The sequence below is a fragment of the Larimichthys crocea genome, chromosome XV, assembly GCF_000972845.2.
Source record: "Larimichthys crocea isolate SSNF chromosome XV, L_crocea_2.0, whole genome shotgun sequence".
NCBI lineage: Eukaryota > Metazoa > Chordata > Actinopteri > Sciaenidae > Larimichthys > Larimichthys crocea.
Genome location: NC_040025.1, coordinates 180,970 through 251,263, shown reverse-complemented (window position 1 = coordinate 251,263; position 70,294 = coordinate 180,970). Strand labels below are relative to the sequence as shown.

Genomic DNA, 70,294 nt, shown 5'->3' with positions numbered 1-70,294 from the left:
CATCGCTCTGGGGATGGCAATGCCTGTCAGTTGGTCCACCACTTTGGTCCAGACTGAAATATCTCAACAACTATTTGATGGATTGCCATGAAGTTTGGTACAGACATTTATGGTCCCCAATGGATGAAGCCTAATGACTTTGGTGATACCCTGACTTCTCCTCTTGCACCACTGGCAAGTCAGAGTTTTCACTTATCCTGTGAAATATCCCAACACCTACTTGATGGATTGCTGCAAACTTTTGTATGGGCATTCATTGTTCCCAGACAAGAAGTCCTCCAAATTAAACGGCAAAAAAAAACATTTGTTCATGCCCTCTGGAACAACACAGCGTTTTCTGATCTGACCTAACTCTCAGGAGGACAACACTGTTTCTCTGTGCTTTCCTAAACCTTTACAAATCACTGGCATTACCCCAGGAGATCGACACACTGCAACTTAAGAAAACAAATGCAAATAAACAAAATTGAAACAAATATACTCACAGAAAAAAAACAGAACAAGGTGATGAACATGCCCAGAAAAGGCTGTCAACATTACAATTTAGCTCATTTTTTAACACAGGCTCAGGTCACAAACCATGACACATGTCCCAGCCATGTTCATCATTTTTTTTATGTTTTGTGTATTTGATTGTGTTTTCTCACTTTCTTTTTTCTAAATGTCGTTGTACTGTCAGCAGACATATTTGTTGTATTATGTGACAAAAGGTAGAGTTTGATTACATTTGGGCACAAAAAACACTTGATTAGCCTCGGTTTTTGGAAAAATCATGGTATGGGTTGAATTAAGTAATTAGGTCAGGCAGCCTTTATTCTCCTGCTTACAATAATAAACTTGTGGTTAAAGTTATGTAACAAGACATACACATGCCTAAAAAACAAAGTTGACTATTGGTTGGAAATGGAAAAGAAACAGTAATATGGCTGCTCAAGGGCTTTGACTTTGGAATATAAACAGACATTTTGGGGCATTTGTTGAAACAACTAATTGTGTCGGTCAACTTGGCAGGACAGTCTCTTCCCAGATAATTTATGGTGATCCATTAAGATTTCATTTAGAGCCAACGCTCAACATTTTCATTTGTCCAATATTTACAATAGTTTATGACCAAATACCCTAAAAAGTGTTCCCATCCCATCAGTCTCAGCTTTACTTTGTGTTTAATGCTATAAGCAAATATTAACATGCTAGTATGCTAAATTTGAAAGGTAAATAACACTGACATCAGCATATTAGCATTGTCAATGTGAGCATCCTAGTGTGCTGATTTTAGCATTTAGCTTAAAACAAGTAGAGGCTCACTTAACCGCTAACATGGTTGTACACTCCAAGTTAGTAGTTGTGATATTTTATGCACTTTACTCTCCAAAGTCCACCTGTCAACTAATAAATAAATGTTTGCTATCGCTGCTATCTTTCCAATTCTTCTGTTTATTCCCAAAAAAAGCTGCTGCTGTTGTTGTTGTTGTTTCCTTAGACATAAAACTCATGGGGGCCCACTTGTAAAGCGAGTTCAAACTTTACGGCACGTCTTTGCCTCTATCTCCTCCCACTTTCCTGTCACTCTTCTGCTCCTATCTAATATAAATCTAAAGCAAAATAAATAAATAAATAAATACAATAAAATACAAATAAACAAAAAAACAACAAAACATTATCCAGAAACACTTACCTGACATCAGGCCTTCAAATGTAAAAGCTTGAATCAGTAATACTGAGATCAGCATCAGCTGTTAATACAAAGAGCAATACAGCCTCTGTTATCACTACAAAGGCCTGTTTGATAGCACAAATAATCAGGTTGGACTGTTACAGTGACTGATATCGTATCTCTGTTGTGTTCATCCTATTTGCACTTGATCTGTGAAGGGCAAGCTAGCTATTTGTTCTGATGAACCCAAGCAAAGGGCTCTCAGACATGTCTATTACTGCTCCAAAGTGATGTTTAAGATGTGAAAGAAATGGCATCTGTCTGCTGTCTTTCAGTGCTATAAAAAAAAAATACTTTTGTTGCTTTATGCATGCTTGAAACAGCAACTGAGAAACTGCAGAGCATCATTTTTTTAATCAAATCTGTTGCACTTTGTTCACTAATGCAGCCCTGAACATGTCAGAAGTCATTTTATATTTAATTTGGGAATAGCCTTTGAGGTTTGAATGTTTAACACAGCATGAATACTGCAGTTGAATGTTTAACACAGCATGAATACTGCCCTTGTATAGGTTAAAGTTACAGTTAGGGACCTAGTGTCCTAAAGAGTTTAAGGTATAAACTAAGAGCTGGAACATTATTTGACATTTGGACATGAGGAAACTCTCATCTGTTTTAACATCATGTTGAAGTCTGACTTTCAAAGACTTGCCAGCTCTGAAAATAAATCTGAAACCTGAATCCTTGTCATAGTCTGTGGAATAAACATGATAAACATTAGAGACACTGAAAAATATTGGAATCCGTTTTGTCCTTAAATAATGATTTCCCTTTCACACAATCCCCTTTCATCTGCCTCACTTTATTCACCACCCTTGGATCAATAAACACCATTTGCAATAATCCTATTTGCTGTAACACTCCTTGATACCAGATAGATGTTTTGCTTTGTTACCCCCATCAAAAGTACAGAACATCCATGAATGCTGAGTCCAGTCCATCCATTGTGGCCATTATGTAGCCCAGAATTAGTAATTCAGGTGGATGGATGTAAACAGTATCTTGGAGATGGACAGTCTGACACAACTGCATGTTTACTTTGAGAAAACATCCTGTTTCTGTTTGTACATGCTTGAGAAGCAAGAGTTATTACTTAGGAGTCCAGCTCAATGACTCAATCAGGGTTGATTTAAGGTTACGAAGGAAGAAGTGTAAGAAAAGTAGCAATTCTTTGTGTCAACCTATTGACCTGCATTAAAACAGCAACACCCACATGTGGAGAGGTTTCTAAGAGCTCCTAAGGCGACTGTAATCAATATTTTTACATTACCAAATGTCCACATGACTTTTGTATGTGAAAGTGGTTGTTCTTAGTTCTTAGCTCTGTATCTTCTAGATGTTTTACTATTTAATAAAACGTTCGCTAAATCAAGTGATAAAATGTAAGTGCTGGGTTCACATCTTGTTTCTGCTGCCCTCAAGTGGCCACAAAAATCATTTAGTTATTGCGGGTTTAATAAATTACATATAAGGTATTATATTGTTGGCTGTCAGACAGCTGATCTAAATTTATGGTATTATGGAATCATCTAAACTTAGATAATTACATAACACCTTGAATTCATTAAGAGTTAACTGTTTGAAAAGTTATTAACACATCTTTCTGTGTCTCTATAATTCTGTGCCAGGTAGATGTCAGAAACATATTCTGACCTGCCTTGGATCATTTAAACATTCTGACGTGTTTTATTGGCCGACATCCCAACGCCATCACTTTGTGACTGCGACTTGAGCCATGTGTGCTGTGTCACCTCTCAGTCTTCTTTATAGTCCTATCCATCTTTCTCTTTCACTCTATTTAACTCGTTTATTGAACTTTATTAAAGCAGGCAGTTCAGAACAAACCCGTCTGACTATAATGGCCTCGAGAGGAGGAAATGATGCTTAACAGTGATTTTACTTTTAATTTCATTACAATCGGGATTGAGGATGGGGGGAGGGTTGGCTGTGTTATGACTTCTACACTCCTTTGATACTTCATTTTCCATCTTTCTTTTGCATCTCCTCCTCCCACACATAATCGCTCCTCCTTTCTCTCAGTAGTCCTCCCTTTCACCAGCTCCTGTCCTCTTTGGCCTTTTCTCTCTCTCATTCTCTCCTTCCCTTCCATCATTCTTCCTCTTCCCCTCTTGTGTCCTCTGTCACGTTCTTCACCTCCTCTCACCTCTCCCTCTGCATTTCCTCACCCTTCTTACGCTCTCCTCTATCCTTCTGTTCATCTTATCTCTCTCATGTTTTCCTCTTTGGACTCCTTCCTGCTGTCTTCCTCTCCCCTTCCTTCCTTCCTTCCTTCCTTCACTCTCTCCCTCGTCTCCCTCTTACCTCATTACTCACTCCTACTCCCACCTCCCTCCTCCTTCTTACCCATTTTACCATCAATCCTGCCCCCCCCCCCTCCCTCCCACCTTCACCTCCTCCTCCCTCCTCCTCCTGCTCTGCCCGGCATGACGTGGGACCAGATCAAGGAACTGTGTTGCCGGGAGTAACAGGGATTGAGAGCGACACGTTGGAATGCAACTCCAGCCGAGCCCCTGAGAACAGGAGGAGGAGGAGGAGGAGGAAGAAGAAGAGGAGGAGGTGGAGGAAGGGGAGATCGAGAGCAAGTATTTCCACTTCATCCCTGTGAAGTGTTTCTCCTCTTTCTTCTCTCTCTCTTATCTTTCTATTTCTTGTCCCGGTCTCCCCTTTTTTGTTTTACCCCCTTCATCTCTTATCTTTATGTCTGTCCTGTTGTGCTCTTTACCAAAGGCTGTTATTCTCCATGTCTGTCCTTTTTTTTTGCAGCTCTGTCCCTCCTCATCTCCTTTCTCTCCTTCATTCACCTGTCTCCCTCCTCATCTTTTACCTCATATCACACACTAATAACTCAGTTTGGCTTTTCTTTTCTTTATTTTCTCCACTTTCTTACTTGACTTTGGGGCTTCATGTTTATTGGCTGTCGGTCAGGCAGCACACCCGGCCGTCTTGTTTGTCTGGCTGCTCGCAGTGTAAATGCCAGTGAAAGTGATGGAGAGAGAGAGAGAGAGAGAGAGAGGGAGAGAGAGAGAGAGAGAGAGGGCAAACACACAGAGATGCAGATGGACACACACACAGACACAGTCACACAGCTCCAATTTACCACCACACACACACACACACACACACACACACACACACACACACACTCTCTCTCTCTCTCTCTCTCTCTCTCTACTTTATCAGCAGAATGAAAGTGCTTTCTGGCGGTATTTGAATGAGACAGAAAAGAACCCTATTCAGCCCCTCTGCCCAGCTTTTATTAACACTGCGTGTCACTGAGGCGACATAAGCCTCCCCTCCCTTACACCCTGTCTGTCTCCACACACACACACACACACACACACACACACACACACACACACACACACACACACACACACACACACACACACAAGCAGAGGGAGGTCTCCTGTTCAGGTATGATGATGCCCCCTCCTTGCTTTTTTTTTTTTTCCTGTCCCTTTTCTCTCATCCCTCTTTTTCGTTAGCTCCTCCTCACTCAGGGGCTTTTGTTACCTCAACCCCCTTCTCTCTCCTCTCCTTTTCCACCACACCCCCCCTCCCTCCTCCCTCTCTCTCTCTCTCTCCCTTTCACTCTCTCTCTCTCTCCCTGCCTGTTTGCCTCTGCCGCTGAATGGAAATACGCACAGATGCGTAAAGGGGCGATCAAACTCCACATATCCACCGGTGGCAGCGGCAGCATCACCGACCCTCTTCTCTTAGGACAAGAGGACTGAGCTGGGGGAACAAACTACTATTTTGGACAGTTATTCAGGCCTCAAGCAGAAGCGATCAGAAGCACAAGACTGGAAGCCCACCTGTTTGACGCCGGACTCTTTTTGCGCGGATCACCCGGCGGGGCTGAGGAGCTCCAACACCCCAGCCGGTGGACGCAGCGGAGAAGCGGGTACGGAGACGGAGGAGGGACCCGAGGTGTCCCAGCTCGGATGCATGGATGCTCTCTTCTTCATCTTCATCTTTTTTCATCTTCATCGTTTTTGTTTTTTCTTACAAGCTGCTGTTGCTCGTCTGTGGCCATCCAGAAATAGCAGCAGCCCGTCTAGAGGTTGTGTGAGGGAGCGTCTGATGAGGGTTATTTGCGGCAGTTGTTGTGTTTTCAGCGACGCATTTGCCCGTTTTGTGTGATTTTTTTCTTTGTGTGTCTCTCTCGTCGCCTCTATTTTGAGTTTCCAGCTTTGATGCCACTTAGTCTGCCGGAGTCGTACTAATTAGCAGCTTGATTGACAGCTCGGTAATTGGATTTATTTCATATCCGCTCCTTGAAGTTGTGAAGCCTCTTAAGGCGCGACAGGGATGGTTTCTCAGGCTTTATTTCTGTACAAAACAATAATAACATACCTACTCTAGACTTGTGAGGATTTTGGTAGTGGTTGTGATGTGTGTATGTGTGTGCGTGGAGGGGGGTTATTCTAATTTGAATGCAGTCACCTTCCAAAATCTCTTTTCCAAGTCAATCCTGGAGCTTATGCAGCCCAACAATACAGGACTGAACAGATGTGTATTCCAGTCAGAGGAGAGGGGTTATTTTATATTCTACAAATAAATACATAAACCATCGGAAATGCTCCTCTTCAGACATAATATACTTGCTTACTTTCCAGTGTTGATTCAGGAATTGTCCATATGTGGCAGAATGAGGAGATTATCTCCTCATTAAAGGACTAGGTTGTTTTGTCACTTCTCCCTCTGGCAGTTAGAAACAAAAAAACAAAAAAACAACTTGATTTGATAAAAATGTGTCTTTTTTTGAGTTTGCAGCATCTGGTCCAAGAGACAACAGGTGCCACAAAGCTCATTGGTGGAAGACTTGACCCCTCCTCTTAAAGAGCAAATTATTTGCTTGTATATTTCTTTATTAAATAACGAAAACGAAAAGAAAAGTTGCTGTTTTTAGACTTTCAAACACTTCATCCTTATAAGAAAACCATATTTGCATTGAACTTTTTGTTTGATTTGTAGATTAGATTTGATATAGATTTGAACTGTATTTTTATTTTTCATTTTTTTGCATTTTTAACTTAAACTTTTCTTGAACATTTCTGTCTGGAGCTGTTTACCTGTTAGCATAGGTACCTGAATGATTGTTTCTTTTTCTTTCCTTCTCTTTTTTCAAGGTATATATATATATATATGGGGCAAGTTTTTCCTCACTCGAACCGAGGGTATAAAGACAGAGGGTGTCACTCCCTGTACAGATTGTAAAGCCCTCTGAGGCAAATGTACTTTGTGACTTTGGGCTATACAAATAAAATTGATTTGATTTGATATATATATATATATATATGTAAGGATGGGAAAGGACAGACCTTTCCAATCCAAAATGGGACAAAAAAGAACTGCATCATCTCAAACATAGCAGTGTGTAAAGGTTACAAATATTCGTCAAATGTGAAGGAAAAATTCTCATACATTATATACCAGGGTAGTTCTGTCTGTTCTTCAAGAGCCAAGAGCTACAGTACACAGTTGGAAATTCAGCTGCCTTGGAGGCAACACTGCAGGGATAAAAAGACCAATTCTGTGCTTTCTGGGTGGATGTCACCCTGTTGCCACACCTCAACACTGGTTGGAAACTCTCATCCTTGATGAAGCTTGTACTTTGCATCACAGATTCTCTTTTGGTCTGTTCGTTGATCAGTCCTTGGTCCAGTATGATGCTGTATTCCCAGTATACTCAGTATACAGGGCATAGTATCACCGTCTATCGGCTCTGTCTACCTCTTTGTGTGTGATGTCCTTTGCCTCCTGTTTTCCAGTTTTACTCGCCCCAGGGGTTTTTATTTTAATGTCTTTCCATCTATCATCTGACTGTGTGTGTGTGTGTGTGTGTGCCCTTGCTCCAGTCTTCCCTTTGCCCAGTGCGCTGTATGGCTTTTTATTCCTATCTGACTGTACTGATGGTTCATATAGGGATGGAAGCCATGCACCGCGCTGGGAGCACAGCACACTGGACCATGAACTCAAGCCCTGTCACCTCACACACACACAAACACACACACACAACTATATGTATAAGCACACTCTCAAGAGCCTACATGCTCACAGAAGGCAATAAATGCATGCGCACATCCAGGAGACCGTGAAGTGACAACCTGTCACACAGTCACACAGAAATATGGATGCACATGCACTCCGCACATAAACATGTCTTCATTTATGCGTATGCATGCAATACGTATGCATATGTATAGTGCATGCTTTACACATGCACACACTCAAGACAGAAATGGTCCCACAAGTCCCATCAAGGCCCCTACTGCAGCGAGTCAGTCTGAAGCTGTCTGACTGTATCAGCTGACAGACAGCTCTCTGAAGTGAAACACACACATCTGCCGCAGAATCCCAACATGATCGATACGGATCACAACGGAGCAGAATGAAAATTAAATTGAACTGAAATAAACCAAATTGATTCAGACTTAAGAGGCAGAACTAGTTGCAGGGGAATCACACAGACCCGTCATAAAATGACAAGATAAAGAATTCAGTCAGTCATGGTCTTTTACCCACTAATCCCTAACTCTTATTCATGGTCCCGGTGGGATGAAGAGAGCATCCCAGCATGCACGGGGTGGGAGGCAGAGAAACCCCCGGGACATGGCTGACACACACACACTTCTGCCATGACTTCTGCTACATTCTGATGGCTGTAGTCCGAGGTTTTTTCTAATATGGTTTTTCGGATGTGAATCAAATTGATGATCTTTTTGTTAGATAAGATAAGATGTACTTTATTAATCCCTGAAAGGAAATTGATGTGAGACTGAGACATTGCGATGCTCCAGTTAAAAAACAAAACAATATATTCATAATACTTTCATAGCAGAGCGGAACCACTTCAGAACCAGGCCTGTATTAGCGAACCCATATTCCATAAAAAAAACCCCAAAAGAAAACAAAATTCACTTCATCCTTAAAAAGTAAAACATCACACTTCTATCATGAAATGACCTGATATACATTAATTACTTATACGTAAATCTGTTTTGTGCTTTAGATGATCTGAAAACATATTGGTGGAAACCTATATTAACATTTCAGAACAGGCTACTAAGGCTGGTGATCAGGCCAGAGTTGGCTAAAGGTTTCGTGTTCCTGTGGTCCCATTAACCATCAGCCAAATGTGCAGGATTGTGCACGATTCTATAAATTATACAGTTTCCTCATTTGTCTGATAATTATTTTCTTTCAGCATATTCTCCAGAACACAATGACGGTATTAAAAAAAATGCATGCGTACTCCAAGAAGTGATTGAAGTGAGTGCATTGTTATTGAATTCCTCATTATATTCTGTTACGTTTGTCATGGGACTGTTTCTCTGACTTTGAGCTCTGTAAAGGATTTTACTGGTGGTTTTGTGTTGCTTTAGTTTGCATCACATTGTATCATTTTTCGAACATACCATACCTTGGTATTGTACATCAACCTTCCCACCCATTCTGAAACATAAAATTCAAGGACTTTTCAAGGACTATTCGTCCATTTAACTCAAATTCAAGGACCCTGCATGACCAGACACAGTCAGACATGGATCATGGTTAATTACTTTCCCAACAGAGACAACAATTAAAAAGAGAAAATGCTTGAATGTGTGAACACGTCTCAGTTGTGCTGTGTTACAGTGATGACAGACCAATAAAAAAAAGAAAAGAAAAATGCAATATCTATTCTCACACAAAATATATAAATTCAAGCACTTTCACTGACCCATGTCTATAGTCTATTTTCTTCAAGGGATTCAAGGATTTAGCTTTCCATTCTTCCCACATTCAAGGCTTCCATTCAAGACAGCATGGTATGAATATTAACCTGAAATTTGCTTGAGGTAATCCATCACACTGAACTCCAGGTCCTGTTTTATTTATATCAAAGTTACATTATCATAATGTGGGGACACACATGAAAATGCAAATTTATTTTAAAAAAGTGGCGACAGGGGCCTGCTCAGGTGCTGGAAGGGGAGAAAAAAAAAAGTCTTTTGCATACATTTGAAATGATTTGCAGGAATGGAAACCATATATGATTAGATCAAACATATATCTGGTATGGCCTTTTAATGCCAGCTGTCTTTAATATAGTGGATCTCGAGTCTGGGGTTTTCCTGCTGTTCAACTCACTATTTATGCCACAATTCTTCAAATCTAAAAATAAACAGACCCTACTGCTGCCAGACGGTCATCAGCTCCTGTGTCTGTTTTATGAAACTCCATGAATGTAGCTGCAAAAACTGTCAAAGCTCAGGGTGACATTTTTAATATGAGGACCATGAGGAGCCTGAACAGACAATGGCTTCCTCAGCGGGTTACATGTAGCACAACAGCGCCCCCTGCGTCCTAAACGTGGTATTACATCGTTAAAAACACGGTTTGTATTTAAAGTTGCATTTCAGTTAAGATGGCAGCAGATATATGAAGTGTCAGCTTTGAACGTTTAAAAAAAGAGATTTTAAAAAAGTTTTAAAGAAGTTAAATTGTGCTGCTGCAATTATTATTAGCAGCGTGAGAAGGAGCGGAAGTGACGCCAGAGTCCTGCCCACCAAAACAAGCGGAGTGCAGGCTGCTGTGTTTATGAAAGCAGCTGAAGGAAATGTCGAATAACTCCAGCTTCTCTGCCTTTACACAGCAACATGCGGACACCAGAGACACTTCCGTCAGTCTAGTTTTTCCTCACGACGTTTGAAGAGAGTGGGTTTGATTTTGGAGAAGTTTAAAAATAGGGACAGAGAGTCAGCATGGCTAAACGAAGAGAGTGTGCAGAGACAGAGGCCGATACAAAGAAAGCGAAGCAGGTGCTGAAGGCGAAGAGCAGCGGAGCAAGAGCAACAACAGCGAGGAAGAAGAAAGATGCCGGTATGAAAAGTCACGATATTTACTAATGCATGTTTTAATAAATACAATAAACGATCATCTCTCTGTCTGCTGCAAAGGAAGTGTGTTTGTATCCAAAGAATGAATGAGATAACCTTGCTAAGTAGTGTTTATCTGTAAAGTGTGTGTGTGATTTTATTTGTGAGTTTATGAACAAAATAAAGTTGCTTTTTCGTTTGAGGAAGAATATACATGTATCCCACTAATTGCATCTTGTTAGACTGTTGGTACATGTTTGTAGGGTTATGAATTATAGCTGACTGACTGAGCCTACATAACTTATGCTGCTGAACTAGGTTCAGGGATCCAGATCAATGAGAGATGACAAATGTTACACAAAACCCCTTCAGACGTACAAAACAAGACATCCAACAATCTGGAATCATGAATCTGGACGACATTTTGTGAAATAACATAAATATATCATCGCAGTATAATATATTATATTATAATATAATATATAATATAATAGCCCCTAAGAACTGATCGACAATAGTGAATTACTGCCCGGCCCTATAGAGAGTTATTCAGTATATTAGGAGAGAATGCATTCATCGTACAATAATATCAATATGTGGTGTTCATCTTTGTAAGTGAAAGGGTCTTGATTGGTTAACATGCAAACATTTTGCTTCCTTGTGTGTTCATACATTTTGGCTGTTAATGTTTATGAGCAGTCAGAGTGCAGGTGCATGTACGGGTGATGTGGTTGGTTACTGAAGTGGATCTGCTGGCCCAGATACACAACTGTGCTCCAGTTCATCAGAACATGAAGCATTAAGTGTGTTTCTGAGAAAAAAATGGTTGTTTCTATAAGTGTGTGTGTGATCATGCGGCCATACATCTGCATACTGATTACAGTCATATGCTTTGAGCCATGCATTATTATCAGCCATGCGTGTTACATTTGTGTATCTTAAACCAGCTGGTCCGTCTTCCTCTTTTATTTGCTGTTTTGTTTTAATTTGAGTGTTTTTGTCTCTCCCTGCTCATGTCTCAAACATGCACACTTAGGCAATACTGTGTATTAATCAGTAAAGACACAGTAAGTACAGCAGCGGCATTATGCAAATGTGCTCTTTGTAGTGTGTTTCAACAGCATTATTATTTACACCAGGCTGGACTCACCATAAACAAAAGCGACTTATGGTCAACATGATTGGTAGCCTGTGTTTCATGCCTTTCATGATTGTGATTTATAAACTGGGACCGTAATTCACACAGACTGTTTTGCTTCCTGTTGTGAGGAGGACTTCAAGCACCACCGCCATTATTCTGTGTGATTTCTTTTGATTAATGTGCTTGTAATTGTGCTCATCTGTTTGGCTTTAATCTCATAGAAAATGATCTGTTTCTGAAAACAGCACCACTTTATTTTTTATAAAACAAGTTAACTTCTAAATGCCGCTCCGAGGTTCATGATATAAGATGCATTGCAGCGGCTGATGGGAGCAAGATGCTCTGTGATGGTGATCTCGTTTGTTTAGGGTGATTATACCTCTGTTTTCCATTAATGCGACTGAGATTTGTTGATTCTTAATTTAGCAGCTCCAATTTCACGACTGAAAACCAAACCAAATCCTTTTAAACTACTCAGCCTTAATAATTACTCTAACATAGCAGCTTAAAATCATTTCCTTCTGTCTCTCCTTCCAGGTAATGACATTACAGAGGAAGAGGAGAACCTTGAGAGGAAGGTCAAACCCAAACCGCGTTCCACCACAAAACGAGCAGCATCCACAACCTCCACTGCTGTTAAAACCAGTAAATACTTCCAGTCACCGGTGAAAGAGGAGGAGACTGACAGTGAGGATGACTTTGACATGGTGACCTCACCACCACGTGAACGTAAAGGCAAGGCGGCTAAGAAAACTGAGAAAGAAGAAAAAAAAGAGGAGGAGGAGGAGGACAGTGAGGAAGACTTTGACATGTTGACCTCACCTCCACGTACATGGAAGGCTAAGAAAACAGAGCAAGAAGAAGAGGAGGAGGAGGAGGAGGAGGAAGACAGTGATGAAGAGGAGGATGATTGGGAAGAAGTGGAAGGTAAAGTGAGGGAGGAGAAAAAAAACATGTTAGCTTGTGTAATATACATCAGCAATTCTTCTTAATTTTACATACCAAGGTGAGAAAGAGGTAGAGGTACTTCATAGAAGAAGTATTTCATAGTGGGTAACAGAAGTAATAAAATAATCAAGTATGTCTGTTGATCAGAGCTGACTGGGCCACTGGGTCCAGTTGAACCACCAGACCTCGTCCTGCCATCTCAGCCCGTTGAGATAGAGATTGAGACTCCAGAAGTCAGGAAAAAGTAAGTATATGTTTGTGCATGTGAAAGATTATTTTGAAATATCGTGAATTATTATTTCTATTTACAAAATAATTGCAATCAGTGTAATAAAAAATAAAATGGATAAAATAAAATGTCCTCTTCCTGAGAAGTTAGATACAGTATATAATCCATGAGGCATGTAATGAAAGATATGTAACTTGGTGATATTCAGTTGAGGCAAATGTTCTATCCATACTTTACAAATTACAGCCGTCCCTTTTTGTGTTTGTTTGTTAGTTTTTCTTTTTAATTAGTTTTCACTAGATTCATGCGCAGATATTCTAGTTGAGCAATATCCATCCCGGTGTAGCATTCACAAACATGCTCAGTCTTCTTCTCAGTCAGGCTTTCTAAGGTAGAACTTTTTTTTTTTCCCAGACTGGTTTTTGCATTTGGTTTTTCCAAAGCACTTCATCGTTCTTTGGACTGATTGACCACATAGAAACTTATTTTCTAATTCATCTTATTTCTGATTTGAGTTATTTTAAACCTGCAAACACATTACATCTTCATAGAACTTTGCTAATTCTCAAATCTAACTGCAAAAATACACTCAAACAGTCAGTGGGTCCAAGTTTGTATATATGTATTTGTGTGTAAGTTTACACTCTGGAGAAATGCTTGTTTTGCTCTAATTATAATTTCTCATTGGCCAGGAAAAAGAAGCAGGCAGAGTTTGAGATGTATCTGAGGCGGATGATGAACCGATACAAGAAGGATCTGCTGGAAGACACACACAAGGTGATGGCACACATATTGTAACCGCCTCTTCTCCTTTTCACTGTTTCTGAATCCTGTGTTTCATTTGAGGTCACCTCGGTGGAATTTTGGTCATTACAAACCTCTGATCGGTCTCTCAGGTCCACCTCATGTGTCTGATAGCCAGCGGGATGTTCCGCAACCGTCTGTGCAATGAACCAGACCTGCTGGCCATCACTCTGTCACTGCTGCCCACCCACTTTGGCTCGGTCGCTAAGGAACGCATCGACCAGAACTACCTCTCTGGACTGCTCAAATGGTGTGTGCTTGTGAAATATGAAATGTGGCATGTGTAGTGGTGGCTGAGTAATCAACATCCCCTTTGCAGTTATTATTAGCTTTGTGTAATCTCCACTGTATCTTTTATGTCCATTTTTCATCTCTCCCTCTCATCTCTGCCCTTCCAGGTTTAGAGCAACGTTCACCCTCAATCCTGATCTTTCCTATGAGGAGCGTCCAGATCTCCGGGCTCTGCTGGAGAGGCGGCTGGCCAGCCTATCAGCCAGAAACCACCAAGAGATGACTCATGTTGGTATTTTGGCAGAGGACTAGTCTACCTAATAGAATGAAAAAGAGCCTTTGAGTAAACATACAAAGGTAGAATAGATAAATTAATATGTTGTGTTTGTTTGCAGCTGTTCCTGCTGGTCCTGAGGTCCCTGCAGCTCTTCTGCCGATTGGTTCTTTCTTTGCAGCCGATTCCTCTCAAACTCCCATCAGCCAAGGTGCTGACAATCTGTTATTGAGTGCTTTAGAGGACACTGTTGTAATTACAGCAGCCATGCTTCAAGTCAAGTCAAGGACTGCAGTGAAAGTCGTATGAAATCACTATAATTAACATGCATGGCTTACTCTCATATTGAAAGTGTTGCTCTGGTATAGACAAATCTTGTAATTTTGAAATATGTACACATCTGACTCAAAGAGCATTGTGGTTAAATGTCAACAAAACAAGATTATTATTTGTGTGTTTAATAATGTTTCAGATGTAACAGAGGTAACTTACAGCTCAGAAGCAATCAACCTACAAAATGTACACGTGTTCCGACCATTACAGAATTCTTCTTGTTTTTAGTCTTTTAATCTAAATATTCTTTTTGTGCTTTCTCTAGGGCAAAACATCTGCTGGTGGCCCAGAAAAGAGCAGCACAAGCCAGGGAACCTCCAAGAACAGCCCCACTGAGCCGAAAGTTTCTCCTGGTACCAAGAGAACAGCAGGAAGGGAAAAGACCAGAGGAGACAGAGGAGGGAAGAAAGCAAAGAGGAAAGAAATCAATGAGGAGGAAGAGGAGAAGGCTGTAACGTCCGTGGGGCAGAGGCCAAAGAACTCGAAGCGCCGCAGCATTGCCTCAAAAGTCAGCTACAAGGAGGAGAGCAACAGCGAGGGGGAAAAAGAGGAGGAGGAGGGACTAAGTGATGAAGAGGAATATCAGGCGACCAGTGAGGAGGAGGACAGTGCAGAGTCAGACAGTGGGGCTAAATCTACAAAGATGAAACAGAAGAACAAAACCAAAGTATCCAACAGCAAGAGTACCGCAGCTCCAAAGAGAAGGAGTGGTGGAGGGAAAAAACAGGTAAAAGAGGAGGAAGAGGAGGGGGAGGAAGAGGAGGAAGAAAATAAAGGAGAAGGAAGACTGAGCAATGGAACAAAACGAAGAAGTGGGAAAAAGAAAGAGGGCCCTGGAGCGGACGTGTGGTTGGAGGTGTATGTGGAAAAAACTTCCTCCTGGATTTGCGTTGATGTGGAGCACGGTGTCGGGATGCCTCAGCTCTGCTCCCAGAATGCAACAGCGCCTGTGACGTATGTGATATCGGTGGACGGGAACGGGTTTCTCAAAGACCTGGGAAGGAAGTACGACCCAACCTGGATGACATCATCCAGGAAGAGGCGGGTGGATGAAGACTGGTGGGAGGATACGCTTGAACCGTTCCTGGGACCTGATGACGACAGGGACAAACAGGAGGACAAGGAGGTGAGACAGACTTATTAGCATAGAGCATTGGACAGATGATCTCAATCAAACACATGGATGTTTTTACTCTTTTCATTCGTCATATAATTCATAAGGGGAGTAATAAACTAGACCTGGTATTCCAATCTAATTACTGTATAAATAGTAAAAATGATGGAGAGAAGGTCACATGTTTGGTATTCAAGTCAGTGACAGTGGTGAAAAAAGAAGTATAAAAGTTATAGTCTCATCCAAAGCATGGAAATGTGATTTTCTTGCCCACTGAAAGTGAAATTTTGAATTCAGTAATTTTCAGTAAAATACATTATTGGTGAGCAAAGAGTTTTTATTTTCCTCACAACTGATTTAACACTTGTCCACACTGTGTTCGCCACCCAGCTCGAGAACAAGCTGCTGAACAAACCGCTGCCAGTCTCAGTGGGGGAGTATAAGAACCACCCGCTGTACGCCTTAAAGAGACACCTGCTGAAATATGAAGCTATCTACCCTCCAACAGCCACTGTACTGGGATACTGCAGAGGAGAGCCGGTCTACTCCAGGTCAGTAATAAATGACTTCTTAAGATGCACCGATGACACACTTTGTAGACACGCTAGTTTATTGTGTGAATGCTGATTTGTAGCACACTCTGGAAGGGAAACTAGCAGAGCTCTTATTTGTCGTGAAGTCACCGGCTGTGCTCCAGTTCAGCGGATGGATTCTCCTTAGTCCACATCACAAAAACAAACACAAACAGGTCGATAAGGCCTGTCCCCAATTCAAAAGCAACACCAAATGTGTGAGAAATGCAGTCTTGTTTGGTCTGAATTTGGAAAACACAGCAACCCTCAGGATCCCACAGGGCATTTGTATATGACAGGGTGTTTTAAGCAAGTTTCTATGGTTTCACATGAATTTTTAATCACTGACATGATGTCCGTGATTAATTTAAAGAAGCAGACCAACAAAAAATAATGTCATTGCAAATTGTACTGCCACTCATACTGTTAACTTGGACATCATGAAGGTTGTCCCACTTTACTGCTGGTGTTTACACCTTCTCACTCACTCAATTGTGACGCCCTGGTCATAAACTTGAAAATATTTAACTTGAATGCAGTATGAGTTTTGTTCTCTGGGAAGTTAGACCAGCTCCTAGTGTGAGAAGGAGCAGGTTAAGTTTGATCTTCTGGTCCTCTCGAAGACACATTTAGACCCATTTATTGGGTCAAAAATCCTACTCTGATATTCTTACCATAACCAATCTCACTCTTCATGTTTAAACCTAAACAACTCAACCAACAAAGGCGACGAGTAATAGTTGGTCAGAGGCACGGGGGTTATGCTTTTGCAATACTAGGATTCAGAAATTACTGGATGGTTGAGTTGGAAGAACTGAATTGAGACGCAACGTTGACCTGCTGTGTCCCTCAGCGTCCCCCTGGTGGTGCTATTTGATTACTTAAACTGTTTTGTACTTGAAGCTGTGGCGTTCACCTGCAGATAGTGATCTACCAGCTGTGGGTTACATCAATTTGTTATGCACTGTTCACACACAGAGTGAACATGCATGTTCATTTGTTTTTGTTTATTAGTTTGTTTTTTAATTACTGAGTCTGCTATGGGGTTAAGCCATGAGTGAGAACATAAATTCTTGACCGAGTAAGAATTTTTGTATAATTAATAAAATGTGTCTTGTTATTCTTATCATGTGTAAATGTTCTTTCTCCACAGGGATTGTGTGCACACCCTCCACTCCAAAGACACATGGCTGAAAGAAGCACGAACTGTCAGACTAGGAGAGGAGCCATACAAGGTGAGAGAGAGATTACTGTTTGTTTTTCTACTTTTTTCTCTGTTTATTCCATCATTTCTCTTCTTTTAGTTTGCATCTGTGTTTATTTGTGTTTTTTGTTCCCCTCTAACATAATCCCACATGAGTCTCTGCTTAAATTAGATCAAGAGGTTTTTTTTTTTTTTTGCATGATGCATGACAAAAAAAGAGGAACAAAGTCACGAACAGTTAACGTCAAAATGGAAACGTTGTTATAATCTGTTCATTTAAATGTAAATCAACACTGATGTTCACATAACCACCAAACACAGTGTGAACAGAGTTAACCACCACTTTTCTATCGTAGATTCCTTCATAAGTTTAAAGTGGATAATGTCTGCTTGATTTGAGCTGTGAAAATGACAGTGTGTGATTTGTAGGCAAATCATTGAGCGTTCAAAAGAGCAAAGTTTACCTCGCCACAGATTCAAGAAGAAACATACTTGTTTTTCTCCAGTGGAGCTACAAACTTTTTCATGGGAATTTTCAGAAATGTAGTTCATGATGACTACTGTTATCTCTTACAGAACACAACACTCACTGTAGATGTCACTGGGGTAAACTGTACAGCAGAGCACAGATAGTTTTGCCTCTGGTTCTAAAACTTGACTGCATGACTTTATGATAAAAAGCTAGCCGTACATATCTGATCTGAACTGAGTAAATGTGTATAAACATGCCGTTGTGTCACTCTCTCTCAGATGGTGAAGGGCTTCTCTAATCGTTCCCGTAAGGCCAGGATGGTGTCTGAGCAGAAAGACCAGAATGACCTACCTCTGTTTGGAGAATGGCAGACTGAAGAGTACCAGCCGCCTTTAGCTGTGGATGGAAAGGTAACTGTCTTTGTGGACTAGGATGACAGGAACTATGGTCAATGTAGCAGCAAATATTAGGATAAAACAGAGAAAATGTAAAGAAGAAATCAAATGATAAATTCACATCAATAGTTACCAAAGCTCCGAGTTTTAAAACAGTATTTTTCCCCCTTCAGATTCCCCGTAACGACTACGGTAATGTCTACCTGTTTAAGCCCTGTATGTTACCGGTGGGCTGTGTTCACCTCAGGCTACCCAACCTGCACCGTGTAGCCAGAAAGCTGGACATCGATGCTGCTCCTGCAGTCACCGGCTTCGACTTCCACGGAGGATACTCGCATGCTGTGTAAGACAACACTGATAGCTGCTGGGATAGGATCGGTTTAGCACAATTGCAGTCACAGTTGCACTGCATTCATTGTCTCTCACTTCTTGTTTTTTATTGATTGTGATTGTAACAGTTGCTTTTAGCTGATGTATGACATTTTCTATCCCCGGTGAGGACACAGAATCACATTTACATCATTATTTCATACTAAATATCCTGAAAAAAGATGTTAAGTGTTTGTGTGCAAAGAAATAGTGACCTACATACCCGTATCTGCTTTAATATTCTGTCTAGCTCTAAAGTTCATTGTTGCCTATGGGTTGTGTTGCTCTTTTTTATGTCAAAGGTAGGTCAGATGCTCTCTAGATTTAGCAGTATTGTTGTCAGTGAACAAATTTGCCATGCCATTATTTTGTTTTGAGTTACACATTGTAAAAACTGCTGTGCAGATTTGGGGTTTTCTTGTTGTTGTTTTTTTTGCTGCTGCCTACGTTTCCACTTCTTCATTCTTTCTCGTTCTTCTCCAGAGTAGAAATTCTTCACTGTAGACATTTGCATAGTATGTTGTGAATATTTAAAATCAGCCAAACACCCCAAAACCTGCATATTGTGAAATCTACTCTCAGGGCATTTATAGTTTCCTCTACTCCTGAAGAGAGTCAAAATGCAGATGCTATGAAAACATGTTAAATGTAGGGTAAAAGTAAATAATTTCTGTGTGTGTTTCAGGACTGACGGTTACATTGTGTGTGAGGAGCACGAGGAGATTCTTCGAGCCGCCTGGGTGGAAGAACAAGAGCTTCAGAAGCAGAAGGAGAAAGAGGTGATTGTGTGTGTGTGTGTGTGTGTGTGTGTGTGTGTGTGTGTGTGAAAAAGTCTGCTCATTGAGTCGAAGTTCAGTTTGAGTGACTTTGCAAGACTGATTTTGCAGTGATGGTGAGAACTTTCAAGTTAAGACAAAACCTGTTACTTAAAACATATTTGATACCAAAACACCACATCATCATTTTTTTCTGTTCCACTTTCCAGAAAAGAGAAAAGAGGGTGACTTCCAACTGGGCTCTGCTGGTGAAGGGGCTCCTAATCAGAGAAAAACTTAAACAGCGCTATGGCAAAAAGAGCCAGGGCCTCGCTCAAGAAGAGGAGACTGGTGGGCTTTCGTCTGATGAGGAGGCGGTTGAGGGTGGAAGTCCTGGTGCTAAAACTGCGTCTGAAACTCTAGCCATGTCCTGGCCCCAGAACAGACAAGCAGAGGAGGATGGTGGGAGCGTCAGTGGGCTGAAGAAGAAGACGACGACAAAACGGGAAAAGAAAGGACAAGAGAAACATCTGTTCCCCTTTGAGAAAGTGTGATGACGGAGATCCAAAAACTACACTAGTTTAGTTAAATCAAGGTTGATTACACTCAGCTCTAAAAAGAAAAAAAAAAGCACTTGGCTGACTGCTCCTGAATATTACTCTGGAAGATGTTCTCATACCTTCTTAGTAAGATAAAGTGTTTCCCTTGGGTGGAACAAATTTGCAAGTTTGGTAAACACTGGAACATTTGGCTGTAACTCTATAAGCAGGAGATGGAAGACAGAGCGAAGACAGGAGGAAGAGAGAAGAGAGCAGTCTCTCTACTGATTGATCTGTTGCTTCCAGTGGTGATAATGCATGCATTTAACCTGCCCTGTCTCCACCATCAGTGTGTACATTCCCATTAGCTCATATGCTGTATTTGTTTTTTGTATGAGAGCTTAAGGTAACACACATGGTAAATATCAGATCCATTGTGGAGAGCTTGGGTTGTCTTGGAGAGAACAAATTATGAATGTGAGAACAGGGAAGTGTCCTTACAGTTTCACGTGTGTTTAACGTGACATGAAGACACACTGCTCAGCATTATACCTGACTCCTGTGACACTGAAAACTGTGAAGTTTTCAGTCTGTGTGCTCCAAAACTTGACCAGTGCAGTGCTGGATCGAGCCAGGAGGGCGTTGTTTCCATTGAACAGCACACAAAACAGCAGATGTAGAACTGAACTGTTGAACTGATGGCCTGTATGGCAGGTAAACAGCGCTACAAACCAACAACACTACAAATAACACGAGCTAATTAATATTTCTTTTGGCTTGTATTGACTGAATTGGGAAAAACTGCCAACGCTTCAAAAATGTGAAACGATCTCCGCTGCCAGTTCCTGTTTCATTTTATCACACTCGACATAAGACGGTTTCCACAACCCGCCATTGTTATTGACTTCACTATGCAACCTGACACTATGAAAACAGAAACTTGTACTGATGTTGTAAAGTGAAAACGTTGTATCTCCCAGTTGTCACATTTTCAGTTATATTTTTAGCTCTGCTACTGTGCTGTGTGCAGTCATGTTGACCATGTAAACTCTCGAGGTTTAAACCTGAAAATCTCCTGAACTGATGTTGTTAAATTATTTCTTACCTCACACACTCCCATTTAGATTTTTTTTCACAGATACTACACCTCCACCTTTTTTTTATTTCCCTGTTAGGCTGCAACACCCCTGAAGGTTCACTTGTTTCTGCTGTATTCTGTCACATTCAGCTTCATTATCTCTTTCACACTTATGTCACTGTTTCACATCTTGTGTTCATACACAGCACATGACTGCTGGATGTAAAATAGTAAACTGATTTTGTATGTAAAGTATTTTCATAAGAAATGTTTAAATACAAGTTAAAAGCAATGACCAAAATGAATGTTGTAGTCTTTTGTGCGTGTGTCTACATTTATTGGGCTCTGTTTTCACATTTCCTTCCTCATTTGACCATGATAGGATGTGGGATTTTTGACTTGTGCTGACCGATTACCCAGTAGTATTCTTAGCCAGATTCAAAGACACACACATAAAACATCATTTGCACCTGCTACTTTAATGCAGGCAGTAAAATATGTGTGCAAGATGAGATAAGATTTTTCTGACTAGGTTTAAATATTTGTCAGGAAAATTTCACTGCAAAATCATGGTGTATTTATCAAAAGTAATGTGTGTGATTGTGCATCTGTAACAACTGTCTGAACTGTTGTGAATGACATTTTGCATTAGATGCTGATGCATCTTCCTCCTCAGCAATTCAAGACCAATTAGCAATGCATTAACCCCAGGGGCTGGGCCCACTGCTTCTCTCAGGGCCTGCTGAGAACCATAGCACAGCACAGCACAGCACAGCAGAGGGTAATGCATTGTTTATAAAGCTATTGGTCACATACCTTCAGAGCTAAAGCACTTTGAGTTTCCAACCAGCTGCAGAGCTGCAGCACCTGCAGTTATAGCTCAACCTGTGTCACTTTTATGCAAGGAAAGTTTAGACCTGCAGATTTTGCTGATATAATGACGTCCAAACTCCAAAAGGTTCAGACACATGTTTAAGTTGCTACAGGAACTTTACACTAACCCAAGTGTGAGGCGAGTCAGTACACCGTGCTGATGACGTGTCAGTGTATGCCAATGAAAGTCTAAACACACATCAACTGTGCCATAGTTCAAGGATGATTGTTGATAATGTGAAACTAATTCTCTAATGCCAACAAAGAATGACTGTCACATGGAGCTTAAAAACCCAAAAGCGCAGACTACATGCACGGACTAAAACCTTTGCATTGTGTGTGTTGATGTGACTTTGGGCGTGTCATTTTATGAAAAACCGTTGCAACATTGATCAAATGATGAAAGATAGGATGTGTGTAGTGTGTGTGTGTGTGGGGGGGAACTGCATTGGGGAAGGAGAGAGTTTGCAAACATTTTTCCTTCTGTTTTTTTTGTCATCTAGATGCACAGCGGATGAGGAATAAGTAATGTGATATAAAGTCAACAAACCTGGCAGGCCTGCAACTGACTAAAGATAAATCCTGGATGTTGTAAGGTGAGATGAAACCCATGAACACTTAAGATGTTTCTGCCTCTTGTGATGCTGCTTGAGGTACTAATGGACAGCATTAATGCATGTAGTCCAGATGCTGCATCTCTGCTACAAGAGACAGAGACAGAGACAAGAGGAGGCTGGCATGAGAAACGCGGACGTGACGTCATAGATAAGTACCTCTGTAGCTGTCTGTCTTCCGCCTACCAGCCAGGCGAGCACAGTGTGAGTCGCTCTTTGGGTTAACACCACACAAAAACCTCTTCTGGCTGTCAACGCGGGCAGAGCCGACGCTGCCCTGAGAGGTAAATAACGCCGGCTTCAACCAGCGGACATGAATGTTGTGCTTGTTTAAATGTGCATGTTTACTCCGGAGCTCCAGAGGGCCTTGTTTACATCTCAATCCCCGGACTAGAGTGAATGAGAGGCGTAGGCACAGCATCAAGGAGGAGGGGAGGGGTGGTGGCTAACCTGGTTAGCTCATGCTGCAAATTCGTATTACACAGGCGAACCATTCACTTTTTTTTTGCTTGAAAACTTTAAACGAGTCTGTTCTGGAAAAGAAGCAACCAACAATTTAAGTCGTAAAACTCGCGGGTCTTGACATGCCGTCACTTCGCTGCTGAAGCATCTGCGCTAGCCCGGGAGCTAATCCGGCTAACGGTGAGTTAGCCAGCCGATGTATGGATCAGACCCGACCGCTGTTTTTAAAGTGTACTTTCCTTCAAGCTGAGATGAAACGTCCAGCAGCGACCAAGCCGTGCTTTTACGATGGTTTAAATCGCTTCGCAGACCTCTTACTCCCCATCCCCCCCTCTCTTCCCCAAGACGTGTTATCAAACCTGTGCTGAGTCGCTGTGTTACATTAGCCTAGCGAGATGTGTGTCACCCAGTTTCTGACTATTTTTAGCCCGGACCGGGCGGTATGCGTGCGGCCGTCTGTCACCGGGCAGGCACCGGGCAGGCACCGGGCAGGCTTCCCTGGCTAACTTGTTATATATTCACGTGGATGTTTGCGATGTCACATTTGACCCCGGTGCATCTAGATCAGGCAGTGGATTAAAAAACACACACACAGGTCAGGCTGAGCCTAACGTGACTTAGGGAGGGCCCCTGTGATGTCAAAGTTTGCATCATGTTCAGAGTATTGTACAAAGTTGTTGGTTTGTTTAACTCATGTGACGTTTGGCATGGAGAAAACACAACTTACCTCTCTATACATGTATAAAAACACACCATGAGCAGTGATCAGACTGTATTTTGACATGGACAGACACTTTGTCATGACTCTGGTGCTGCACAGCACAGCGGTGCTGTGGGAGCTGACTTTCCACAGTGCAGTTTTTACATGCAAAGGAATTTGATCGCTCTGCCAAAGGGCTGGGTAATGTTAGGGCGAAACAAGGCAATAGATAGCACACAAGCTGTTTTAGGTATGTAAACACATCATGTTGCAAATTGCAAAGTATTTTTTGAAGTCGTCACGGGAGAAATCTGCTTCACGGTGTAAAGAAATCCACAAAATGATCCCATTTGTAGATAAAAGACATGTAAAGATGTGTTTGCCAACCCTATACTGTCATTTTCTGTTGCGTGCTTGCTTGTTATCGTGTTTTAATTCCAGCCGCGGCAGGACTTCTCTTCCTGTTTTGTGTCCAGCGTTGCCACCAAGTTAACTGCGGTTATGGTTTGTCCGTTTGCCTCATCCTCGAAGCTAACGCATCTAATCCTCTAAACTGTGACATTAAGCCATAACCCGTGCCCTGTGTCCCGCACGTGTTTTAACAGATGCACACCGTAGTGGGATCTAAAAATACAGGATATGTGAGCGAGTGCTGATTTTAAAATTCCGCCTTTGTCACATTCAGTCCAGAGCCAGAGGCCAGCGTCAGGAGCAGAAGTAGGGCTGCAGAAACGGATGCAACCAGAGAAAAAAAAGTGGAAATAAGGAGGGGATTTCTAATTAATCATAGCACAGACAAAAACAAGTCAAATGTTGAGGAGGTTAGATGTAGCTGTGATCTGCAGGCTGGGACCTTGGACCTAATTCAGTCACAGTTCGTGGGCTAACTTGACGTCTAGCCTGCAAAGAAAATCAAGAGTTTGTCAAAAGACCACACTGTCCTGTAAATAAAACAAATTCAGAAACTAAACATCCTTTGTTAACACTCCAGCGTGGTTTAGGGAATTCAATATAATCTGAGGCAGAAATGGGCGCAGACACTCCAGACTTCACTGCTTACCTGCTGTGTCAGAAATCATAGCTTTTTAAATAAGTCAAAAATGATCGCTACCTGTTATTTGATAGCCCCCTTTGCTTTCGTTCTGTGGCCTAACTCAATTTAAGGGAGTAAATTGAACTTTATCAATAGTGGGTACGTTTGGCCGTAAGTGAGAGTAATGGAAAGCTACACCGTGTGAAATATAGTCTGCTCTGTGAAATCAAATTCAAAGAGTGAGATTAAAATGTATTTTAAGATTTAAGATTTGAGATCTTGTCACCAAAGACTCTCCCGAGTCTGTAAACCACCACCTGTTTTGAGTGGCTTTAGTCAGCAAGCTAGCATTTTCATCCACATGCCACAGGGACACATGAATATTAAACTCAGCAGCCACTGCAGCCTTCCGGCCAAAGTGTTTTTAATAACTCTTCTCACAAACAGTGCTCCCTAATGTGATCAGTGGAGTCGGACACCGGCGCTGTATTCTAAGACAGTTACTGCTGTTAATTACTTAAATGTTCGTTTAATAGACTTATACCGTAAGCTATTAAGAAAACACAGTGTGATGCTGGATTGTGGCCATGAACCAAAGAAGACAGGGAGTAGGTCTTCTCAGTTTATTGCATGTCTTGCACATTTATTTTCCGTCATGGCTTTTGAGTAGAGATAAATAGATCTCTAAATATTTTATTTTATCTGTCTTTTAACATAAAAGCAGAGGGCTTTGGGAATGTGTTTTTTTTAGTAGACATGAGGATAATCAGCAGAGAACAGTGTGAATTCACTATGTTGTCTGAGTGGGTGAAGATGTACAGAACAGTTGTACACCATTTCAGTGATATCAAGACACTGTAGATGTCTGACAGCCATCAGCGATCTATGTTGCCCTTTTCTCGCACCTATAAACTCTAGCGTTTATATTTTTTTCATTGTGCGTGCGGCTGCTGTCTTGGTGAGATCAATCAAATGGAATTAAGACGAAGTCACAAATTAAATACATACTTCTTCATAAGAAACATTTCTTTGGTTAGATATCGCTTCCACAACATTTATTAACAATGTCACCTTTTGTGCCAGTGAATGCGTGGCTGTGAGCTGAAACAACAAATCGATTAATCGTTCAGCAAAATCAATTCTTTTTTTTTTTTCCCCCAGCAAAAATGCCAAAGCATTCATTGTTTGCTGCTTTTCATTGTCTTATCAAACACCACCTCAGGCTTTAGGAAATTGCGGTCATTTGTCACTATTTTCACATTTTATAGATTTTTATATATTTATATTAATATTTAAAGTTTGTTGCCGTCCTTGCTGGGTCATGTTTTCTTGGAATATAAAGTGCAAGGTATAAATATACAGTCTCATCTCACTGCGTTACATGACATACAGAGATTAATACATTTTATTGAAGTACTGCTGCTTCTTATTTACTAATGTCTTTTTGCTTTTCTGCATCTTTGCTTCTTCTCTGTCTTTTTCTTTCCTTTCCTCCTCTTCAGTCTTTTTTCCTCTCCTCAGATCGGCCTGTGACCAGCTTTCCAAATGGGTGACGGGGAGTGTGACTTCTTCTGCTTCTTCCGCTGCTGCTGAGCGTGGTCTCTACGCAGCTCTGACAGACGGGAAGGCAAGCTGCCTCTGAACCGCGACACGAGCAAGTGCAAAGGTGCGTGGGAGACACGGGGAGTTGGAGCTTCAAACGAGCCATTTAAACTAATCGGACCACTAGGAATCCGACAGGTAGGCCAGTTGTCTACCTGTCCGGGTGATTGATTCAATCGACTGGATGTCTGTGGACATGAACAGCCAGGCGTCGGACAGTAATGAGGAAGACTTCGGGGTGAACTCTGAAGAAGAAGAGGATGAGGACGATGGAGGAGAGGAGGAGGATCAGGGCGACATTGCAGGCTACTATGAAGGCGTGGCCAGCGACGTGGAGCAACAGGGAGCTGACTCCTTCGACCCTGAGGAGTACCAGTTCACCTGTCTGACCTACAAAGAAAGCCAGTGGGTGCTGACAGAGGAGGTTAACACTGTGGCTGCTGCACTGAAGGTGAGTTGTGACTCTGAGAATGAAATAAAATATTCCCATCGCAGTATTTGCTGATCTGAAATTATCACTGGGCAAGAACAAGGCGCTGATAAAATGCAGGTCAAAGAAAAGTAAGATCACATAAGAACCAAACCAATTTTACTCAGGAAGATGGTGCAAAGAGTAAAACAGATCTGTTTCATGATTACCAACGTTGTGTTAAGCTGAACACACGTTTGAATTGTTCTTACTTTTTTTTTTACTTCTCTCATAAGAGGATTGAATAAGTTATAAAATAGTGATTTCATAACCGCTCAGTAATGCTAATAAAATGATAATTCCTGCACGGAGACTGTTAATTAAGTCCCTCTCTTGTGATCACAGAAAAAAAAATGAAAGCGACAGAAAGTTTGCTACTGCTTCATTGTACCCAGCTGTGTTTGTGAAAGGTATACACGATTGTTGTGAGAGAGCTGACACTTTCACAGTACAGTGGCAATCCATTTTTAGTGTGTTTCAGAAAATCAAATGCCGCCTAAGTGTTGATGGAAGGTCAAAACAAGAGGGGAAAATGTTTGAGTGGTGATACCTGAATTGGTGATACAAATTTGAAAAAAATGAATCATAATGGCAAGAAGAAAAGTCTATGAATGAAATTATCACGTTGCTCTCTAAACACACAGAAGGTAAAGAGAAATTTTCTGGGCTTTATGCAACCATTTTGCTAGTTTCCTGTGTACACTCTAAGTTCAGATGTATATCATAACTTTTTCGCCTGCATGGCTGCAGTTTGTTGGTTGAAGTCATGGTTGTTATAAAATGATCTGCCTGAAGTGAGTGTACTCTCCCTGCAGACTAATTGTAATCTCTGACCGTTCGCGTTGCTCAGAGTACACACATTATATTATTGCATTCTTTCAGTGACACTGAAGGAGGCAGTGATCACCAACATCATCTTGAATACGGCCTCTGATACCGCATAATGATCAGTTCACTCTCGTTTGTTTGGAGCAACTTTGCTGAGTGTGCATGCTGTTTTGCAGTAGCACCTTATTTCACACTCACAGTTACACATAATCACTCCTGGGAGCTGCACGGCACAAATGACTTGTCTCCTGTTAGTAGCTCCCAGAGGAGCAGTTATGTGTTGATGGCAGAAGATGAAAGAAGGAGCGCATTTCAGTCATTTTACTTCCAGGCTTTTCTAACCTCATAGGCACCTGGCCTATAGTGCAAGCAGAACAACGCACACTAATGTCTTCCTTTTTATAGTCAAGGTCCTGCGTCACCTAATATTCACTGTACTTTAACAGCTGAGAAAATACAAGAGGTGTTAATAGTATTCTATACATTGTTCCAAAACAAAAGACTGACTACATTATTTGTCTCTGTAATAATATCACAGTCCAAAGTGACGTCTTTGAATGCCTTATTGTCTTGCCAGTGATCAATAAACCAAAGGGTACTCGATTTACAACAGGGTAACAGAGAAGAGCGAGTAAATGTTTGCATTTGAGAAGCTGTGTTTAGCAAACGTTTTCCTTTGGTGAAATAATTAATCAGATGGTTGTTTCAGTTTCTTCTGGGTTTTAGGTGTCCTCCATATTTGGTTATGTTTTGTTGGTTACTTAGTTGTAGCCAAAATATGAGCACATAGGAAGCCTTGCGTTATCAGTGTTCAGCAGGGTTGTGATCATGAAGCATTTCCTTCTCATGAGCAGTATTCTTATCCATCACTGTAAAAACAGACATGACCTCTGTGTATCCTTACAGATTAGCTGACTTCCAACACAGCCAAGGCAGTCATGTGTCCCTGAAGCAACATTTCTTTGCTTTTAATTGAATCTCTCTCTCTCTCTGTCTCTCTCTCAGGTTTTACCAGCGGTAGCAAAATTGATCCTGGTGCATTTTCACTGGCAGGTTACACAAATACTGGACAGGTATGATTTTAATTCTTATGATTCTCTAGTCTCTTTTACTTTTCTATTAGAATTCCTCCTCCTCACTCTCTTTATCATATTATCCTTCTTGTCTCTGATTTCCTTGAACTATTTTCTCTAACTCTATAAATCCATTCTTTTATTCTCAGGGTTTTTTTTGTCTCTCTCTCATTGCTCTGTCCATGTCTCCCACAGATATAAGTCCAACTCATCTCTGCTGTTGTCGGACGCTCTGGTCCAGCCCAGCAGCACCTGCAGATCAGTCACTGTGAGTAACAGATCACATGCAAGAAGCCAGACCTTACCTGAACACCTGAACACAAATACCATTTTCATGCTTTGGCCATACCTTTTTATTCAAATTTTAATATTCATATCTTGCGGCCAAGCTAAGAACTACTACACAACTGTGTATTGGTTACACACTTAGTTACACAGACATCGGTCCTGCATGTGTGTCCTCAGGGAGAGCCTTGTGTAAAAGCCACAATAAAGCAATAAAATCCTTGAAGACCTAGTTTGAACCTGGAATCAATGTTCCGTTTTTCTTTGTAACCTCTGATTCACCGCTATACATTCACAGCAAAGTAACTCTAAGGACAAGTCGTCATCATTATTACTGTAATGCAGCAGATAATCTACGAGTAGTGGAAAAAAAGTTGATTAGTTGCAGCACTCATCTATATTTTAACTTTGACAACAATGGTTGTTTGATTATCCCCCCCACACACACACACACACACACACACACACACACACACGTGTTATTTTAAAAAACAACATTTAACAAGCGAGAGTTCTGTACTGAGCTCATCTTCATCTTCCAGCTCTACTGTGCAGTCTGAGTTTGATGGTGTGTTCGTGATTGATGTGTTTGTGTGTTTCAGGCCCCTCAGTCCCTCCAGTGTGGTGTGTGTCTACAGGTCGTCCGGAGAGACTCTCTGCTGGCACTGCCCTGCCAGCACTCCTTTTGCAAAGCATGCTGGGAGCAGCACTGCACTGTACTGGTCAAAGATGGCATGGGAGTGGGTGAGTAGAGCGTTTATGTATGTATAGTCATCAAAGCTGGCATTGGAGTGGGTGACTCACACTTTGTAAGCTCACAAGTGTCTGTATGTCTGTCCTTGTGTGTGTGTGTGTGTTCAGGGTTTGATCCTCTGATCCTTTTGAAGTTTATTTTAGTCTGTGTTTTCTTGCCAAACCAGCAGGGTCTGCAGACTAATATTGAATTTAATGAGCTGATGTACATCAGTCGCTCCATGATACTGTTAATGACAGAAAACTGCACAGATATCCAACAACATTTGTTTACGTATTTGTGTGTGTTGAATCCAGTCGTGACTTTGAAGATAAGGGAGGTGTAATGGGAGGTTTTGATGACTCCTCTCTGGTGTAAGATGTACCAAGCAGGCATGCTCCTACCTCCTGATTATTAGTGTGCGTGTGAATCTGAGAGAGAAAGAGTGCTTGTGTCAGCAGGAGCACAGATGGTGTGTGGGTGTGTACACGGATATGTATAAGTTTTTGTGCAGTATGCTGTATTTGTGTGGTAAAGTGCATACAGCTTACCAGACTCCCTGTCCTCTTTGTGTATGTGTGTGTGTGTGTGTGTGTGTGTGGGAGAACAATTACTTTTGTGTGCAAACATATCTGTATGCTGTTGTGTCCCTGTGCTACTTTCCAACTGAGCTTGATAAGTGTCTCTATCAGCTGTACGAAGGACACTTTTATGAAGACAGATGATCCCAGTCCAGTTTCTGGGTCACTGTAACTAGAAACCAGACCGAACAACTGCACAGAAACTGTCTCAGTCATGGATGAAGTTAAAATGTTGGATGTACTTTATTGGTGCATAAACATAAACTGAATTTGAGGACTGTGTGTTTATTTGTTTATTTAAAAAAAATCCCCATTAGCCAAGACGACAGCTATTCATCCTGGGGTCCAGACAATAATATTTAATAAAGCACAGCAGGCATTACAATCTCATGTAAATATAAAAATGAAAGAAAAACATTATACAGTCATGTGTCACATAACCCAACCACACTCAAAAAAGATAATGATATAATTAAGGTGTTCATATCAAGTACACTGTTCAAGTATGTGTTGCTTCTCTCAGTATATCTGTCACTGATTCAGGACTCCGTGTGATAAATTTGTGTGTGTGTGTTCAGGTATCTCGTGTATGGCTCAGGACTGTTCCCTGCAGATGCCAGAAGACCATGTCCTGCCACTGCTGCCAGCAGAGGAGCTGAAAGACAAATACAGACGCTACCTCTTCAGAGATTACGTCGAGGTCTGTGTGTGCTGAATCTGTTTGCTCAAATGCCGCGTCAAGGTCTGCATGTATAGCAGATGAGACGTCCGAGGCATTTGGAAAGGCAGTGAGGGAAAAACTCAGTGAGCCCTTGTGTGTTTGTTTCATCGAGTGGACATTTGTGTCTCAGCACTAAATCCGAATCCTCTCTTTATCACTCTCTTCACTGTCTGTCACACCAGCTGGGGTTCAAACTAAATATATTCATAAAAAACAATTATCTCAAATTAGACAGTCATGTTTTCATGTCATGTTTTCTGAAAGTATCGTTCATCCAAATGACAAAGAAACACTTTCAGTTTTGAGATGACTGTCTGCGATTTCTTCATACAATTGAGCGGAACAGAAATTTGTGATGCTTACAATAGAGGAAAAATTACTTCTTAAAATCTAAGAGTAACATGTCTTTCTGGGAACAATATTCTTAGTCACCCAACTATTTAACTATTACTTTTTTTTTGTTCATTTTGACCTTCTTTTATGTATTACTTGATCCCTGTCTCTCTGTCTCCACAGAGTCACTTCCAGTTGCAGTTGTGTCCGGGTGCAGACTGTCCTATTGTCATCAAGGTGCAGGAGCCACGGGCGCGCAGGGTGCAGTGTAGCCGCTGCAGTGAAGTGTTCTGGTAGGGGACACACACACACACACACACACACACACACACACACACACACACACACACACACAGAACATTTTTATTCAGTCCAAGAACAAGTGACATTCTGGACAAAGTGGGAGTAAGAGGAAAACATGTTTTTTATTCCAAGAGAAGATAAAAATAAATAAAGTTGAATGAGAAAAGCCCATTTGATTCACAGATGGCCACACAGCTGATAGTGTGGTTAAGTGAATTAAATTCTTTTCACACACAAAGTTCCCTTAGTAATTTAAGCTCTTTAAGTCACCACAGCTGTTAAACCGTTACTAACTATTATATGATGTCAGAGTCACTTTCTAGCATACTGTACTGACGGATGAATCTGGTTTGGCCTTTCTGTTGTTTTCCTCAGTTTCAAATGCCGTCAGATGTACCACGCACCCACAGACTGTGCAACGATCCGGAAATGGCTGACCAAATGTGCAGATGACTCGGAGACGGCAAACTACATCAGCGCGCACACTAAAGATGTATGGCTGATCTATATATGTACACATGAAGTCACACACATACAAAAACACTGGTATTTCAATGTATTGTTGATTTTGTACGCTCATATGGCATTCTCACACAGTTTGCAAACACATATTACTTATTATCTGTAATACAGTGCTGTAACCTGTCACTTACCCTAATTCTCCTCTAGTGTCCTAAGTGCAATATCTGCATTGAGAAGAACGGAGGGTGCAATCACATGGTGAGTCAGAGCTGAAAATCACTCTTTCCCAGAACAAAGGAAATGCTAAAAATATATTCTGATTCTGAGAGCAGAAGCGCAACATTTGGATGCTTGATTAAATCACACATGTAGACGTCTTTAGTCATATTTTTAACACTTTCTAAACTGCATGTGAGACACAGCAGGCATGTTAAATCAAGTGTTAAGCTGCTGATTTCCTCAGATTTGTTTCAAGTCAAAAGTGTGTGAGACTCATAGTTGTTTTGTCAAGTCTCTAGTTCCCTAATTTTTCCCCCCTCTGTCTTTCTTTGTTTCAGCAATGCTCCAAGTGCAAACATGGTGAGTAGTTTATCTCACATCTCCAGCATGATCTAATGATGGATGAACTTACTAGTGGCACAATACATGACACTAAAAGTAAAGTCATCAATCATAATTATGAGACGGGAATTGAAAGTTGAGGTGTCGTTAGAATTAAAATTGTGTTTATCTGTTTGTGTTGTGCCCTTTTTTTTTTCTTCCTATAAGGAGAAAGTGGGAGGTAAAAAACGCAGCTCATGACTTCATTAATCTGTATTTAGTGATTTTTAAAAAGGAGCGCAATCCCCCTGCTGGAGCCCCAAGGCATTACTAGCAGATCACCGTTACAGTACATACTCCCCCTCAAAACAAATGTTGTTGCCAACATTCTAACCGTTAGTGTTAATAAGAGGTTAAACTGTACACCATTAATAAACACACAGTGCAACATTTCAGATTTACTCTCATTTGACCTTATATAGTGCAGTGACATTGACTGGAACTATTTTCTTTATAGATAGGCAAACACTCAGTGTCCTTTAGTGTCCTTAATAACTGCCGTGGTCCATTTTTAACCTGCACCGTCCACTTAGTTAGGTATGGTTTCAACACAGTGCGTCAACAGCCCATAGCTGCCCTCTTACCAGCTCTGTCTGTGTTGCACTTCCACATTAACTTCACTTTCTCTGTGTAATAACGGTCTCTCTCACATAAAACAGTCCATTTGCATGTCAACTCTGTGTTAAACAGTCCTTTTTATTTTATCCTTTGAGTGTAATATCTGTGCATCTACTCAGTTCAGTGAGTTCAGTGTTTCCACTGTCCATTTCACTAGTGCCCAAAGTACTAGAAGTGGTACGGCTGTACAGTATATGCCCAAGATACCTTACGGTTCGTTTGCTGCTGTAGTGTTCCTGTGTGGTAACATGCTGGTGTGCCAAGTCTATCATATGTGAAGAGCTTGGGTCGTCTGTGCAGTCGTCTAGGCCCATGATGTTTATCACAGTCTGGGGCACTTTGCAAAGGTGATGGGACAGCATTCTCCACAGGCAGATCCTCAACATAACTGTCCTCTCTTTCTCCGATGAGTCATTTATTTGGATTGTTGATCCTTGTTCTGTCTCTCACTGGCTCAGGTGGCATGTTTTCCTCTGACTGTATGCGTTCAAGCTATGGAGTTGTACTAGCATGTGGGCATGGTTCAGATTTCTGCTGAAGTGCTACTGGATAATACTCATCACCATCGTCCATTTCCTCCGACTAGTCTGCTTCCTCAACTCCTCCCACCCTTCTTTTCCTTACTCATGGCAGTACTCTCTCCACAGGCAAGTGGTCACATGGGAGACTAAGGACATAAGGAGATTACGATGTAGGAACCTTGATCTCCCTTTCCCTTTTTCAAGTCTGAGTTCATCAACGGGCATTTCTTTATTCACTTGGCGCACAGCTGTGTGGACTGTGTCCTCCCAGTTTGCCTGGACCACCACGTGGTGTCATGTTCCTTATTAAAACATGATCACCAGGGTGATGATTACAAGGATATATTCGTAACCACCCTTACATTTCAACAAGTCAACTGAAACAAGCTCGAGAGGTTGGGTGGTGACGATGTTTGTCAGTGGTGCTCTTGTCTCGTGGCTTGACTTCTTATGTTTGAGGCACACACATCTCCTTGTGACATAAGCCTCTATCTCTCCTTGCATATAGGGCCAGTAAAACCTGATCCTGTAACAGTGATTCTATCCTATCCACACCTTGAGTGCCCATGATGCCCCTGCATCATGAAGTTCCTTCAGTACTTTACTTTTATGTTTTTCTGGGAGCACCGACTGTTTTCTGTTGGCAGTTTTCCTGTACAACACCCCATTCTCATTTATCTCCAACTTGTCCCACTCTCTCAGGAGACATGTGATCTGTGAACTGAGTTATTTTAGTTCTCGACCTGACAGCTTTTTTTCTGACATTTCTGACTCACCCCAGGGTGTCACAACGGCTGTTAGATGTCTTCTGTCCTTGGCCATGAACCCTTGATGATATGCCTTTCCCTGGTCCAGTAGTGAGAAGAGAGTGTTCCCTCCCAGAGTGTCCATAATGTCCTGTACTCTGGGGATGGGTGGCGGTCTGGATGAGTTTTCTTATTGAGCTTCCTATAGTTGATACACAAATGCAGTGTACAAAGTTTTCAACACAACTTGCACTATCAAGTCCCATAAATAATCTCTCTTAAATATGTTGGAAGGATAAACTGACTTGACTGTACAGTCCTCCATGCAGGCATAATGTCTTGATTTTTGTTCACCAACAATGATTTTTGCGACTGTGCCTGCCCTCACTGACACAAGTTTTATAAGGTGTGGACAGTGGGAGGGAAAACACTGGATAAGAGATTCAAGCTGCTTGGTGGAACTAACTGTGGGGGTGCAGGTGTGGGCCTTTACATGGTTTCTTTACTTTAGCTCTGAAGTCTTTCAACAGCACCATGTCAGCGTGCATTTCTTTGATTTCTGACAGCAGATCAGGGGGCAGAGTCGCTGTGTTTTGCGGCATGGCTCCTTTCTTTTCCACTGGAACTTCACTTGACTGGACAATGTTCAGTTTCTCCAGCCACAGCTTACCTTATCAGAACATTTTGAGGGGTCTCTTTAATGCTCTGGACCTCAGAGGTGAGTTGCTCTGTGGCACCTCTGTCCTGGTAGTCAGACCTGAGAATCCAGCGGAGGGCAGGCAGTGTAAGCTTGTCTTTTCCTTCAATCTAACTACGTAACTGCAGGCCTGGTGTGATGGTGCGAGTCACAGCATCAACAATCTCTGACTCTGGATAGCCCTTGCTAAGCCCACTTTCACCAGACTTTTTGTCTGGCCAGGCTAGAAAAGATTAGCCTATCTTTTTGCCCTGGCTCGCCTATCTGTATCTATCTATATTTTAAAATCTTTGCACCACTTGGAGCCAGTGGGGGGTGCCAGTCTCTGCTGACCTTTACCTCCTTCTGGAGGTTCTCCTGTTCATCAAATCTGATTTAGGGTTTCACATTCACTTAAGTACCTCCAAATGTTGTGCCCTTTTTAAGGGGAACAGCGGGAGAAAAATAAAAATGCAGCTCATGCCTTCATTCATCTGTATTTCGTGATGAAGAGGAGCGCCTTGCTGGAGTCTGGAGGCATTACTAGCAGATCACCATTACATTTGCATCTTGTGGTTATATCGTTGAGTAGAATACCCAAAATAAGCCTCATAAACCAACAAAAGAACAAAAATTATGATTCAGAATAACTTGTAAAGCTCCAGTTTTAGAATTGTTTTTCACTTCACAGTGTCCACTGGTACGCCAATGTCTCCCACAAGTCACCAGCTTCTTCTTCATCAGTTAGTTTAGAAACGTGAATAAACCATGACTGTCATCTGAAGAGATATAACGACCAACCACAGCCAGTATCTGTCATCAGACATAAGTGAGCTGAGCTGAGCCTTTAGATGATACAAAGCGTGTGTCACTTACTGTCCGTTCAGACTCCATAAATGCGTTTTGTGTCTCCTGAAAGACTTCTGCTGGATGTGTCTTGGTGACTGGAAGACTCACGGCAGTGAATACTATGAGTGCAGCCGCTACAAAGAAAACCCTGATATAGTCAACCAGAGCCAGCAGGCTCAGGCCAGAGAGGCCCTCAAGAAATACCTCTTCTACTTCGAGAGGGTGAGTTCTTTGGATCTCCGTTTTACATTATTGCACAGATAACACAAATTAAATGTATAAAGAGCAAAAAAAGTTGAGATGTGTTTATTTGCGCTGTCGTTTCTTAATTTCTATTTGTCTTTTTATCAATCTTTATCTCACCAGTGGGAGAATCACAACAAATCTCTGCAGTTGGAGGCTCAGACGTACCAGAGGATCCAGGAGAAGATCCAGGAGAGAGTGATGAACAACCTGGGAACCTGGATCGACTGGCAGTACCTGCATAACGCTGCAAAGCTACTGGCTAAGGTACACAGACAGAGCATGTGGTGTTGGAGCACATCAGCGAAGACGCACGCCTTACACTGATAACAAAGTGTGATAAGATGTTAATCATTCACCAGCACTCATGAAAACCTTTTTGTTTAGTAACCTTGTCACTCCTCTTTCGTGCTGTAAAATGTTCTGTGAAAAAGTAAAATCCAGTAGTTTGTGTGTCATGAAGCAAAATATGCTAAATCTGTTTTTAAGGAGTAATATTCATATAATCATCTACAATACATTATAGCGGTGCCTTTCTGAATTTTTAGTCTGGCTTATAGTAAACCTTTTCAAAAAGTTCCTGTGTTAGTACATCGTCATCAATGTATCCTGTCTTTTTTTGTTTCCAGTGTCGTTACACACTGCAGTATACGTATCCTTACGCCTATTACATGGAGTCCGGCCCACGCAAGAAACTGGTGAGAAACAAACATTTATAGTATTTCAAATTTCCTACAGTTTTTTTTTGAGTCTTAACTCTGTAATGTTAATTGTGTTGTCATCTTTGGTTTTCTCGGCAGAGGGGAGGGTGATTGCCTGATATTTCTACTTTTTATTCGTCCTTTTCTCCAGTTTGAGTACCAGCAGGCCCAACTTGAAGCAGAGATAGAAAACCTGTCATGGAAGGTGGAGCGGGCTGACACTTATGAGAGAGGAGTTGTGGGAGGCGAGGGGGAGCTCAGCGCCAGTGACAGAGGGGTAAGGACTGATTGAGACATTCATGTACCCACTCAGGATGAGTTTGCAGCACTTTAATCCGGTCAGACATGTAATTTATCCAATTATTTGTTTTCTGACTAAATATCTGCTAAACTAATGACATTCCCACGAGCTTCAGCCATAGTGATTCGTACTAATTAGTAACTGTTAGCATGCTAGAAGAAGGTGAACATGGTAAACATACCTGCTAAACATGAGCATGGTAACATTCCTAATAAAAACCAATAAAAACTTGTAATTGTGAAGCTAAATATTTAATCTACATAAAATTTTCACTGTTATCAGTTGACAGTTTGCCTAATGTAAGTCCCGACAGTAAGTTCTCAACGTAGCTTAATCCACTGTTAATATGATCTTTATTTTTTTTAATTCTTCTCAGTCTCTCTTGTTTTATTAGTCTTGGTCACTTGTTTTTGTCCTTTTACAGGATCTGGAGAATCAGATGCACATTGCTGAGCAGAGGCGACGCACGCTGCTGAAGGATTTCCATGACACCTGAAGCTCCATCGCGACTGCAAAGCACCAGCATCTCCCTCCTTACTTCCTACCTTTCTTCCTTGCCTCTTACCTTTGCTTCCTTCCACGTCCATCCCTCAGTGCAGTCATACTGACCCCTTCTTTTTGCTTCTCTACAGTCACTCATTTGCTTCTTTCTTTCTGTCTTTCCCTCCTCTCACTCCCATAATGCTGCAGGGTCACAGAATGGCACGATTGTATCTTCCCTTCCTCCACTTATCCTCACTTACACATTTTGGCTTTCAAACCATCACATTCACCGTGGTTACACCTGTTGCTTCTTCTCAGATCGGTGAAATTTTAAGGGTCTTGTCATGCGTGAAAACACTGGGTATATATATATTTTTTTTGCATTAGTCATTCAGACACTGAAATTAGCAGCTAAAAGCAACATGGTGCCTCTTGAAAAGAGAAGATCTGATTAAACAGAAATGTAAAGGTGCTATGGATGAAGAAGCTTTTGATACTAAGCAGACAAGGAAGATGCGGGAGATTAAATAAATTTTCTTTAAGGAGACTGTTGATTGTGGATCTGTATTTGGTGGTTTCACATAGACTGTAATGACTTATCAGGCTGTTCACTGGCAGTTGTATCTGTAACACTTTACTGCTTTAGCCTGGACACATGCAAAGTGGATATTCTGAATTTATTTCACATTTAAATTTCAGTTACATCTCCTAAACTGCAAAAGATTGATTTTAAAGGAAACTAAGGAAAATGATTACAGCAAAAAGATGGAGTGATTCTGGAAGAAGCTGCTTGTTTACATCAGCAGAACACAGAAACTGTGCCAGCTAGTGAAGTGTGATACCTGTGGATGAAACATGTCAGATTATGAAGACCTTTCATTGTAAAAGTGCTTTAAAAAAAATCTGCCATAAACATGTACGTGGTGTGTTTACTGTGGAAAAATGGTGACCTCACAGCTCCACATACTCCTTAATATACTTGAAAAAGAAAAAACAACAATATTTTGCTACGTATGATGCATGTTCATGTACACAAAATACTAATAAAATGAATGTGTGTTTAGATGATAACTTTTTTAGATTTGGATGCCAGAATTCCACAATAAACACACCTCTTGTGGCACCATACCTCACCTGTTACAACCACTACTGCCAGCACATAGTTGCTAGTCATTGTGGTCAAAGTAAAACTTACTGAATTACTTAGTCCTCTTCTTGTCTCTTTAAGTTCTCATATTATAGATCCAGACCAGTGTGAGCATTAAAAACCTAACATCTGTACCTCCACCGATCACATGAAGAAGTTGAAGCAGCAAGTGTAATCTCAGCCATTCACGTACACTACAGCACCATCTATTGACATAGCATTTGCACGCACACATGGACACACTCATGCTCAAACACTCCGCTGCAGAAAATAAACGTTAACCGTTAATTTGTCTCCTTCAACCATCTCGTGCTCTCTCCTCTTTCGTTCTTTACAGTCACCCCCCTCTCACTTTATTTTGCTCTTTCTTTTCTCTCTTCTTCCTGCTCACATTGTTCACTTTTCTTCTGGAAAATGGCTGTTGATAGATAGATCATTTAAAAAAAAAAAAAGAAAAAAAACCCCCAACAAAAATACAAAAAAATTGTTGTAATTTTCAACGGTTGTACATTAATACAGAAATAGAGTTACTGAGAGTTTTTAAAACCGGACCCTGTCTCTTGTGTGTTCATTACACACACACACAAACAAACACACACAGACAAACAGAGGATCAAACTCTTTAAACAGTTTCATTCAAGTAAAAATAATATAGTTCCAGAAATGTAATCATGGTGGTTTAAGTTAATATGACAAGCTAGTGATGATGATGACTGTATATAAATGCCTGAACATGACGCTCATACGACGCTTTAAGATATAGAGGAATAACATCACAACAAAACCACCTGACCACTCTTGAACAAATTCAGCTTTTAGAGGTAAAAATGCAAGTCCATATTGTGATTATATATTATTAAGGGGAAGATTCTCTATGATTATTAATATACTAGCACAAGCACTCAATGTGCCAGTCATTAGTCTTATTGGCACTTAAGATCTGTGTGCGTCTCCCTTATCTGTGGTGCAAATGTGAATGACGCGTGCATACACTGAATGTATTAAATATTACTCCAAATATCTAGAATGATTTTTAATGTAGTCCCTGCGGGGACTTTTAGAACCCCAGTAACCTCTGACATTATCGGTCTGGCACCTTGTTTGGCCCGGGGCCCTGGTAGTCTGCCACAGCCTAACATAGTTGAGAGTAAGAACGTGCCAGGATAGTAATAACTGCTGTGCTGCTCCGGCCTGACCCTTCTGTGCTGACCCACTTTCGCCTTCACACAGTATCATGCAGTGTGGGGAGGACTGCACCCTCAAGTGTTTCCATTCCATAGTGGGACAGACAAGCAGGATGTTTAGAGACCAGGATGAGTTCAGATAAAGTGGGACACATTTTGTATATTTGACCTCTGTGAGATCCATCAACTTATTTTCAAATAACAGGTTTGGAGATGTAGTATTTTATATTTTATATTATGTAGTATTTTAAGATGCAAACAATTACAATTATGTTAATATCGCAGGTACAGGATCCATGAAGCGCCTGTCTTAAATTAATTAATGATGATGATGAAGAGCTGATGACGCAAAGCATGATGGGACCCTGAGTTCTGTTCCACTAAACTGCATTTTTCAGATATTGCTGTAAAATAGTCATAAAAAATCAGTAACTTAACTAATAATAAAACCGATTAATAATTATGAATAAATAATAAGAAGAATAAACAAACCGAGGGGGGCGGGTCACCGGATGTGACGTCGCTGTCGGAAACGCTGTCAGACTGGAGTCCTGCACGTGTCGAGCGGAGCAGTTGGAAGAACATGAGCGCTCGGCTCGTGCCTGAAAAACAACACATGAGCTTTATCACCGACATCCACCGGACACTTTCTACCCGTTAACGGACAGAGTCAGACAACGGGACACCTCCCGGCTGCTCCGCGCGAAGCACGACGACGGCCGGACGGTTAACCGACCGAGAGAGAGAAGGCGGCGGAACGAGGAAAGTTCTCGGTGTCTGCGCGCGGGCCTGAGTGTGTTACCTGTGTGTGTGTGTTTCGTTCGTTGCCTTAGCAGCGAGTTAAATTGACTTTTCACCGGCTCGTTCACACGTCATGGCGGACTACCTGATCAGCGGGCAGACCGGCTACGTCCCCGAAGACGGGCTGACCGGACAGCAGCTGTTCAACGGAGGAGACGGGCTCACGTACAAGTAAAGACACCGTGAACACTGCCCGCGAGCTAACGCACTCAGACAAAGTGTAGTTTGTCTTTTAGCATCGTGTGCTAACGTTAGCCCGCCGTGTCAGGCTCATTTACACTGTTGTAACATATTTCTGTAGGCTCATTATCAGTGAAAGCTACATTAATGAATCACTGTGTTGCAATCAAGGCAAGCAAACTGGTCTATGCTGTGAGATATTTTAATCAATACTTAATTGATCCTTTACCTGTTGAAAGGAGCCTTTGATATAATACTTTTAAATGGATAACCCGCAGAGAGAGAGTCAGGGCTTCCTACATTTCCCATGAGTGTTTTTAATTTGAGTATTTTTGTGACAGATCCACATATGAGCTCATTAAACTGCTTCACGTGTTGAATAATAATACCTCTCCTGGCTCCTGTTTTAAATCAGTAATCACACATTTACATCAGAAACCAAAGTGTCCAAAAGTGGTGCCAGCTGTTTGACTTTCTCAAACAATATTATGAATAAACCCAAAGTATGCAATTCATAACATGAAGCTGTTTAAAAAAAAATCACTTTTCTGCTCTGATGTGGCAGCTTAATAATGTATGAAAACATACAAAGTGTGGTTAATGCCCATGTGGTCCACTCACTGTCTACTGTGGTTTTTAGGGCAAAGTTCATACGAGTGCCTCTGTTTATCTGAAATCACAGTTGGCAGCAGAACACACACACACACACACACACACACACACACACATGCGTTTGTATTTTTATCAGCGACGCTTTATGACTGCTTTGAATTTCACCTGCAGACTCGTTGCTGGTTAAGTAACTTGTCTTTAAGGTGAAAACTTGGATGAAGACGTACAGCCTCTTGAAAATAAAAGGGTGGACACATTCCTTCTGTCCACACACACGTTCTAAATTTAGCTCTAGTCCTGTGTTGTTATGGTGGACTATGTGAACCCTGGTTATATTTAGAGCATCTGCTTGGTAGTCTCCATACTACACGCTAATGAAAATAATAATTATTTGCAACCCTGTTCTAGTCATATCTATTGATATATCTGGCTACAAATTTGTATCATGAAACTAACCAACATCCATTTAAAACAATTAAATCAACATGAAATGGAGAAAAAATGTTAGTAATTGCAACGATGTGCAAAGCAATTATCAGATCATCAGAACATTTGATTGTTCTGTTTCAGCACAGTAGTACCAAAGTAAATGTTTTAAAATGTCATTTATTTAATTAATTATTGATTTAAATGCTATAAATAGAATATGCGAACAGTCATACATGTGACACTGCTTTGCTGTCCGTCTCTTCTTGCTGTCCTGTGGGCCTCACTGCCACTCACACGCCACGTAGATCCACATGCTTTACATTTAAGAACGTTTCACACAACATGACACCTTCCTGAGAAAGAAATATTAGTTGTTATGTTATACTCAGAATAGATAAAAGTCACAATTTTTCTTGAATAACTTCTTGTTTTTCATTTGACCTGGAACATATTTACAAGCTTACTGAGCTGCAGAGCTGTATGTTTTATAAGGACATGCCTTGGCTTGAACTTCTTTCTTGTCTCTCTCTTTTAGCGACTTCCTGATTCTGCCAGGCTATATCGACTTCACAGCAGACCAAGTGGTGAGTCCCGATGAAGGACAAATGTTTACAGATCAGATTCAGAATCGGATTAACACCGCTGTGGTGTTATTAAACTAATCTGAGTCTGGGATTATACCCAGGGTGAGAGTGAGGATTATCAGGCGTGTGTGTGCCAGACATCACAGATATTCCCTGAATGGGTTCCCAGAATTTGGAGTTGAACCTGGTATTTTCTTTTTAAATCTTTTGTCAAAGCTGCTTAGAAATGTCCCCGATATCTTTTATCCAGGACCTGACCTCGGCGCTCACCAAACAGATCACCATGAAGACTCCTCTCGTCTCCTCTCCCATGGACACTGTCACAGAAGCCAATATGGCCATCGCCATGGCGGTATGTACGATACATAAACATACCAGTTTACTTGGATTATAAAGTTATCAGATTAGCACACTATGACGGTCACTCACTCTGATGTATTGTCTCCTCCCAGCTAACAGGTGGCATCGGCTTCATCCACCATAACTGCACTCCAGAGTTTCAGGCCAATGAAGTTCGCAAAGTCAAGGTAGTGATGATGACGAATATCTTTACACTCCTTCATCCCTTCTTCCATTCTGTTCAGCTCCTCGTCTTTTTTCTCTTTAAGGTTTCTTCCTTTTCCTAATTTTTTCCTGTATATCATCTGTGTTTTTTAACATCCTCAGTCTTTCATGATTATTTCTTTCCTTTTTTTCCTCAGTATATTTCGTTCATCTCACATCAGCTCATTTTTGTCTTTGTTTTTCTCTTTCTATTTGCTGCTCTCACCTTGAAAGTAGAAGCATGTTTTTGCCCTGTATCCCTTGCCCCTCTGCTGTACACTGTAGGCAGTGAAACTCTCATATTGGTTATCTAATCCTCCCATAATGTACTCAGTTACACCCTTATCCCCGCTTCTCCCGTTTCCCATTTCTATTTGTTCTGCCCCTTCTCCTGCTCCTCTTTATTTTTCCTCACTTCCGTCCTTCCCTCCCTCCTCCAGCGTTATGAGCAGGGCTTCATCACAGACCCCGTGGTGATGAGCCCCAACAAGTGCGTACGGGACGTTTTCCAGGCCAAGTCCCGCCATGGCTTCTGTGGAATTCCCATCACAGACAACGGCAAAATGGGCGGCAAACTGGTGGGCATCATCTCTTCCAGAGACATCGACTTCCTGAAGGAGGAGGACCACGACCTGCCACTAAGTGAGGTGTGTGTGTAGACCAAAGCCAGAAGTCACGGCCAAAACTTTTGCAATTAATGAATCAGGATTTAATGGAAAACAGTAGATGTATTTAATGGCCAAGAATTCAAGTCAGAGCTTGATGTATACCAGGAATATTTACATCTGTGTAATAATCTATATTAACGAATATAAATAGAGAAATGTAAATATACCTACAAATACTAAAAAATACAAAGAGTTAGTAATAAGTAATAATAAAATGGGAGCATAATAGTATCAAAAGTTGTTTTTCTAAAATAGGACCAGTTATATGGATATATCATTTCAGTCTATGCAAATAACTAAACAACAAAAACAAAGTGTCACATCTTTAAGTATTAAAGTTTTTAGATTCTCTGGAACTTTGCATTGAGTTTACTTTTTGTTTACCTGTCACTGTTACGGGAATTTTAAAGAAGAACCCTTAAATAAGGAGGACTGGATTCAAAGTATCAAAGTTTAAGTTGAATTTATTATTCTTGTACAAGAGGAGCGTTTCACAGTGCAACACACTAAAGGGGTTACAGAGAAAAAGGCTCCCTGAGGCATTTAGACATTTCCCTAAAATGGGCTGTGTCAACCCCTGCAAATTGTTAACAAACAATTTTCATATATAGCATCTAAACAGTTTTCTTTAACATTTCCCCTAATCAGTAGCCAGTATATCCCCAATCTAAATGTCACCTCTCTGACCTGTCCCTGACCATTGTTCTGTTCTAGAATCCCTCTATTTATACATTAACCTGAACTTTACCTCACCCTGCCAGTCTCAGTAAAACATCAATAAAGGGAAGTGCCCTCAAGACATGTAATAAATAGGAACAAACATTGTATAAGTTAAAACATCTAAATAGCAGTGTAACCCTCATTTTTATAACAGTCACTGTCCTGACAGGTGATGACAAAGCGGGAGGATCTAGTGGTCGCCCCTGCTGGAGTGACGCTGAAAGAAGCCAATGAAATCCTCCAGAGGAGTAAGAAAGGTGAGGAGCATATTACTTTTATTTTTCAGTTAAACATATGCTATAAACTGGATTAACTCACATCCAGGTGTGAATGTTTAACCTCTCCTCCTGCAGGTAAGCTGCCCATAGTGAATGAAGAGGGCTCCCTGGTGTCCATCATCGCCCGCACAGACTTGAAGAAGAACAGAGACTTCCCTCTGGCCTCCAAAGACTGCCGCAAACAGCTGCTGTGTGGCGCCGCCATCGGCACCCACAACGACGACAAGTACCGCCTGGACCTGTTGGCACAGAGCGGCGTGGATGTAATTGTACTGGTAAGGAGGACTTTTTAGTGCAAGAGGTGGAGACTTTTGTTCACCATGGAGACCAGGGGCCTCATGTACGAATACTTGCGTGGATTTTCACGTGAAACTTGGCGTACGCCAAAACCCAGAAACTGTCGTACGTACAAAAATATTCAGATGTATCAAAGTGTGCGTACGCATGGATCCCACCACGTTTCTTTTGTACATCCCAATTAACGTGGAATTGAGCGCACATGCAACTCCTCCCTGTCCACGCCTCCATTTACATATGCAAATCTGTTTAAATAGGCCCTGGACCTGAGATTCACCTCTTGGTCCGATCAGATAATGCGATGAACAAAGAAAAGAAAGGGAATTTCACAGAGTCTAAGCTAGAGATTCTAGTGAATGAAGTGGAGATTCTGTTTGGTGCCCTGTCAACAGGGATAAATATGACCAAAAAAAAGATGTGAGTGGGAGCGTGTGTGTGAGGCTGTAAGTGCTGTGGGATCCGAGCAGCGCACACACAGGTGTGGACAGGTGTGGCGCCGCGGCTGACAATTCCAACTTTACGCCCGCTTTTACTGACATGAATACTGAACACAGGGAGACAATCAGGGGCTTGTTAGAAATTTCTGCAGCTCTAATTTCAGCAGCAGAAAATAAAGAAAACCAAAAACATGATATTTGAATGCGCACATGCCCAAATGTGCATTGGCACACTGGCACGGTGCGCAATGGGTGGCTTCTGGGTAAGTAAAGAGTTTATTCGTTTAATTGTCCCGTATGTAAACCAGCGTTACATACGGGTCAATTAAACGAATAGAAGCCACCCATCGATGGAATGAAAATGTTTCCTACTTACATAAACAAATTCATCCTGTGATGGTGCTTTTATAGCAATGTGTGTGCAGTCAATAGGAACGTGAGCATGGAAAAGGACGTACGCCACTTTTTTGTGCGTATGCAAGCTTTGTACATGAGGCCCCAGACCACCGTTATTCCTGAGTAATTATTGTTGAAACAGGCTATATGTGCTGTTTCACAGATTGAACAGACAGTTGGGTGTCTACAAATTCACAATAGTAATAACGTGTTCCTTCTGTACCTTCAGGACTCGTCTCAGGGCAACTCAATCTTCCAGATCAACATGATCAAATATGTCAAAGAAAAATATCCAAACCTACAAGTCATTGGAGGCAACGGTAACTACGTTTACCTTTACCTACACACCAACCATGTCATAAATAACAAAACACAACGTACACGTCAGACTGATCTAACTGTCCGAAGCTCCAAAAGCTGAGCTTCATTGATTCCTCAAAGGCTAATATAGACTAATATGTCGTTGTATTGTTTGGATAATGTTCTGAATGTGTGCGTCTCTAACAGCCTCTCTGTCTCCTCCTGTCTGCTGCAGTGGTGACTGCAGCTCAAGCTAAGAACCTGATCGATGCAGGAGTGGACGCCCTGAGAGTCGGGATGGGCAGCGGCTCCATCTGCATCACGCAAGAAGGTGAGCGACTGAGCAGCAAACTCAACAAAACACCACCAGTCTTGCCTCCTACCTGCTGTGCATCATCCAAATCTGGACCTGTTAAAATGGTTATGGATATTGTAAAGTTACAGTTATCCTAGTGGACAGTTGTTTGTTTTATTGACTTTGGTTTGGCAGTAGAAAACAGGATTTCCTTGATTTGATCTGAATGTTGGGACCAAACTACAAGATATTTAGCCTGTGGACTGTGTCTTAGTGGAAGTACAGCCCCGGTAGTCTGCAGGGCGCTGTGTGTGTTGACATTTCTGATCCTCCTGCAAAGTCATACAGTCATACTGTTTAAAGAACAGAAGCTATGATTGGCTGGGGTTCAGCGTGTAGTCCGGCATTTCTCTCAGCCAAGTCACATGATCTCACATCTGGAACGTCACACTGTGGATGGGTTAATTGTGTAGTTTGGGTTGTTGTGCGTCACTTCCCATGAAAAGTGAAGCCGATTTTAATTTAAGCACGTCGCAAAAACACCAAGTTGGAAAACCTTGTCTGGTGCAGTTAAGTAAACAGTCGATATTGTTTGTCTCTTGCGTCTTGTTGCCTTGTCGTCCAAGATTTCTCTGAAATCATCAAATATTTCTTGTTTATTTTCTTTTGCTTACAGTTTTTCTTCACTTTGTCTGTCATCTTCATCTTGTTGTCTTCCTATCTGCCTCCCTCCTTATTTCTCTTTTGCTTTCTCCCTCTTAAATTCTCTTCCCCTACCTCCCACCCTGGTGTTCGAATGGTGTGTGTTTTGTGTGTGTGTGTGCGCTTGCTCGAGTGCGTTTGTGTGTGTGTGCGTCCATGTCCAGCTCCCCTCAGTGTACCACCAGCAATAAAGCTCCACAGCCCCAAAACCCCAACCACTGTTACGGGATACTCCAGTAAGTTTCCCCCACCACCTTTTGGCCTGCGCTGGGCTCCCATTGGCTCCACTATCATTAGTGTGCCCGCCCCTCCTCCCCCACACTTCACAGCCTGCTGCATTGATTGGTTAACAGCTTTGCATCGGTAGCAGACGTAGCGGTAGTCGGTTTTTGGTTTGTTTTGAGAGCTTTTGGGGTTTTGGGGTTTTGCTTGTTCCCGTGTCCTCACTAATCTGTCATTCATCCTCTGTGAATGTTGCTCCACCCACTATACTGACCTTTGGGTCTCGTATCTGGATGATGTCATCAGATTGAGACACTATGCACTTGTGTGCTTTGGATAGCACTGATCAGAACGTGGCTGGTTTAAGCCCAAACCCTCTGTGTGCTGCTTCTGTGACATGATCATGACTCATTACCACACCACCCACTCCCCCCCCTATCATTGTCATTGTCAGACCACAGCTCTCCTCCATCCCTAACACAAGGCACTGGAACAAGCAAACAGCAGAGTGGCTCTGTAATGTAGCTGGCAGCCACAGGGTGTCTCAGTTTAGCAGAGGTGGTGAACACGGTGAGCTGTTTGGAAGCAGGCAGGTTCTGTTTCAGCTGGCAGCATTGCTTCAGGACTCAAATATCATAATCATTATTTTCAAGGAGGCAGCAGCCATGATGCATTTATCTTTGGTCATTTGTTTGTGACACATTCTGAAGTGGTTGTCTCCCTCTCTTATAGTCGTCACAGTAAATTCATTCTGCATACAGACCTCGTGGGGCGTCAGCCCTCACCTGCTACTTGTAGTCTGAGCAGCATAAGGGCTGAGAAAACATGACGTGTTTCTGTTCCTATGACTGTTGTCATGTCTCTTTTTCTGCTTTGATCGTATGTTTTATGAAATGAGACACATACTGAACAATAAAAATAGTTTATAATCACTTAGTACACAAAGTAGCAGCAGTCTTGCAACAGCAGACTTTCTAAAACTTCTAAATTTAGAAGACAGGATCAGGCTGACGGATTTCCCTTCAGCCACTGTACTTTAATATTAAAGATTTTCATGAAATCAATCCCATTTTTGATGCACTTTATTGTATTATATTATTATTTTGCATTATTGAATCAACAATTGCTCTGAAAGAGTTCATCATTCTTATGTATGTACCAGTTCTACTCATGGAGTGTTTGCTGCCCACTGAATTCTGGGACCTGAAGTATTAAACTGTACTTCCACACACCACCAGTTACCCATGGGTGCCATCAAATCAACAGGAGGATTTTAACTTTAAAGTTGCAAATAATTTATTCAGAGAGCCCTTTGCAACATGTCCTGTCAGTGCATAGCAAGATAATTATGATTACACGTTTGGTAAGTACCGTGCAGCCCCAAGTTCACAGGAAACAAAACAACTCTCGTAGTGAAAAAAGGAATTAGGATGTTTGTCTTTGTCTGCACTTGTCTGCGATGGTGTGAAAGATTGGTTTAAAATCTTGCAGATATAATTGAAATCAGTCGATTGGGCTGAATAACGAAAGTATACATTTATGTGCGACGGGTGTGAGTCTTTCTGTGGTGTGGGATTCGTCTGCTGATGTGACAAGTTTAACTTCCTCATTCGTACTTTTCTTTAACAGAAAGAGTCACGTTCCTCGCCTGTCTGCTCATTCACTGTGTGTGATTTGTTTTTATTTATTTATTTTTTTTTAACATCACTTGAATCGCTGAGTTTCCACCATGCATGCCTGTCAAAATGAACTGATACATTACAGCTGCCATCGGCCAGCTGATGATTTCTGGTTCCAAAGATCATCTGTATTTCTGTGAAAATTAGAGGAGTGCCAGTGTCAGAGCCTGGTTCCTGAACACACATAATGAGATATGATGATATATGATTAGCATTCTGTGAGGTGTATTCTCTGGAGTAGGGTCGGTTAATAGTACAAGACTATCTATCCTAGCAGTCGTGATGGGACTACAAACATGTAGTGAAGGTGACTAGCTTCTACAGCTGTACATATTTTCTCACATCATTTAAACGTCCTCCGTTCCTCCCTTCAGTGCTGGCATGCGGCAGACCCCAGGCCACAGCGGTCTATAAGGTATCAGAGTACGCCAGGCGTTTTGGTGTGCCGGTCATCGCTGATGGCGGCATCCAGACTGTCGGGCACGTCGCCAAAGCCCTGGCACTGGGAGCATCCACAGGTATGTATAGATGGCTGTTTCAGGGTCAGTTTCAGAGAATTATAATTAAAATATTTAGATGATGGATGGATGGGAGATTAAAAATCAAACTACAAGATCTCTAACAAAAAAGATTAGTCAGTCTTCTAGCTTACCTTCCACTCACTACCTTCTCTCTCTGTCCATGTGCAGTGATGATGGGCTCTCTGCTAGCCGCCACCAGTGAAGCTCCTGGTGAATATTTCTTCTCTGACGGCATTCGGCTGAAGAAATACCGAGGCATGGGCTCCCTGGATGCTATGGACAAAAACCTGGGCTCCCAGACCAGATACTTCAGGTACAGAGACACAAATAACAGACCATTGTTCAAATTGAGCAGTTTAAAGTTGCACCCTAGAAGTGACTCTATATCTGCAGGTGAAATTGTAACAATGAGAGTTTCACTCCAACCCTGAAAGAGAAAAAAAATTAAGAGCACTGCTTCCCATTTCATCAGAGACAAATAGTTTTTCCCCAAATGACAACACTTCTTCAAATGATTTTCAGTGGTTTTAAGAAAGTCCACCACGAGCGGAGCGTGACCCGTGTTCCGCTCGAGGTTTCTGCTTCTTAAAAGGAAGTTTTTCTTTCCCATTGTCTCAGAGTGCTTGCCCATCAAATCAAATCTTATTTGTATAGCCCCAAAGTCACAAAGTACATTTGCCTCGGAGGGCTTTACAATCTGTACAGGGAGTGACACCCTCTGTCCTTTAGACCCTTGGTTCGAGTGAGGAAAAACTTGCCCACAAAAAAACGTTAACAGGGAAAAAGGTGGAAGAAACCTCAAGAAGAGCCACAGAGGAGGGATCCCTCTCCCAGGACGGACAGACGTGCAATAGATGTCACATATACAGGACAAATCAACACAAACATTGTACAATTACAATGAATGATAAAATAATTACAGTAGCAGTAGAACCTGTGATAGAGATAGAGAGACACAGCAGCAGCAAGTCATAAACTAACTATAAACTGTAATGGAGATATGGTAGCAATAATGACAGTAAAAATTTATATAGTGGACGCGTGCAGGACCACAGCAGCAGCCACGATCCACGAGAACCTGCTGGACGAGAGAGCACAGAAACCCCCGGCCCATGGTGGGAACTGTTAGGTCTCTGTAGATAATGTTGTAAAGAGTACAGTCTAGACCGGCTCTAGAAAGCGTCATGAGATGATTCCTATTGTGATTTGATGCTCTATAAAATAAAAATATAATATAAAAAATAGTGGTGTTGAAAAGGAATAACTTTAAAAAAAATAATAAATCTTTATTATTAATATTGTACTTATTTTGTATCAGGGCTTTAGCCACAAGATGGCAGTACACATGACTGTCTCTAACAGACAGAGGCTCTTGTACAACTGAAGTGTGCACTCTGTCTATGATACTAACCCAGTTGTGTCCCTCTCTCCTCACAGTGAGAGCGATAAGATTAAAGTTGCTCAGGGTGTTTCTGGAGCGGTGCAGGACAAAGGCTCCATCCACAAGTTTGTTCCGTACCTGCTGGCTGGCGTTCAGCACTCGTGTCAGGACATCGGAGCCAAGAGCCTCACACAGCTCAGGTAAAAACAAAAAACACTAACATATTTATACAGTGTCTATGAATGAATCTGACTGATCGGCCTATCGTGCATCATACAGGATGTAATTCAGAACATTTTATTCTGACATAAGTCAGTAGTCTGTGCTTTTAGTATGAAATCATTAAAATTGAACCCCTCCCCCTATTTGAAGTCTTTTCGTTGAACAGCTCGACTGAGTGCTCGTTCAAACCATTTTTCCTCTTACGATTTCTGAATCTGTGTGCGTGGGGGGGAAAACGAGCAAACTGCTGATGAAGCTCCAGAAACATCTTGGAGAACAAGACATTCATTATTTGTGAAGGTTTTTCTTTCTTTTAGTATGAAGTAGTTGTTTTTTGTATACTAACCGCTAAAACAGTGTACTATGACAGAGAGGATGGATTTCCCTTTCTTCCCCTTGTCTGATGTGTAACGGCGTGTCCTTCCTCCCGGCAGAGCCATGATGTATTCTGGAGACCTGAAATTCGAAAAGAGAACAGCGTCAGCTCAAATGGAGGGTGGAGTCCACAGCCTGCACAGGTACACACACAGTAACACAGACTGATGTTCATCAGCATAGATCCACTCAACTAAGTAGATACATTGGTTGCTTTGTTTTGTTTCATATTCTATCGTCTTAAAAGTTCAGTTCAGTTTCACATCTAGCCTCCAACCACACAAGCCTTCGGTTAAACTTCCTCTTTAGCGCCTCTCGTCTGTCTTAACAGGAAACCCGGGAGCATCATGGATAGCTGTGAGTTTTTCCTCACTGACAGACTCTCTTCTTTCTCCCACAGTTATGAGAAACGTCTGTTTTGAGAAGAAGCCAGGGAGCCTACAGACGGAGAATCCTTCCAACAGACATATGCAAACACACTAGTCGCCAGACCGTCTTCATACTCGACACGCACAACTAACTTCTCATACAAATAAAAAGATCACACACTCTTCCAAGGATCCATCAGTCTTCCTGCCAGTGTCATCTATGCATTGTCTGTGTTTAGTGTAGCTGTGTGCGTAACATGGAGGGGAACTAAGCATTTATCAATCAGTGCACGTGTGATTGAGTCCTCCAATGCCTTCCATGTTGTGATTTTAAAACAAAATGTCTGGTGTGTCCATTTTAAGGCAAAAAAATCGTCCGATAATAAAGGTCATGTGTTTTTCCACGAGCAGCTGTTGTCTGTTTTTCAATTAAGATTTGTGTGTGTGTGTGTATAGTAGTTTGAGACATTTTGAAGATTTACTGTTTCAGATAAAAAACAAGCTGATAATAGAATGTGGAGATAATTTCTCAGCTTTCAATCTCTCGATCCTCGTGTTACCTGCAGAGGAGAAACATTCTAAGACATGCTGCAGCTTGTGGCATTTAATGAGAAACCGTCACCTCAACAACCACGAGATCTAGTTTCACCTGATGAAGGAAACCAGGGCAGAAAATCCCGTCATTTAACTTCCAGTTTTTTAAAGGAGATGTGACTACCATCTGTTTAATAATGAATTATTGAATAAATGTGTACATCATTTATATCATCTGTGGTTTTCTATCAAATTACAAGTAACACTTGTTTCAGCACCTATATTTTCAGTTTCTTAGAGAAAGTGGAAAATATTTTGGCAATAATTACAGAAACCATTGAGACATTTGTTAAATGACTGCAAAACTATTTAAAAACTACAATATTGCCTTAATCGCCAACTTTAATGTGTTTGCACGACTAGACATTTTTACATGTACATATTCAGCTGACTGCAGAGCATTGACAAATATTTTCTATGTTGCACCAGGAGTTAATGGCCACACATCAGTTTCCTTTTTAGTAAAATATTACAAAACTATGTGTTTTGCAAAATCCATCTTTTTAAACAGAATAGTCATGAAGACCTTGCATGCAAGTAACGGTAAACAGTTTGCATTTTTATAAACTAAACTGGACTTCTAAATGAAAGTTTCTTTAAGAAGGATGTCACAGAAACTAAATCCATACACTTTGAATCTGAAGTCTACAGCATGGCCTTCACTTTAGGGAAGTAGAAACAAGTTTGTTGGCCCAGTCAGACACATTGCTAAAATGATGACTGATATACATTCATGGACAAAGTGTGGGAGTGATGGCTAGACTTCCTCCACCAGAGAACAAGCAGCTATCTTCTCTCCACCCACAGTATCTCCTCACCTTCGCTGCAGGTCTGTGGGGAGGATCACCTACTCTGCCAAAATTCACCGGACTTTCCAGGCTGAAACCCAGACAGACTGATTGGGCTCATCCGGTCACACTCTGTTGGTCACACCTGTCTCACATCATCCATCATACCACATGTCGACCTTTCTAATTAACACACAAGGAAAGAGTCATGTTACAGGCCCCAATTAGCAAACTGAGAGCTCAGCCTTTACGTGTGATTCGTGGTATATAGTTACTACTATCACTAAAACCACTGTGTTTTAAAACCATATAACCTGTTTAAATTAAATGACTATATTTCAGTTTTGAGCAAGTCCTGACTAACCTTTGAAATAGTATTAAAATCATCGTTATATGTTACCTACATGTAAAAAAAATCTCACTTTTTACTTAAATATCAAGAGATTTCAATAAGATAAAATCACCAAATTAAAGCTTAAAATAAAAAAAAAAAACACTGCTGTCATTGTTATGATCATTATTGATGAAATATTAATGTCAGTACTGCTACTATTACTATACCAGCACTAGAATAAACTAATATCCATAATAATATGTGGTGATGGTTTTTTGTTCTGTCACTATCTAAAGCAGACGTTGAACTAACTGTGCTTAACAATTATATATATATTAATAATAAGTGGTAAATAGTGTAAAAATATTTGGCTGTAAAACATAAGCTGTTAAACCATCACAGTATATTATATATTTCAGTAAAATAGTAATCATTTTATTTTATTCTGTTTATAAATACATAATGTTTATTCCTATATTTGAACTTGTGCAGTATTTAGCTCTTTGAATTTTCTTTTTCTCTTTTCTCATTTCTCTTAAAAGATAGATAATAAAAAAATAAAACATAATTTCTTAATTAATGTTCCTTTACCGTCTTTATCATTGTGTTGTGCCTTATTTTTTGTGTATGTAACTGTTTCAAAAAACACAAAAAAACAAAAAGAAAAAATAGAAAAAGAAAAAAAATAGAGAAATAAATAATAAGAAATAAAATGAGAAGGGAGTCTGAGAACAAGAATTTCATTGCCAACGACTGCTTCATAGAAATTTTGCATATGACAAATGAAGTTAAGTAAAAAAAAAATAATAATAATGAGATGTATAAAGTATGTGAAGAAAATTGAGGGTAAAAAGACGAGTCATTTTCAAGGCAGTCTTAACTACAAAAGCTTGATTTTATAGTGAATGTCCAAGACCAATACACTTTTATCATTATTACAGTGGAAATAATAAATAACCAAAATCACATCTAGACATTTAGGTCAGGAAAACTGAACAAAGCAACCCTGAAACAAATTCCAAGTTCTGGTTCAACCAAATCACAAAAAAAATAAAAATAAAATAAATAAAACTCCCTTACCTGTAGAATCTCGGCACACACAAAGACTTGGTTATATTTGTCCACTTTCATCTTTAACGTCTTTGCTCACAAAGCTGAACATTTACATTTAGAAAATGTAACAACAGAAATTGTGTCCTCATTCGTCGGGGTAATTTACTGAACACACGGTTACCTGTTTCCTTAGTTTTAGATTTTGCAAGTATTTCAAATGAAAAGTCTTCACAGTGAGATCTGTTTTGTCATTTGTTTTAATTTATTTTATTTTATTTTATTTATTTTATCTTATTTTATTTTTTACCTCAGCAGTTCCAAAACTTGAAATATATAAACATATCTAATCACTATAAAATGCACTGACCGTTTATTAAATGGAAATAGATTTAAATCTTGACGTTTACTCGGGCAGACATGTAACGGCTACACTGAGAAAAGAACTGACTACACACAGCTCAGTCAGTGTGCATAAAAATAAATACATTTCATTCATAAGACAAAAACATAGATCAGTTAACTTAATGAATTGACTATAGTCCACTAATATGTGATATTAAAACTACTATATACTGTAAAAATGTCTAAATATGATAAATGAAAGGGTTTAATTCAAACTAAACCAAATCAGTACAGTTTTAACAAATAAACTGAAAGAAATACAGCTTTACAACACTTTTTTTTTATAACAAACAAGCATACTAAAATCAAAAAGTATTTTAAAAAGTGCAGGGTGGCATGTGTTTGCCTCTGTCCAGCAGGAGAGGAGTCAGGGAGGGAGTGGTGAAAGGAAGGAAAGGAGGAGTTTTGTCTGATCAGGAGAAGTGAAAGTGAAATGATTCTCTAGAGTATTTAAAGAGGAAGTTTGGACTCTCTGAGCTGTTGGCAGACGGGACTACAGAGGTGGACACATTGCTCTGTGATGTCGGTGAGAACATTCACATATTACTTTTGAAACGTTATGATCACTGTGAACAATCTGTGTTTTTGACAGCTCCTGGTGTACTTTCACTTTTTCGCTTCCCTCTGCTGCCTTTGTTCCTCACCAACCATCTTCTCTTTCACCTTGTTTGACTTCTTACTTTTGAACTTTGTGCTCACATTTTCCGCATAAAGTAGCTTTTTTCTTGCTCATCGTGAATATGTTTGTTTCATTGTTTAGTCCAAACAGACTTCAGGCTTTCTTATCAGGGGGTGAAGTCCAGATAACAAACTGAAAGCATGTTGCAGCCTGTTATTTTATAGATTTATATGAGTGCTCTCTCCCTCTCTTTCTTTCTTTCTTTCTTTTCTGAAGCTTTCAAAGGGCATGAGAAATAAATGCAGCTTTAAATCAGGGTCTTAAATCTATTTCCAGCTCCACAGGAAGCGCTCCACGATGTAAATCTCTTCCTTAATTTTTTTTCTGCTCTCCTTCCTTTTATCGTTCTATCAGTTCTTCCTTGTCATGCTACACTGACCTCTTATGCCCCGTCTAGTTTGCTTTCTTTCTTTTTCCTTCCAGTTGATACACAACAGGTTTTTCAAGATGTGGCACTGCTACACACACACACAGGTATTTGTCAGTGTGATACTGTAAGTGATAGGACTACATTCACTGCTGCAATATTTTTAACGGACAAGGCTGACATGCTACAGTTGCAGGAATTTTTCATTGCTTTGATTTTTGTGATAGATCCTCCTCATCCAGAGTGTTAGTGTAGAACAAGCTGTTGTACTTTTAAGAGGGTTTGATGCTAAAAATGAACCAGATTCATCTCATTTCTGTTTTAAGTTTTTATTAGTTGCTTAGACGCAGAATTTTAAAAAATTTTGTCAAACGGGAAACGGAAATTTGCACACATTTACAGTAGCTGTAGTTTTTGCTTTACAGAAAATAGACTTTATTTCCTCTTGGCTAAAGGATTGTCAGTTTAAGTGTCTAATTTTCTTTATTTGTACCCTATACATTTAAAAAATGTAAATTGTTTATAAAATGTCTTTTTTAATAGCGATAATTTGTTGATTATATTTCCTTTAAGCCATCATAATTTGGCAAAGATTCTGTTTTTTTAACTGAAAAAGAAAAAACTTGCTCCGCTTACTTTGTGGTTTCACTCGGGAGTGAGTATTAAACTGCAAAGTTCCAGCTGAGTGCATCAGTGATTTTTAATGGTTGTCTTGTTTTATGTTACACCACAATGAACTTGGATTCTCTCAAAGCACAGATCTGTTTCTGCAGCTGTCCTAACATGGAATAAAAGTGAAAAGTTAAAAGCTGCTGAAAAGTAACAAATGATGTTTGTAAAGAGCAAATGAAGGCAAAATAAGAGGAAAAGTTTTATTTTTAAACTGAGATGTACAGATTAAGCCACTGAGACAGATTTTCCACCACAGCTCACAGATTTAGTTCATAGACTTTGTGAATCTACCAGAGAGGACAGAACAAAGCGAGCCAGAGGAAGTGTTTTTACTGTGATAGAATATTTTAACATTTTAACTGAACTTTCTGTACTTTGAGTCCCACACTGGAAACATCGCTCATTTGCAAGCTGTTTAAATCATGTAACAGTGAGTTAAGCTGCACTTAAAACTGCATTTGTATTTATTCTAACTAGAGTTTATGGTGATTAAAAACAACTGCAACATGCTTGAGACATTGTTACTGCAGCAAAACGATTGATAGTTTTGTGTTTAGCCGCACCGCACCGGTTTTCAAATTAAAAGTTTGAAGTTAAACCGCTCAACGCTAAACAAAGTGATTTACTGGATGTTAACTCCCCCTTCTTCCCATTCCCATTTTTTAAAATACAAATGCTGTTTGTTTTCTTATTCAGAAAAGCTAAAATGAACAGAGCTGATTGTAAAAATTGTTTCTTTCAGGACTTTAATGAAACCTTTTGGTCGATCAGTCCCACTCATGTAATGTAAATTCAATTTTTTAACCCTTTTTGATCCCCACCTTTCTTCTTCTTTTCTTTTAGCCGTGCTAACCTGCGACCAGACCTGACACAGACCTCTTTTTGTGGGTGGGATTGTAACGGAACCCATAATGCAGCTGTGATTCTGAGCTCCAGCTGGTTATGGGGTCCGTTTCCATCCCACAGTGCACAGGACATCCTGAGCAGACGGGCTGATGTCGAGCATTTTGTCAACAAGAAGACACTTGAGCATGGATTCTTCCTTCCTACAGATACTTTATCACATTCTCACTTTTCAACTTCAGATTACATTTCTTGAATCAGCGTCTGTTTGATTCATATGATTTCACTTGAAAACTTTATTTATTGTTCCATAAATGAAAAAAAAAAAAACACATTCAATTTTCAGTAATATAAACAGTAAAACATTTGTACAGTATAAAAGTATCTACAATAAAAAATACACCCCCCAGCTTACTGAGCCTGCCTCACACAAATCATCATAAAATCCATTCTAATGCCCCACAGACGCTTTATTTAAGGTGGAATTACAGTTTTGTTTCTGTCAAATCAATAAGGAAAGTGAAACTAACACCAACTAACTGTTGTGTTGCTGTGGACAGGATATATTGGAGTGTAAAGCCTGAAGTCTGATGTAGAAGGTGTTTTTCCTCAATGACACGTTTTCTCCCGGATTGCTGGCGACACTAAACGCAACCGGGAATTTCGTGTCAGCCAAGAATGACACCTAGAACACATTCATTTGTTTTTTTCTGTCTAGCTTTTCTAACTTGATATTTCTAATAAATCTCTTCAACTTTAACAGTCTCTGTTTATAATTTTCTTAGGATGTGCATCACCATACATTATGTATGACCTGTGGTATAAAATAATCAACCACTGAAGAGCAGCTATACTTCTATCTGTGTTACAGTTGTATATATAGCTTCCTCTGGTTTCCTCTTCCTGACTGAACTGAAATGTGATACATCAATCTTTCACATGGTAACGCCTCCTCTAAATGACAGATTTCTACGCGTGTTGTCCATTTATTATTTACTGCAGTCACATTTTAGCTCTTACAAGCGTAATGATCCCTCATGAAAGCAAATGCGTAGTAGAGTTTCCTATGACAAAAGGCAGCAGCTGCCGGTGTCAAAGGTCCACTGTTCACACCAACATGTTCAGGTGAGGTGGTAGAAGAGGTACAGTACATCATTTTTTTATGTTATTTGAAGTCTGTGTTCACACTGCAGCTGTTAAGTCTCCGAATTCTCAATTTCAGCCTCACATGACTCAGATCAGAGGTTCTGATTCACAAATTCAGAAGACGTTAAGCACGTTTTGAGTCACAGGAGTGAGAAAATGCACGCATGAAAAAAGTCTTTAAATTACTAGATATGTTTTTATACCTACACAGTTATATATATATATAGTATAAACCCAACTAATTATTTTATCATTATATAGTTCTAAATGTTGACTGTTTTGCCCAATAGCTACTGCCAACATTTTTTTTTAAATATGCATTTAATTAATTATTTCTTGGAGTTGAATGATTCCACAGTTAATTATTTTGGTGCAGTGTCATTATTCTTTTTACATTAGTGTTTTGTTGTTACCTTTTGTTAAAGGGTGAACTAAGGCCTGTAGTTTGAACATGGTCTGTGTGAGCAGAATCCAGGTTAAATGAGAGATGATCTCGATGACTTTTCTTCCCTTACATTCTTCAAAACAAAATGAACGTGGAGGTAGGCACTCGTCAGCTGGTGGAGGAGACACATTTCTGAATAACTCACCGGAAGTGTGAAGGAAACCTAGAGAGTATCCTGTCCACAAGTTCATGGTGTCTCTCGTGGTTTTCTCGGCTGATCCGTTCATGCATGGCTACCAGCTGACTCATTAGATTGTTCTGCATTTCCCTCTCATGGCCCCATCAGCCTCTGTAGCCGGGCGTCCTCCTGCGCCTGCATGGAAGCGTCCATCTCTCTGAGCTGGGCGACTGTCGCAGACACTATGGTAGAGACTTGCCCTATCACCGTTGTTTTCTTCTTCTTCTTCAATGGAACTGTGCATGCTAAAAAACAAAAGAGACGGTGCAGCCTGTCAGTAACAAGACAGTGGCACGTTTTATTATTTATATTATTCAACAAGAAGGTATAGAAATATAAATGTACAGACATTTTTACAAGTCATGACAGAAATATGATGTGACATCTGTAAACGGCAGACAGCATTCTCATGTTTACCCACCTGACTTGTCTATGTGTCTCCTCCACTGTCTGTCAGTTTGATGGTCTTATGGATGGCATGGAGAAAAGGAGTTTAAATTATAAGAGGGCTGTGACAGACAGTAATAGTCTTGACAATCTGGAGGTCACCTACATGACTAAACTATAGTCACATATCTAAGACTAACTGTATGCAGCTGCTACAAAATATGGAAGCATCTACAGGAAATGTCGCTGCTTTGAGTCTTAAAAAAGTATCACTGCTATTTCATTATCATCACAGTATCCTATTAGTATTTAAACAAAACTAACATGATATACAATGGCACTATTTGAGGGTTAGAGGGAGAAATTTTCCACATGATTTTGAGGAAGCATGGCCACAAATGCTTCCTCATTGGGGGATGTTTGTGGAAGAAGTGAACAGTATCAGAAGATTTTGAACCTTGAATATGTGCGATATTTCTGAATCCATGTGATAGGATAATACCAACCTTTATACTTTTGGTGTGTGTCTGTTTTAGCCTTATTTTAGTGACAGCACAAAATGTAGTTTCCTAGACAGAAAGCTCATAGGATGTTTCTGCAGCAACCAAATCTTTGCAGCCCAGCCGTCTGTGGATAGTTGCCTCAGAAAGGCGTCCTTGGAGCTGTTAAGGGCACTCTGTAAGGTTTGGTTATCGTGGCTAGTTTCACTTTCAAATAAGTTGGGGAAATGTTTGGTTGAATGCCAAATATGTCATCTAAAACTCCCTCAATGCCAATCTTTGAGTTTTGCTTCTAGTTACATTAAACTTTTGTTACTTTAAATTGGGATTTAAAAGGATTCTGTAAATGTATTCCAGTTTTAATCAAATGCTATCATCCCCATCCTCAGATCACAAACCCCTGACGGTGATGCAGGTGATGCCGGTGTCACTTCCTACCACAACAACAACATAAACACTCACTCATGGGCGTACTGCTCCTCATCATCCTCCGCCTTCACTTGATCCAAATGCTTGTTGATCTCCCTCTCATCAACCTCGTCCCAGAGGCCGACTACAACCTCACTAACTACAAGCAGTGATGGTTTGGGCCCTCGCACATGTGCGCATGTCGAAATGTGCATAATATTGGTCTTAATAACCACAAGAAGTTTCAGACAGCTCTGAGAAGGTGCTTCCTGCAGATTTCTTCTTTGAATCTTTTTATGGATCGCAACGCCCACACAGTTTCCTCAAAATTCATCATTTTGATAACTTTTACTCAGGAAGTCCATATGAACACACCTACCAAGTTTGAAGTCAATGGGATAAAACCCCTAGGAGAAGTTCGTTCAAACATGACCCCTTCTCAACTAGCCCGAAACACCAAAAATAGTGATTTTCATTCTAAAATATCTCGCTTCCTGTTCATTGTAGCCCATTGATCCAAGAGACTTTTTTGTAGGTCTTGCCATGTTCTACAATTCGGGTGCGGTTTCATAACTCTGTGTCCAAAACTGTGGCGGGGCTGCCACAAAGAATAATTCAAGGTGGCGCTATAGAGCGCGTTTGCCCCGCCCCCTAAATAATTATGCAGCAGAATTGTGCATAATATTGGTCTTAACAACCACAAGAAGTTTCAGACAGCTCTGATAAAGTATATGATAGCCGCACACTTTTGCCTGAAAATCAGCCAAAAAGTCAATGGAGTCTCATTTTTTTTGGAAAAATCGGCAGCGTTCACTTTGACGCGCCGTCACTGCCACTCCCTCTGATGAAAAGTTGTGATTTTGGTAACTTTTCATTGTCGAGGCCTGAAGAACACACACGCCAAGTTTCAAACAAATAGGATGAAAGCCCTAAGAGGAGTTCGTTCAAATATGACCCCTGGAAATGACCCCAAAAACACAAAACGGCCAAATTTGACACTAAATGGACGCCATACACTTCACTGTAGCCCGGGTCACCAAGAGACTTTTTTGTGCGTCTCGGTATGTTACATACTCCCTCCAAATTTCATACACGTGGATGAAACCGTGGCGAAGGGCACCTCCGAAAACTACATCTAGGTGGCGCTGTGGAGCCAATTTTGTACGTCCATGTGCGAGACCCCCAAAATGCGCAATTTTACACCCGACTTTGGGGGGGTGGGCGAATTGTCGTGAGTTTTCGAGAACATATAGGCCGTCGAAAATGCGATTTACTCGCACAGCTCAGGCTGCACTTCCTCTGCCTCACACTGCATGGCGCTATTACAAACAGGTCCAACACGGAAATTCACCTCGGAAGAAACACGGATTGCGCTTCACTAGTTCCGCCGTGGAAAAACAGCCGATGCAGTCCTCCTCTACAGCCAATATCCGACATCGATAGTGACTGACCGCACGGCTGGAAAGCGGCATGTAATTTGGCCGTGTTGAAGCTTAGCACAGCCTGCATCAGCACCAACCAGCGTTTTAACAGAAGATATGTGCAGGGTGTGGATGTGCTGATAGCCTGGTAGCAAGCTCACCTGTTTGTGTTGTGGTGCTGGTGGTGCTGGTGATGGAGAACATCGAGGAGTCTTCGCCCCTCCGGATCACTCCTACCGTCCGGGCGCTGAGCTCCGCACTGCGGGGGAAGCGTGAAAATGTCCCCGATTCGAGCCGGGAACACGGGGACAGGATATTCCCCGAACCGGAGAAGCTTTGGTTCAAGGAGAGCAGCGCTAAAAATCTGCGGAACAGGGACTTCTTGTCTCCGACCACGATGCTTAACACGCTGTATGCGGACGGACAGGTTCGTGTTGGGTGATACCTGTTGGCTTTGCAACACCTTTAACGACATTAAGCTCATTCGCGGTGTTTTGTGTCTTCTTATGTTCACTTCACGAAAACAGCCTTTAGCTGAAAAGCCCGTTTTTGTCTTGACACTGGTAGATAGTGACACCGCTGACGTTAGACACAGCTGGTTAACACGTAAAACTTCCCATGCTAAGAAACTCTACATTATTGTTTCCTCCGCTAAGCAGTATAGTCCCTGCACAGCTGCTGAAGGTGTTTGCTTATTTTGTTTAGCGGAGTAATATTTACATGGACGGGAGGTGTTTAAACGGAACTATCTGCTTTATGATGCTCCAGAGTCCAACTCCCTTTCAATGTTTAATAAAAGGCAGCTAAAACCGTGAACACTACTACTGAGAAACCCAAACATGTGTCTGACTTTGCCCCATCATGATCGAGCAGACACTATCAGCCTGCGGCAGTAATTATTAACCCATGAGTGGCGGTGTGATATGGGTCAGACAGACACGCACAGCTGCAGCTCGGGTGGCCAAACACATACGAATGTTATAGCTTTTGTATTATAACGCCGTGATTATGCATGAGTGTAAATTATCTTAACAAATGCATCTTTCAGCTTCACACCACATCTGGCACTTTGCATCCGTGGGCGTGTTCATGCAGCCTTGTGTAGGAGGATGCTGTAGCACGAACATGTGGTTTTGTAGTAGATACCAACATCTGATATAGTTCCACTGAATGTGCAAAACAGGTTTTTCTAGCATAATCATAAAACATCCCCATAAGAAACAGGCTTCCAGCATGTCTGAGTAATAAATGACACACTAGAAGAAAGAAATCTCAACATAAATAAAATAATGTATCTCACAATATCAACTGATTTCTTATGCTTGGCATGTATGCATGTGTGATTACCTGAAATTCAGTGTTTTCTTTTGTAATGTTTCACTTTAGGTCCCTCCAGCAGTGATGTCCAGGGTCCTGTCTCTCCGTGGTAGTGGCATTCTCCCTGTGGCTGGCGGGGAGGTAATGGGTGAGGGTTTAAGGGTGAGGGTGGATCGAGCTGCAGCCTTCAAGGCTGTCCTGGCAGGTGGAGCCACAGAGTACCTAAAGCCCTCAAGTCAGCGGCAAGGTTGCGTGGTGCTCAACTGCCCTGCGATGCACCCCAAGCCCAACACACCCACCCCTGATACACTGACTCTGGGTCAGCTGAGGACTGTTCTGTTGGCTGACCACATGGGGGCGCTGTTGAGAAGACAGGGGTGAGTCTTTGGGTTCATTCCAACATGACAGAAGGGGCTTGAGAATGGATGGATCTGTAGGGCAGATGTATAGTGTGTTGGCTATAATGACACAAACAAAACACAGATGTATACATCCGCCTCCTCTGAAGCTATCCCACACTAACATTCCTCTTTGCGTCTCTTTATAAAAATGACTAGTGCTAAAACTATATTCATATACTACTATACGTCATAGATGCTGATCAGTACCAATCTCACCTGTCTCAGATTTGCAGTGTCTTATTGCCCCACGCTTCCCGAAGACAGCGACATCATCGCCTTTCTCAGAGCTCTGGGCATCGATTGGCCGACAACCCCAGCTAACTGGACTAACGAGGAGCGGGAAGAGAAGATTCAGGAGGCGCTGGAGAACTCTGTCTACAGGGAGAGGGAAACAGAGAAAAGCAGAAGGACCAGCGGAGGTGGAGGGGGAGGAGGAGGAGGAGGGGGAAGGAAGGTGGAGGAGGAGAACGAAGGAGCGCTCAGGGTCAACCTGAAAAGAGTGTTCCAGGAGGAGGGGCTGCTGGGATATGACCCCAGCCTCGGTACCTGCACAGGTGAGGCCACAAGGAGGTTAGTCTGAGTCAGATGTTAATTTTAAAGGCTCAATTTTTGCTGTGGTTAATATTAATGTTGTAATGATTCATGCTGCACTATTTGTGTTCTCAGTCATTTTGCAAGGGGAAAACAGCAGTAGGGGTGGGAAGCACAGTGACCAAATATTACTGTTTATATTGCAGTTTTATGTCAGATGTTTATGTAAAGAAAACATAGCATAATACCAAGCAAAATACACTTTGTCACATTGCATGTCGGAACCATTTTGCTATATTGCCAATCATGCATGTCTGCATATCTGGCCCACAGAGTAGCACAGGAAATGCTGGATATCCGAGATCTGGCCTTTTTACATGTGGTCTGTGGTTTAACGTCAATTAAACTAAATAAATGTAGTTCTAGTTTCTTTATTCATCATTTCTTACTTACAGTACTTCTAAGTGGTATCTTGAAATCCAGATTTGAGCTTCATGTGCGGTGGTTTTGAGATATTGTTTTCTCAGATTTTTGCTTGCTACTCCAAAACAATTGAGGCTTTGAAAATGGCATCTGAGAAACTCAACAGCAACTTTACTGGTTAGTAAAATAAAGGACAAGAGTTATTTCTTGGCCAGGCCAGTAACCCCCTGCCCTGGAGTCTTAAGCATGAGGTTACCAGGCAACAAGCAGAGACTCAAGTGGCCCAGAAAAACTCCACAGGGAACCTTTAGTAGACAGATGAGAGTGGTATCACCAAACCATCTGCGAGAAAGCTAATAAGTGAATTTTCCTAAATGCTAAAAACTATTCCTTCAACAAACTTGCAGTGGTTTATGTGTTACAGAATCACTGGTAGGTTAACAGATAGTTGGTCCTGAATATCTGTGGTAAGACTTTGTTGGTATCTGTTTCAGTACACAGAGACAGTGTTTCCCACCTGGCGCAACTGGACCTAGCCACAGCCGACTGCACAGTGAGACACACACATTGATGATCTCTCTTTTTTTTTTCTCATTAAAAACAACACAAACAAACCACTGACTTCTACATCCTTGCTGCCTCTTTTATAGGTAGCCATGGCAACAACGTTACATGTGACTTCCTGCCAGGATGAGTTCCGCCAGCAGCAGATAGCAGTGCTGTGGAGAGCCAGTGGAGCGACACATACACAGGTAAACCCCTATCCTCAACCCCCCCCACACATTACCATGTACTGCATTGTGTTCCTATTTTTACCTGTTTTTGTGTTTTGCAGAGACATTTGGTGTGTGGGCCCGTGAAGACTCCTGGTTCTCACCTCACTGCTGCACAGTATCTGCAGTAAGAAACTTTCTATGTCTTCGATTGGATCTCTTCTCTCTGTTTCCTATCTTTCCTCTTCCCTCTGAATCCACTTGTCTTTCCCATTCTCTTTTTCTCACTTGCCCTGCTCAGCTCTCCACCTGACAGATGCTCATCATTACAGAAGACACTCTCACTCGGATCTTTGCACTATAAAATTGCAGCTCCAATTAAGCTAAATAAAAGAAAAACACTAGTGGGCGTTGATGGTGCTTTTCTTCATCTCAGTGTTATCACTTTTTTTATTTTAAATGAGGCTGCTGTTTCTCTTTCAGGTTGAGAAGAGGTCAGATGAAGGAGGCCTCAGAGATGAAGTATGGAGATCAAGTAGAAGGTGTGTGCGTTTCTGTGCATGCTCATTGTTAATAATATTCTTTATCTCCAAGTTAAATAGCGTCTCCTCGTCCTCTTGTAGGTCAGACATGGGATGACATCATCAGGGTCATGACCTCTGCCACTGTCAGATTTGAGCTACTGTCAACGGTCCACACCAGTCCTGTGAGTCGTGTTGGGTCTTTAAAATTGAGGAAATCGGGCCTGGAATATCCTTGAAAAGTCTTTGAATTTGATGTTTATTAAGGGGTGGGAACCCTGCATGCAGGTGGTGATGAGCCGTGTGTGTCGTATTGATTAATTAAAAACAACTGTGTTTGACTTGATGAGCTTGTCGGTTGTTAACACCCCTCAAATTAATGACAGTTTGCTCCATGATATAATTAATGACGTCCAAATGATCAACGGCTGTCTGTTTAGGTGACACTGGATGTCCAGAGGGAAGGCGGCGTGTCCACCAAAGGCCCGAGAGGAGGAGTGTTTGTGATGTACAACTGTGCCAGACTGCACACGCTGTTTGACAGCTACGAGAGAGGAGTGGAGAAGGGTGAGAGTTGTGCTTTGTAAGACATTTCCATTTCATTTCTTAGATCAACATTACAAACAACCAATAACTCCGACAGCTGCAGCCTGGTAGTATTCCCTTGATCTCAGAATGAAAAAGCAAGAGAAGGAAACAGCTAATAAACAGCTAATAAAAACTAAGACAATCCTTCAACTGAAAAGAAGAAGTGGCAAGTAGCAACAGTAGTGTGGTTACATGCTCTGATCAATTACAGCCTGATTTACTTAGTGTTTCAATCCTTTTCATTGTTTAATGTCTGAAATGTCAGTTTACTACTCACTGCAGAGTAATCTATAAAGTATAAGCAATTACATTCAACTGTGGGCCATTGTTCTTTTTACATATTGTTCCATCGGGGTTTCAGCAGTTTCACAGGCTAAGCTGTGTACTGTATTGTGTTGGGTATAAGAACAGAATAGATTTATAAAACTGATTGTGGGGTTATGAGAGCTAACAGAGGTACAGCAGCTTTTGTTATTATTACATTAGTATTACAAATTCATGTGTTATTGCACTATGTAATTGACAGGTTATCTACAAATAGTGACCTGTTTTATTTCTGTTTGAATAAAGGTACTGTTGTTGTCACCATGAACCAGCCCACAATCAATCATCAATTTTGAGCAGATGTTACGAGACTGTTTGTTGGGATTTATTTATTCATTTCATATATTTGTTGGAGGGATTTGCCCCATAGGTCGCTCCTGGCTGTATAGTGTGTATATGTGTAAAATACTGATTTGTTCATGTTCTGAATATTTATCTGCAGGTCTATACCCAGAAATCCCTGAAGGCTCCCAGCTCGACTTCTCTGCTCTGAAAGAAGAGGTACCACCTTTTTATCTTCTATTCTCCGTTCTGTCCTTTTATTTCTTTCCTTTTGTTTTTTTGTTTCTGTTAGACTATTAACTTTCCTCACAGCAACATTAATCTTCTTTGTGTTTTGACTGACAGGGCGAGTGGCTTCTCCTGTTCAATTACCTCATCCCGTTCTCTGAGCTGCTGGACCAATCAGGACAAGCATTAGACTGTGAAGGGGGAGGAGCCAGAGTCAATATTAAGACTGAACAGGTCAGGGGACTGAGATGATCTGATTATCAATCAATAGGCAACTTTAAAACATGTATTAAATCAGTGTCTGCTGTTTAGATGTCTGTCTAACTCATGTTTGTGTCTGTGTTCCTTAGATCTGTAAATTTCTCGTGTCTCTCAGTAAAGACTTCAGCTCATACTACAACAGAGTCCATGTGCTCGGGGTGAGGATGCATTTACTGTATATATTGATATGTGCTTAGAAATGAAGTAGGTCTTTTGTTTGTAGAGTAGTAATTATTCTCTTTCTTTAACTCTCCGACGCACTATCTTTCTTTCCAGGAGCCGTTGCCTCATCTCTTCAACCAGATGTTTTGTCGTCTGTACCTGTTAAGAGCGTTGAGAGAGCTCTACCACAGCGCTCTGGACACCCTTAACCTTCCCCCTATCAGGCAACTATAGCCTCGAAGTGGTTCACCCATCCTGAGATCACTGTTAACCCCACCTCCCCACCCATCTGACACAAACACACCTATGTTTTGCAAATGTATCACATCCACACTTCATTTACCAATGAAAATGTATACAATGTACAGTCAAGTATGATGTATGTGTTAACCATCGCGCTACTGTCAGATTCCTGTAGCTGGACATACTTTTTTTTTAAACCCAAAAATCATGTAATGTAACGTCAGTATGAGTTAGAGTAGGAGATTGATCGATGAGACTGAAAGCAAGAAGGAAGAGCTAGTGTTGCTCTCACCCAAGGTGACAAAATCTGCCTACCAATGGCTCTAAAGCTCACAAATTTAATTTGTACAAAAACCTTGAGACTCCAGGAAATTAATGGTCCTTGTCGAGAAATAGTCCAACCCCTCTTATAAAACATTAAATTGGTCCATGTTGGCAGATTTTGTTAATCTCTGGACAGATCCAGTCTAGCTCTTTCCCCCTGCTTCCACCCTTTATGCTATGCTAAGCTGCTCATATTCACTGTACATACAGGAGAGTGATGTAAATCTCATGCTCTAACTCTCTGTGAAAAAGCAAATACTGTAAGTGCAGAACTAAATTTAGATTTTGGTGGGTGTGGAAGATTTCTCTCCCGTAAGAGTACCAGACATCAGAATTTTAACAGCCAAGTAGTCCTAATCTCAGTGTCTGGAGTGTGAAGATAGGATGTTTTTTTTTTTCTTCTTTTGAAGCCCTGGTTTGTCATTTTAAATTCAAGTCTAATTATATGACCACATAGTACATTTATATGCCTTTGACCTCTTTGACACCTGAGACTTTTATTATGATTTTGATGGCATCCTATCAAAAAAGAAACTTTCTAAATTGCGCCATTATTATCACAGTAACCATCTATTTAATGCAGCTAAAAGTGTCTGCTCTTTGAAAGACATCAAAGTGTCTTAGTCACTGCCTGAAGGCATTTTAATTAGCCTTGTTCAGCTGTTGAAGGTCCCATTTCATGTATGTTACCCACCCTGTATTTATCTATGCCACATGAATATTTATTACTTAAAGACAGAGATCTGTACAGAATATATATTCTGCATATGAGTCTTAATTGCTGTGATCATATTATTATTTTTAGAGCCCTCAGATCAGTCACAGTTATACTGCTTGACAAATCACAAACGTTCAGTATCAATCAACATATAGCAGATGTTACAGGTGTTCATAAGTTATTTAAAAAAAAACAACAACTATACATTAGCAGCATTTAGGGCACCGTGCCATAACATTAGGAAATGCATGAAATGGCATGAACATAATATATATGAAGAGTTTTATGCCAAAAAAAATGTTATTTATAAATTTTGGTATGGGAAAATAATGACCTAACATGTGTTGCCATTTCAGTTAATGACTGTTATTATGTGCCATAGCTTGTTTTCACTTTCTGCTTCACATTATTTTGTAAGTTGGTGTTTTTTGTTTTGTTTTTTAAGTGGATATCTCATGTTGGAACAAAACAGTTAATGTACACAAGTATCGAATATCTTACACTTCTCATTGCATGAAATGTTGTTTGATCCCTGCAAATGTTGCTTGTCTCTGAATGGCCTATGTATTATTTTTAACTGACTTTTTTTTTTTTTTTTACATTTTATTTCCTGTACTAAAGGAACGGGATGTTTATAAAAATGCTGATTTGATGCTTATTTACAGTGACTGTTAACCACTGCTGTAATGACCACAGTATTAAAGCAGGAGAGATGGAGAACAAGGCTTTCATTTTTTCTGTATCCTGTCTCACTGTATCTGTAAACATGTAAACATATGTACAGTGTATAACAGACACAGTATGTTCATTTCAGCCATTAGTGTGTTGCTCTT

General features: G+C 41.0%; 4 protein-coding genes and 3 long non-coding RNA genes across 10 annotated transcripts in view; 4 read left to right on the top strand and 3 right to left on the bottom strand.

The window, feature by feature from the left end:
- The first annotated feature begins 10,259 nt into the window (after positions 1 to 10,259).
- Positions 10,260 to 20,071, top strand: xpc (xeroderma pigmentosum, complementation group C). Its single transcript, XM_019270847.2, has 14 exons — positions 10,260 to 10,603; positions 12,278 to 12,667; positions 12,836 to 12,932; positions 13,610 to 13,694; positions 13,814 to 13,971; positions 14,120 to 14,240; positions 14,348 to 14,437; positions 14,825 to 15,685; positions 16,064 to 16,224; positions 17,399 to 17,480; positions 18,200 to 18,331; positions 18,490 to 18,659; positions 19,371 to 19,464; positions 19,671 to 20,071. The coding sequence occupies exons 1-14, from the start codon at positions 10,486 to 10,488 to the stop codon at positions 19,992 to 19,994; spliced, it is 2,883 nt and encodes a 960-aa protein (XP_019126392.2). The 5' UTR covers positions 10,260 to 10,485; the 3' UTR covers positions 19,995 to 20,071.
- A 2,601-nt stretch (positions 20,072 to 22,672) lies between these two features.
- On the top strand, positions 22,673 to 39,565 carry arih2 (ariadne homolog 2 (Drosophila)). The gene is made up of 15 exons (XM_010730071.3): positions 22,673 to 22,828; positions 26,242 to 26,792; positions 28,644 to 28,711; positions 28,907 to 28,979; positions 29,599 to 29,740; positions 30,889 to 31,010; positions 31,548 to 31,657; positions 32,043 to 32,160; positions 32,337 to 32,387; positions 32,687 to 32,708; positions 36,210 to 36,361; positions 36,506 to 36,649; positions 37,012 to 37,080; positions 37,235 to 37,360; positions 37,809 to 39,565. Exons 2-15 carry the CDS (start codon positions 26,526 to 26,528, stop codon positions 37,878 to 37,880), a joined length of 1,536 nt encoding a protein of 511 aa, XP_010728373.1. The 5' UTR covers positions 22,673 to 22,828; positions 26,242 to 26,525; the 3' UTR covers positions 37,881 to 39,565.
- A 1,147-nt stretch (positions 39,566 to 40,712) lies between these two features.
- impdh2 (IMP (inosine 5'-monophosphate) dehydrogenase 2) lies at positions 40,713 to 52,615 on the top strand. 2 transcript variants are annotated; one of them, XM_019270869.2, is made up of 15 exons: positions 40,713 to 41,170; positions 42,756 to 42,804; positions 43,055 to 43,156; positions 43,257 to 43,331; positions 43,788 to 43,994; positions 44,905 to 44,992; positions 45,089 to 45,288; positions 46,373 to 46,463; positions 46,679 to 46,774; positions 47,605 to 47,676; positions 49,716 to 49,859; positions 50,031 to 50,175; positions 51,300 to 51,443; positions 51,900 to 51,983; positions 52,241 to 52,615. In XM_019270869.2, exons 1-15 carry the CDS (start codon positions 41,073 to 41,075, stop codon positions 52,260 to 52,262), a joined length of 1,617 nt encoding a protein of 538 aa, XP_019126414.1. In that variant the 5' UTR covers positions 40,713 to 41,072; the 3' UTR covers positions 52,263 to 52,615. The 2 variants fall into 2 exon arrangements, with proteins under 2 accessions (XP_019126414.1, XP_019126415.1); XM_019270870.2 differs by lacking the exon at positions 47,605 to 47,676 and having other exon boundaries at positions 40,714 to 41,170.
- Positions 47,692 to 50,134, bottom strand: LOC113747693 (uncharacterized). The gene is made up of 3 exons (XR_003463797.1): positions 49,994 to 50,134; positions 49,684 to 49,873; positions 47,692 to 49,475 (listed from the first exon to the last, which is right to left on the bottom strand). It is a non-coding gene; the product is annotated as an uncharacterized LOC113747693 (long non-coding RNA).
- Positions 52,616 to 62,230: 9,615 nt separating the features above from the next.
- dalrd3 (DALR anticodon binding domain containing 3) lies at positions 62,231 to 70,188 on the top strand. Its single transcript, XM_010730068.3, has 13 exons — positions 62,231 to 62,852; positions 63,812 to 64,119; positions 64,369 to 64,697; positions 65,592 to 65,650; positions 65,748 to 65,849; positions 65,933 to 65,997; positions 66,294 to 66,352; positions 66,434 to 66,516; positions 66,772 to 66,898; positions 67,686 to 67,744; positions 67,871 to 67,987; positions 68,104 to 68,172; positions 68,291 to 70,188. The coding sequence occupies exons 1-13, from the start codon at positions 62,619 to 62,621 to the stop codon at positions 68,408 to 68,410; spliced, it is 1,731 nt and encodes a 576-aa protein (XP_010728370.3). The 5' UTR covers positions 62,231 to 62,618; the 3' UTR covers positions 68,411 to 70,188.
- Positions 64,063 to 65,814, bottom strand: LOC113747741 (uncharacterized). The gene is made up of 3 exons (XR_003463850.1): positions 65,720 to 65,814; positions 64,360 to 64,518; positions 64,063 to 64,173 (listed from the first exon to the last, which is right to left on the bottom strand). It is a non-coding gene; the product is annotated as an uncharacterized LOC113747741 (long non-coding RNA).
- The window catches only part of LOC113747739 (uncharacterized), a 30,576-nt gene continuing 27,045 nt past the window's right edge, over positions 66,764 to 70,294 (bottom strand). For all 3 annotated transcript variants that reach the window (XR_003463847.1, XR_003463848.1, XR_003463846.1), the window contains one exon: positions 66,764 to 66,875. This is a non-coding gene — a long non-coding RNA (uncharacterized LOC113747739). The remainder of the gene's footprint in view (positions 66,876 to 70,294) is intronic.

What these genes read in the sequence shown, in the direction of transcription:
- xpc (XM_019270847.2), top strand. Translation starts at nt 10,486, where the DNA reads ATGGCTAAACGAAGAGAGTGTGCAGAGACAGAGGCCGATACAAAGAAA. An exon ending in CTCTCTGGACTGCTCAAATG is followed by an intron (nt 13,972 to 14,119) that starts GTGTGTGCTTGT and finishes CTGCCCTTCCAG; the next exon opens with GTTTAGAGCAACGTTCACCC. An exon ending in TAGGAGAGGAGCCATACAAG is followed by an intron (nt 17,481 to 18,199) that starts GTGAGAGAGAGA and finishes ACTCTCTCTCAG; the next exon opens with ATGGTGAAGGGCTTCTCTAA.
- arih2 (XM_010730071.3), top strand. Translation starts at nt 26,526, where the DNA reads ATGTCTGTGGACATGAACAGCCAGGCGTCGGACAGTAATGAGGAAGAC. An exon ending in GCACCTGCAGATCAGTCACT is followed by an intron (nt 28,980 to 29,598) that starts GTGAGTAACAGA and finishes TGTGTGTTTCAG; the next exon opens with GCCCCTCAGTCCCTCCAGTG. An exon ending in TCTTCAGAGATTACGTCGAG is followed by an intron (nt 31,011 to 31,547) that starts GTCTGTGTGTGC and finishes CTGTCTCCACAG; the next exon opens with AGTCACTTCCAGTTGCAGTT.
- impdh2 (XM_019270869.2), top strand. Translation starts at nt 41,073, where the DNA reads ATGGCGGACTACCTGATCAGCGGGCAGACCGGCTACGTCCCCGAAGAC. An exon ending in ATATGGCCATCGCCATGGCG is followed by an intron (nt 43,157 to 43,256) that starts GTATGTACGATA and finishes GTCTCCTCCCAG; the next exon opens with CTAACAGGTGGCATCGGCTT. An exon ending in ACAAGTCATTGGAGGCAACG is followed by an intron (nt 46,464 to 46,678) that starts GTAACTACGTTT and finishes TGTCTGCTGCAG; the next exon opens with TGGTGACTGCAGCTCAAGCT.
- dalrd3 (XM_010730068.3), top strand. Translation starts at nt 62,619, where the DNA reads ATGGAGAACATCGAGGAGTCTTCGCCCCTCCGGATCACTCCTACCGTC. An exon ending in CGCTGTATGCGGACGGACAG is followed by an intron (nt 62,853 to 63,811) that starts GTTCGTGTTGGG and finishes GTTTCACTTTAG; the next exon opens with GTCCCTCCAGCAGTGATGTC. An exon ending in CAGCCTCGGTACCTGCACAG is followed by an intron (nt 64,698 to 65,591) that starts GTGAGGCCACAA and finishes TATCTGTTTCAG; the next exon opens with TACACAGAGACAGTGTTTCC.